This window comes from Takifugu rubripes, chromosome 10 (genome assembly GCF_901000725.2).
Source record: "Takifugu rubripes chromosome 10, fTakRub1.2, whole genome shotgun sequence".
Lineage (NCBI taxonomy): Eukaryota > Metazoa > Chordata > Actinopteri > Tetraodontiformes > Tetraodontidae > Takifugu > Takifugu rubripes.
The window spans coordinates 2,766,945-2,838,016 of NC_042294.1; the positions used below are offsets into that span (position 1 = coordinate 2,766,945).

The window sequence follows — 71,072 nt, forward strand, 5'->3', positions numbered from 1 at the left end:
AGAGACACATCAGAGTGGTTCTGACCAACGGTGTCGCCGGCGTTGGAAAAACCTTCTCAGTGCAGAAGTTCAGTCTGGACTGGGCAGAAGGTTTGGAGAACCAAGACATCAGTCTGGTGCTTCCGCTCTCATGCAGGGAGCTGAACTTGATCAGAGATGAGCAGCACAGTCTTCTCTCACTGCTTCATGTTTTCCATCCAACATTACAGAAGATCAGAGCAGAAGAGCTGTCTGGAAACTTCTGTTCATCTTTGATGGCCTGGATGAAAGCAGATTTTCACTGGGTTTCAACAAGCATCAGGTCATCTCTGATGTCACACAAGTATCCTCAGTTGACGTGCTCCTGGTGAACCTCATCCAGGGGACACTGCTTCCCTCAGCTCTCATCTGGATCACCTCCAGACCTGCAGCAGCCTATCAGATTCCTCCCTCGTGTGTTGACAGGATCACAGAAGTACGAGGCTTCACTGACTCCCAGAAGGAGGAGTACTTCAGGAGGAGGTTCAGTGATGAAGATCTGTCCAAGAGAATCATTTCACACATCAAGGCCTCCAGGAGCCTCCACATCATGTGTCTGATCCCAGTTTTCTGCTGGATCACTGCTATAGTTCTGGAGGACATGATGACCAGAGACCAGAGAGGAGAGCTGCCCAAAACCCTGACTGACCTCTACTCACACTTCCTGAGGGTTCAGATAAAGAGGAAGAAGCAGAAGTATGGAGGAAAGCAGAGACCAGAGGAACTGACTGAGGCTGACAAAGAACTCCTTCTGAAGTTGGGTCGGCTGGCGTTTAAACATCTGGAGAAAGGAAACATCATGTTCTACTCAGAAGACCTGAAGCAATGTGGACTGGACGTCTCCGAGGTGTCGGTGTACTCAGGAGTTTGTACAGAGATCTTCAAAAGAGAGAGTGTGATCTTCCAGAAATCAGTCTACTGCTTTGTTCATCTGAGCATTCAGGAGTTTCTGGCTGCCGTCTACATGTTCCACTGTTACACCAGGAAAGACACAGTGGTTATAAGTCAGTTCCTAAAATATTGGAAACCAAACCGGTTTGCTGGGTTGTTAAAGAACGATCTAGTCATATCTCTTGATAACTTCCTCATGAGAGCACTAATGAAATCTCTTGAAAGTAAAAATGGCCACCTGGACTTGTTTGTTCGCTTCCTTCATGGTCTCTCTCTGGAGTCCAATCAGAGGATCTTGGGAGGACTGTTGGATCAGATGGAGAACCACCCAGAAACCATCCAGAAGGTCCTCAACAACCTGAAGGAGGTGAACAGTGATGAAATCTCCCCAGACAGAAGCATCAACACCTTCCACTGTCTGATGGAGATGAAGGATCAGTCAGTCCATCAGGAGATCCAAGAGTTCCTGAAGTCAGAGAAGAAATCAGAGAGGGAACTGTCAGAGATCCACTGTTCAGCTCTGGCCTACCTGCTGCAGATGTCAGAGGAGGTTCTGGATGAGCTGAACCTGCAGCAGTACAACACCTCATGATTCCAGCTGTGAGGAACTGCAGGAAGGCCGTGTAAGTAAAGATTTTTGGGGCCGGACATCGACGTTTAAATCAAGCGAGTGGATCATGTCAGGTAGCAATACCCCCTCCAGTGGTCATTCCTTCAATTCTTTATTTCCATTGCAGCGTCCATGAATTTAAAACAAAAATAGTTCAACATATGTTCAACACTGGCTGGATATAAGTTCAAAGTTCAATCCAGACAAACCAACATAAGGCAGGAATAATAGGAGCCACAAGTTAACTTACTATCATGAAATTACTGTCATGTCATTAAATAACTTTTGTTTGTTTGTATACATCATATTCAAACGACAGAAAAACTCATTTTAAATAATGACACGTGACTATTTTGCTTCATTTGTTCAACGTAAAAACAGCCGGCCTCGTTGGTTTAAATGGGTGTTTTAGGTCTTTGTGGCGGTTCCGTTTGGAGCCTTTATGTGACCCACAAAGTTGTTTGAGCCTTTCCACACCCGTTAGGTGGCAACTTCATCACTAGCAACAAAAGGTGCAGTGAAAATGATTTGAAGGAAAACAGGCAGATATAACAGAAGCTGAGGGCAATCGATGCAACCAGAGACTCTGATGTCATCGATCGGATCGCTGAATTAAGACTTGACGCACGATCGTACAAATTGTATGAAATGCAAAATATCCAAAGAGCCGATAGACAAATAAAAAGATGCACGTTTCTTTAAACCATTTGCTACAATCATTTTAAATATTGAGTAATTATGAGCTGTTCTAAAATAAGACAAATGTTAATGTTGCACACTTGGATACAATAATTGACTGTCCAGGCGTGCATGGGTGGGTTCTTTTTATAACTTTAATCCAGCGGTCAATACAGTAACACAACGTGGAGCCTACCGTCCTGTCTCATGCTTCACCCCGGTCTTCTCGAAAAATCTGCGCGCTCTTTTTCCCCCGAAGACCCCGAAGCTGCCCCAAAAATGCCTGCGTGAGCCTCACTCATTTTAACCACCAGCAACACACTAAAACATTACATGCAAAATAACAAAAATTAAATAAATTAAATATGAGAATGGGGGGGTCCATGTCCCTATGCATGCCAGGCATTATGGGTCCCACATTAAGAATAATTCAGATGCATTTCAGATCTGATGGTCGTTCAAACTGTTGCTCTACGGTGTTGAATTTAGCTTTTCCAGGAAATGAGCTACATTTGTCTTTAGGTAGATTCTCAGATAAGTTGATTAGAAATCCCAAAGTTTGACTCACTATTTTTGTTTCATACACAACAGACTGTCTGGTAGTTTTCTTTCAAAGAGTCATTGGGAAGTTGTGGCCTCAGCAATGACGTCAAACCCTTCTCATCTACGGGAGCTGAGCTTAATCTGGAACAAAAGCCTGACAGATGCCATAGTAAAGTTACTGTCTTCTGCAATGATGCATCCAAACTGCAGACTGGAGACGCTCAGGTCAGGAGGCCTCTGTTGGTCTTTTCTAAATTTCTTTACATTTTCTGCTTTTCTCTTCATTTTCAGATTTAGAAATGTGTTTTTATTTGCCCCATTTATTCCTTTTCCAGGCTGTTGTGCTGCACCTTATTAGAGATCAGCTGTGACTCTCTGGCCTCGGCGCTGAGGTCCAATCCCTCCCATCTGAGAGAACTGGACCTGAGTAGGAACCAGCTGAAGGATCCAGGAGTGAAGCTGCTCTGTGGTTTTCTCCAGGATCCTCTCTGTAAGCTGGAGACTCTCAGGTCAGCTTTCTTTTATCTTCGACATAACAACTAAACAATAAAAGGCTTCAAGATAAACTCCATTGACTTTTGGAGAAGAGAAGTTTAGTATGAATATAAATGAGCCATTGAAAGTCAATTTTATTGATACTTTTTAACGATGTTGTTGCTGTAATATCCCAATTTATCAGTGGGGGGGCCAGAGCTCTCCTGACTCCAAGGGCCCTGATTAAATAATGAAATAAAATGAAATAATGATTTTGAGTAAGTGTAATATGACTTTTCCTCCAATAAGTGATCATTTCTTGCCATGATTCCTTTTCCAGACTTAGTGGCTGCAGTTTATCAGAGATCAGCTGTGACTCTCTGGCCTCGGCGCTGAGGTCCAATCCCTCCCATCTGAGGGTTCTGGAGCTGAGTCAGAACCAGCTGAAGGATCCAGCAGTGAAGCAGCTCTGTGGTTTTCTCCAGGATCCTCTCTGTAAGCTGGAGACTCTCAGGTCAGTCAGAGATGATCCAGTACTTTCCCAGGTGTAACTAGTTAGACAATAAATGTTTACATGTTTGATCTTTGTTATAAACGTAGTGTTACAGTTCTCAGAAAAAAGACCACACAGGACAGATTTGCAGTATTAAATTGGTTGTGGAAATCTGTCCCATGTGAGGATGGTCATCAATGACTAGAAAGGAAGTATCAGTTGTAGATTTGTCTTGTTTTATTTTAGGCTGGCCACAAAACCGCCCAAACATTCAGACAAATCAAAAATGGTTCTTAAACTAGCAAACCCAAAAAGAAAGCTGCTGCAGTGTGCCATGCCCCTTCTCTACTGAGAAAACCATCCCAAAAAAGAGAAAAGCCCAAGTGTGAAGTGAGCACCCTGTTAAACCTTGATACTGAAAGCCTGCAATCATTCTCATCTTAGGTGGCTTCATTCCAGCCAGAAGCCCAAACCTGCCTCCCTCTTAAAGGGGCAGCAGGTCAGTCCAACCACAGAAACCTTCATGAAGATCTGAAGCTTTCAGCATCCACAATTGTTGCACCTCACTTCCATTGGAGTCCAAATCAGAAGTCAACAAGTTGATTCTACACCGATTCTACACAATGCAACCATTTTAAAAAGGTTTCCATGCATAAGTTTTCACACATTTTTATATAAATCTGTTTGTTCATCGCCTCCTTCTTTTGTAATGATCATGAAAGAAAATGACCTTATTTGAGTTTTTCTCCTCACAAATATGACTTTCTATGAACGATGCAATAAATGCAGCTTGCAATCTAAGACAATATGGAAGTATGTGTCTATAATAGTAGTGGAAGTAGTTCATAAAATAATACATTTTCTCTTCTCATCGAATCTTTCTATGTTATTAAAGAAAAACCTGCTTTTGGTCAACAAAATCTAAGACATCAACCAAAAATCCTAATTTTCTATAATATAATATAAAACAGTAGAGAAGACTCTTTCTGCAGAGACACTGGTGGCAGGAATGCAGAAGTATCACTTGCTCAACTTGGAAGGTGGAGCAGAAACCACCAGCTGAGAAGGTCCTCAGCGAGAGGAAGTGCTGGAGAACCATGAAACTTGCTAAGCTCCACCTCAGCTCCAGAGACGGGCTGAGCTGGAGCTGTGGCACCAGGTATCGCCCAGAAGAGCCTCCAACAAACAAGCTCTTCTCTTGGGAGGAGAGGGCTTTGAATCTCAGCTCAGTGTGCTTGTCTCTAGTAGGTGGCAGCTGCACCTTTTTCTGAGGTCCTTGTTGATGACCTGAGGGGAATTGATGCTCCTGCAATGTTTTCTGGCAGCATTTAGCTTGCAGTGGGGCAATCAAACACACTGTGGGGTGGCTCTCTTTCCTTCTCTCATCTGGAGAACAAGTGACACCAGCTGCCAATCATTGTTGGAGAAATGTGCAGTCAGGGGAACTCTGCGTCCAGACTATAGCCACCCTTCCAGCATCCAGCAGTGTCTAAAACCTTTGATTTGGTTTCACCAGAGAGTGTAGGGATTGCAGGGTCGCTGCAGCATCACCCACAAGCTATCAGGAGTGGGTCGCTCCTGACAAGAGTTGAGTGCTATTGAGAAATGTGGTCTCACAAACTTGGAAGGTATTTTGACCCACACACACTTTACATACGGTGTAGATCTTGTCCAACCACCCTGAAAGAACCCAAAATACGAACATACGGCAGATAAGCCGGTGCAGGACGAGAGGTTTGTTGCTTGTAAGCTGTGTTTTGCTTTGGTACATGTTGATTTTTATTTGTCTTCTCTCAAAATAATTGTTATTTTAGACTAAGTGACTGCAGTTTATCAGAGACCAGCTGTCATTCTGTGGCCTCAGCTCTGAAGTCCAACCTCTCCCATCTGAGGGTTCTGGACCTGAGCTTCAACACGTTGCAGGATTCAGGAGTGAAGCTGCTCTGTTCTGGACTGGAGAGTCCAAACTGTAAACTGGAGAGGCTCAGGTCAGTCTTCATTTTTCTACCTATATACCAGCTGCTAAGATGGTGAAGTGAGGCTGTTCTCAACACTGCTGTGATGCACCACATTAAAAAAATTCCTTGTAATATCGTGAATTCAGGTCTGACCCAACTAAGAACTAACGTAGGTTTAGTACTGATGCAGATAACATGCAGACCTGCACCGTATAACCTTATCCTGCATTTTTCAGATTGATTAAGTGCAGTTTATCAGAGATCAGCTGTGACTCTCTGGCCTCGGCGCTGAGGTCCAATCCCTCCCATCTCAGAGAACTGGACCTGAGTGAGAACCAGCTGCAGGATTCAGGAGTGAAGCTGCTCTATGGTTTTCTCCACTTTCCAAACTGCCGACTGGAAACTCTGAGGTAAACACCATTCTCAAAAATGTCCATTATTCCATCCGAGGGTCCTCACACTTTCTGAGTGTGTGTGTTGTGCCCAGTTCCTTAAGGAGGGAGGGCCACACGGGGACCACTTATTCATGATAAATTGATTTAAGGACAATGAAAAAGCCGATAGATGGTAACCAAAATTAGACAAAACTACGTGAGGGTGCCTGGTAGACACCAGCCAACGAGGAGGGAGATGGTGAGGGAGACAGGAAGTCATCTAAGACAGGTTGTGCCTTTAAAGATGAGCCTGGTAGTTCCTGGTATCACACAATGCTTCTTTATAAAGTTCTAAATGTCTCCTCGGCCACTCTTATAAGCATGAAAACATTCTCTTAATTGTCTCTTCAAATGTCTGTATTATACGTTACTATTTTACATCATGCCTTCAGAATCTTTAGGGTTTAGTATTTACTGTATCTGTGACATGGAGCATTGGAATATTTCAGCTGCAGCCAGCAAAAACCCATCAGAATGACGGCTATCGGTGGGAACCGCAGGTCATTTGACTTTAGTCAGTCTGTTCAATGTTATATGATTTATTGCAATCTAATAAAAACAAATAATAAATGTGGGAAATAGTAAATAAAAAGAAGCAAAATGACCAAATAAAGCTCCCATGAATACTGTAAATTTAAAGATGTCAAGAATGGAATATCAGCTTAAATGGAATCAAACATAAAGTGAAAAGGCCTCCTTTAGGTTTACTGCAAAAATAAACACAAAATCAAGAGCGACACGCGCCAAAAACGTCTCATTCTCTTTTCTATCGCCACTCATTCTTTTATATTCTCTTAAGATAATGGGGACGAGGTCGTGTGATAACAAAACAACCTAATTGGGGACTATATTTTTGTTGCAAGAACTTTGGCTCTTCAGAAGTTTCTATGTTGGCTTCCACAGATTGTGCATCCACTAAAAACTCAGTGTTTTTGAGGAACTACCAGGAGCGGCTGGAGTGGAGGCCAATGACGCTATAGCTACATATAGCTACATGTAGATCACCGTTTGTCACAGCTCCATTCCCCCAGTTCCCTCCTGTTCCTCTGCCTCTGCTCCACTCACCTGCAGCACAGCTGCAGCTCATTCCCAATCAGCCCTGCTATCAGCCTCCCCTGCACTCTCACTCTTTGCCAGATTGTTCTTCTGCCTTGATGCGAGACTCTCCAGTGTTATTTCCCTGCTGGATTCCCCGTTACCGACCCTGCCTGTCTTCGTTCTGCCTGCCTCGCCTGTTCCCTGGACAACCTACCTGCTTTCTGCCCCTGACTACGACTTCTGCCTCAGCGTTTCTGGTTCCTGTCTGCTCACCTGGTTTTGACTTCTCCGCCTGGCCCCGACTTCGCTGCTGCTCGTCCCCAGTCTGCTCCGCTACATCGTCAGCCTCCTCTCCTGTAAGCCCCTTTCTGTCACTCCTGCCCGCTGTCAGCGGAACTGCACGGTTCCGAGGATTTACGTCCTTCCCCCTTGGTTCCGCATTCCGGCTCTGCTCGACCCACTCCCCGAGCCTGCAACCCATAGACTTTGTGTGGGCCCTGAGCCTGAAGAACGGATTATTTCCTGTGTTTCCTTAGTGTCTGCCTGAGTTCCTGTTTGCCCATGTGCTAATAAAAGTCATTACCAGAGGAACTCTTTTATTGGGGGCAGAAAAGGTACATTTTTACCTGGTAAAAGCATGAATAAAATGAATCATGTAGGTTCTAATGACATAAGCTGGAGCTCCTCCAGTTACAGCCCATAATGAGACTGCAACTGTTTCTGTGAAAGGTAACTTTTATACAGTTTACATTCTGCAGATTTCTGTCAAATTTCAATGCAAACATTCACGTTAATCGATATAATAGAAATCTGTTACACATCATGGATCAGTCAGTAATCTTGGACAACAGCAACGTTTAATCCTGGATCACTGCTCCATATATTTAAATGAACAAAGACGGCTGATACTGATTTAAGACAGAATTTGTGCATTTTGATGATCACATTCACCGGATTTTTAACCACTGATGGAAACATCCTGATTCATTTAAATCAGGGGTGTCAAAGTCAAATGGACGGAGGGCCAAATAAAAAATGTAGCTCCAAGCCGAGGGCCAGACTGATCCAATGTTCATTGGAAATTTTTAAAATGACTGCATATAGTCTAGTGCAGGGGTCAACAACCTTTTTGAGACGGAGAGCTACTTCCTGGGTGCTGAATCATGTGAAGGGCTACCAGTTTGATACACACTTCTGAAATAGCCAATTTGCTCAATTTACCTTTAACTAAATGTCATTATTAATAGTTAATGATATTCATCTCTGCAAAGACACTGATCATGTTAATGATTTCTCACAATCAATATCAACAATGATTTAACAAGATCGGGAACAGATAAATATCAATATGCAACACTTTATTTCTATATTTTGTTTTTCAAATTGCAAAAAAATGTTCAAAACCATTTTAAAATTATCACTTCTCCAACAGTCCTAGGAAATCACAATGTCCCATTTTTACCAGCCACTGACAGTTTTTAACAAATCATGAATTACTTTGCACCACGTTTGTACAAATAAATCATGTAAAATACAAAAATAAACTTTCAGATTTTAAAATGAATCTGATTACGTTTTGAACTTCACACTTGAGTCTGCAGATTTTTTCACATGAACATTTTAACATAAACAATTGTCACATTTTACAAACACATTTAACAAATTCTGAAGGAGACACCAAATCTGGTGTCCGTTTCTTTGTCCGTTGGGGGGAAGCCTGGCGTTGCTGCGGTTACCAGTGTGTTGTCCTCTGGTGGGGAACTTGACAGTGCAGCTCTGAGTGAGTCTGGCAGATGTGCATCAGGGAGGCGTCTTCTGTGTTGGTTCTTGATGAAGTTCATGTCAGAAAAGGCTGATTCACAAAGAGAGGTCGAACCAAAAAGGCTTGCAACCTCCATAGCTGCTGTACATACACCACTGTACTTTTCTGTGTCAACAAGGCACCAAAAGTTTGGTGCAGCCTGAGAGGCTTTGAGCTGCAGCTCATTTCACAATGTTCCAATTTCAATTTGCATCTGTGCAGCATCCAGGCTGAAGGTTGCACTGAACTGCTGAGCAATGCATGATATGTCCACGTTCATGAAAGGGTTAGAAATGAATGACACACATGGCTCAAGCTGATCCAGGTCACAAAACCTGTTCTCAAACTCTTGCCCAAGTCTTTTTATGAGCTGAGAGCACTTTTCTGCGCTTTAGTCCAAAGCCTCACATGCAGAAGCGTTGTCTCTCAGCACCATCTGCACAGAGGGGAAGTGCAGCACCTTCTGTCTGTAAATGCACAGAGAAAATGTTCATCGTGGCTTTAGATGCATTTACAGCACTGATCCTCTCAGCAACAGTCTCACCTTTGCCTTGCAGCTCCCAGTTCAAACTGTTCCGTTTCCCAGTAAAACGTTAAAAATGCAAGGTCCAGTGTCCAGTCAGTGTCCTCCAGCAGTGCGGCGTCTTCCCCTCTGGACTGCATGAACTCTTTTTCACTCAAAAGTGACAAAAAAGGAAGCAAAATCCGTCCCCTGCTGAGCCATCGGATTTCTGTGTGTAGGAGCAGGTCACCATATTCAGTTGGCAGCTCCTCCAACAGAACCTTGAATGTTCTGAGCTGTGGCCTACAGACAGCAGGAGCCCCGTCTGTAGCGGGCCGCTCACAGCGGGAGCCCCGTCTGTAGCGGGCCGCTTATAGCGGGAGCCCCGTCTGTAGCGGGCCGCTCACAGCGGGAGCCCCGTCTGTAGCGGGCCGCTCACAGCGGGAGCCCCGTCTGTAGCGGGCCGCTCACAGCGGGAGCCCCGTCTGTAGTGGGCCGCTCATAGCAGGAGCCCCGTCTGTCGTCACTGATACCAGCTTTTCCAGCGGCACTTTTTTCTCCAGCAAAAACTCCTTCACCGCGTTATATGTGTCAACTCCCCTCGTTATATGTGTCAACTCCCCTCGTTATATGTGTCAACTCCCCTCGTTATATGTGTCAACTCCCCTCGTTATATGTGTCAACTCCCCTCGTAGTTGTCTTTAGGGGCAGTAGTGTGAGAAGTTCTTCTCTTGTGGAGAAAGAAACTTTTGTGTTGAAAATGATCTGTCTTCTTTCTTTTTTCTGCCATCTTTTTATGGGTCAGTCATCTCCTCGTTTTGGCTGCGCCCGCTCGGCTGTTTGGTCGTAGCGATCTGCGTAGACGCTACGTTTTGGTCATGCGCATCATACTGACCTTTGAACTATACTAGGTCGTAGTTCATTTATATTAAACATTTTTTTTAATATATTGTTTTTTCCAGTTTGTAAGTGTGATTTAAACAAGAATCGCAAAAAAAATAAATTAGATGCAGCTCATTGGTCAGTGGTGCTATTTGAGCTATTTTTAGAACAGGCCGGTGGGCGACTCAGGTGGTTCTGACGGGCGACCGGGTGCCCGCGGGCAACGTGTTGGTGACCCCTGGTCTAGTGAAGCAAACTGAACCAACTGAAAACCTAACAAATATTTTACAATATGATCAGATAAATAAAGCAATAGTTTCTTATGGCTCTGTCAGTCATTTTTAATTTTCAAGAGGCACAAAAGACAAATTTGCTTTCTATAAAAATCCCCATAACATGAACAGTAAATGAATGAAGCGGTATTATTCAAGGCACCATCAGTATATTTTCTCATTTAGCAAAAGTGGGCTAAATTTACTTCAAAGAAAAAAATTATAACAGCAATTTTCTATCATTCACTCAACTGAAATATTTTTAGAACATAATTGGATTGAAATACAATAACATAAAGTGCAAAAATCTATGAAGCAAAAACAACACTTTCTTCAAGGAAAAGGCACATGTGCAGTGAAAAATATTGAACTTTTAAACTTGAGCTGAGTAATAATTGTAAATGTGTTATTGCAGCTTAATGTTCACTTGTTTGAGGCTGATACTTGGTGGTGTCTCATCTTTTGGACGAGTTCATCAATGTTGGGGGTCCGGCTCTGAGCTGAGGAACTCCTCACAATTGAGTGAAGGTGTTCAGCAGGAAGTCCACTTCTGTGTGATGTTGTGTTCAGCTTCATCAAAGAAAGCAGTTGTTCCCGCAGGTCTGTGCTGCCAAACACAGGCAACGTTGGAGCAGCCTGGATGTGTGTCGGGGAGGAAACGGGCAAACTCCGCAGCACCCACTGCCCCATGTGTTGCCTTCAGGGCATCACTGCATTGGAGCTCAATCACCTCCATTTGGAGCTTTGGTGCTGAGCTTTCCACCTCAACCTCAAACGGACGGCTGAGCAGTTCAAACCTGCTTTTTGGTGCTTTTAAGTCAGTGACTCGGCGTGGGAAGTCAGCGGCGAGAACACTCATTTAATCAGCAAACTGTGCGCTCGGGAACACACTGGTAGAGAGCTTCTCTTTCAGGGTCTGGCAGCTGGGAAAGTGGCTCAAGTTTCCTTTGTGCATCTGTGCCTCCCACAGAGTCCGTTTGGTTCTAAAGGCCTTCACTGTGCTGTACATATCAGAGGGGACACCACCCCGACCCTGCAGCTGCAGCTTCATTGCATTCAGATGACTCGGAATGTCACACAGAAAAGCCGTTTCACACAAGAACCTTTGGTCTGGGAGTTGAGTCGTGTCTTTCCCTTTGCTGTCCAAGAACATCCGATCTCCTCAGGAAGCTGGAAACATCTTTGCAGCACCTTTCCCTGGCTTAGCCATCGCACCTCAGTGTGATGGGGCAAATCACCATGCTGCGTTTGCCACTGGCTCAGAAACACCTTGAACTGGTGCTGAATTAAACCTTTGGCTCTGATAAAGTTCACTGCGTGTGTGATGGTGAACATTCCATGTTCCATGTTCAGGGCTTCAGCACACAACGATTCCAGGTGTATGATGCAATGATGAGCTGTCAGTTCAGCCGTAACGTTTTCCTCCTGCATCTTCTCCCGTATCTTGGCCACCAGTCCACTCCTGTGTCCACACATGGCAGCTGCTCCGTCTGTTGTCCAACCCACCAGTTTTTCCCGAGGCAGCTCCATCTCATTTCCACATCTTGACACCTCTTCATACAAATCCTGTCCTGTGGTTGTGCCGTGCACAGGACGCAACGCCAGAAACTCCTCTGTCACGTTGAGGCTGGAGTCCCCTCTAATGTCGCTGCTCTCATCCACAGCCAGGGAAGATGCCATGAAATCTTTCCCCTTTTTCTCCAGCTGCTCTTTTAGATTGAGGGACAACAATGGTGTTTCTGCTCAGGCTCCCGTTTCAAAAGAGTTGCCTTTTGTCTGGGCAAACTTGCTCACAAACTTTAAGCATGCAGTGTTTGATGGAATCCCCCTCTGGAAATGGCCGGGCTGATTGAGCGATCTCTTCTGCCAGAATCAAACTGGCCTTGACAGCAGCCTCGCTTTGAGATTTGGCTTTTCTGAACAGAGCCTGTCCAGATTTGAGGCCTGGTTTTAATTCCTCAACCTTCTGTAGCTTTTGTTCCATGTCCATATTCTTGTCTTTGTCCGCGTGTTTAGTTTCATGATGCCGTCTCAGATGATATTCTTTCATTACCGCCACCCTTTCTCCACACAGAAGACACCCAGGTTTCCCAGCTGCCTCCGTGAACATGTACTCCCACTCCCACCTTGTTTGAACCCCCGGTTCTCAGTGTCCACCTTCCGTTTTGCCATTTTATGGGTATCTGAAAGTTCACTTTTGCTGTTATGCTAATGACTACTGATAAATAATGAAATGAAGCCACCTCCCGCTCAGACTGTCACCGTTGCATTGTGGGAAATGTAGTATTGGCCTGTGTAAAACATCTGCAGCCTGCGGGCCGGTTCTAATAATAAATCAATATCATCCCGGGGGCCATAGAAAACCCTCGACCTTGACTCTGACATATGAGCTTTAAATGATTTCTTTCGACTCCATTTATTTGGCTGTTTGGATATCATCTTTGCTAGTGTGTGTGCACGCGTACGCTCTATGGAACTGGCATAAAGGATGTTAAAATTAGTCTAAATTAGTCTAAATTAAATAAAAATTCATCCATTCATCATTCAGAACAGGCGGTGTTTGATTAGAAACTCTTTCTGAACTCTGGTGCTCTGAAACATCTCCGCTTCCATTTTCAGCTGTTTTTATTCTCAATAACATCAAATCATCCATCCATCCAAATCGTGGTCCTGTTGGACCACCAAAGGACAAACACTTTCCATTTAGCACGGACAAAAAAACCCAAATCCTGTTTAGCAATGAAGCTGTGGGGAGAGTTTGAGGAGCGTTTTTGAGGAACACGCTGCCATATTGGGTCCAAGCTGCTGGGGTTTTTGTTGTTTCCAGGTGAATCGGTGGGCAGCGGCGTTACCGCCTGTCTCTGCCCCCCCCCCCTCTCTCCCCGTGGTCGTGGTCACGCCGGGCATCTTTACTGGTCCCGTTTTAAACAGGTTCTGTTGGGAACAGGTGCTCTCCAGAACTGTATTTCAGGCTGCTGTGCTGAAGGGCTGTTTTCAGTAGCAATAGAGCCAGAGTGTGCCTGCTTCATATGAACCCCCCCAGGCCGTGCTTTCCTCCTGGCTGAGCCATAATCAGCTCTGGATGGACTGGTTCACGCTTGGACTGAGTCAAGATTTGATAGCTTGACTGATTCTTACAGTTTTTGATCAAACCCCCATCTGCTGATTCCAGGAGATCTTTAAAGGATCTCAGAGCTTCAGATTTATGAAGCCTGCTCAGCCCCCGGCAGCGCTGATGAAACCATTTCATTCAAACGTGTGTATAAACACTTAATACAGGCGTGTGCGTGGATGTAGACTTTTTAGTACTTTGGGTTCATATACTTTTTAGTATTTTGCAGATTCGTGTCTGTATATAAACCAGATCCTCCTGTAATAAAGAACTAAAGGCTGACTGTTGTCACGTGACCTGTCTCCGTCTGTGTCCGATGATGGAACCTGCCTGGAACATCTGGTCCACAGAAAAAGCAAAACAGCTCACAGAACTGGTCCAGTTTAGGCCCAAAAATGACAATAAATAATTTAAATGTGTGACACAGTTTCAGTCGTCATCAGAATTCATCAAAAATATTTAAACCAACAAACTACACACAGAACCGCAAAGTTTAGAGCTTAAAGGGAGCGACAGGTGAAGATTTAAAGCTCAACGCACCTGAAGAAGTTCCAAAAAGGAGAAATATGATGTGATGCTTTACCGCTACCCGGTGGCCACGCGTGGAACTGCAGACAATAGTTAAACGCGCTCCGACACATTCTGACCTCTCAGAATCAGAATCAGAAGCAGGTTTATTGCCATTGTTCATGTAATACACAGTATTACACAAACTAGGAATTTGTCATGGTGTGCCGCTGCGACATTCAACATAAAGAAGACCACACTAGAATAAGATAAATAAAATAAAACTTATATACAGTATATACATAAATAGTGAGTGGTAAGAAATAGTGCAGGTCCATGCAGGAGTAATGTATTGTTCGTGAGTCCGACTGGCTGCTGTACATGGTGCTTAAGTGATAAGTCACTTGGTGTTCAGCAGCCTGATGGCAGAGGGGAAGAAGCTGTTTGTGTAGCGGGAGGTTCTGGTCCGAATAGACCGTAGTCTCCTGCCTGAGGGGAGGGGGGGAAAACAGTCCGTGACCAGGGTGGGAAGGGTCGGCCGTGATCCAACCTGCACACCTCCGGGTCCTGGAGATATACAGGTCCTGGATGGATGGGAGCCTGCAGCCCATCACCTTCTCGGCAGCGCGCACGACGCGCTGCAGCCTCAGTCTGTCCCTGGCGGTGGCACCAGCATAGCACACGGTGATGGAGGAGGTGAGGATGGAGGAGGTGAGGATGGACTCGATGATGGCCGTATAAAACTGCGCCAACATCCTGGGAGGCAGTTTGAGCTTCCTCAGCTTCCGTAGGAAGAACATCCTTTGCTGGGCCTTCTTGATGAGGGAGCTGATGGTTGGCTCCCACTTAAGGTCCCGGGTGATGGTGGTGCCCAGGAAGCGGAAGGAGTCCACGATGGTGATGGGGGAGTCTATGAGGGCAAGGGGGGGCAAAGGGGCTGTGACTTTCCTGAAGTCCACAATCATCTCCACTGTCTTCTGAGCGTTCAGCTGCAGGTTGTTGTGTCCGCACCAGGACACCAGTCAAGCCACCTCCCTCCTGTAGGCAGTCTCATCGCCATTGGAGATGAGCCCGATGAGGGTGGTGTCATCCGCAAACTTGATCAGCTTGACAGACTGGTGGCTTGAGGTGCAGCAGTTTGTATACAGGGAGAAGAGCAGGGGGGAAAGTACACAGCCCTGGGGTGATCCAGTGCTGATGGAGACAGAGTCCGAGACAGTCTTCCCCAGCCGCACATACTGCCTCCGATCCGTCAGGAAGTGAGTGAGCCACCTGCAGAGGGAGGCAGGCACACTAAGCTGGGACAGCTTGTCCTGCAGCAGAGCGGGGCGGATGGTGTTGAATGCAGAGCTGAAGTCCACGAACAGGATCCTCGCGTAGGTTCCCGGGGAGTCCAGATGCTGCAGGATGGAGTGAAGGGCCAGGTTGACCGCATCGTCCACAGATCTGTTGGCTCTGTAGGCGAACTGCAGTGGATCCAGGAGGGGGGTGGTGATGGACTTGAGGTGTGGCAGGATCAGGCGCTCTAAGGACTTCATGACTACAGAGGTGAGCGCCACAGGTCTGTAGTCGTTAAGCCCAGTGATCCGTGGCTTCTTGGGGACAGGGACGATGGTTGAGGTTTTGAGGCAGGCTGGCACCTGGCACGACTCCAGGGAGGAGTTGAAGATGTCTGTGAAGACAGGAGTCAGCTCCTCTGCGCAGTGCCTCAGGGTGGAGGGAGACACGCCGTCCGGGCCAGGGGCGAGGAGGGGGGGGGGACTGGTGGTAAGTGATGGGGGGGGGCTGGTGGTGAGTGGAGGGGGGGAGGAGGGGAACTGGTGGTAAGTGATGGGGGGGACTGATGGTGAATGGAGGGGGGGGAGGAGGGGGGAACTGGTGGTAAGTGATGGGGGGGACTGATGGTGAGTGGAGGGGGGGAGGAGGAGGGGACTGCCTTTGATGGAGTGAGGTCCATGGGGGCAGTGGCCCTGGGGGGGGGAGGTGTTGGGCATAGTGGAGGGACAGGCTCTGCCAAAGGGCTTTGTCGTCCTGACCCTTTGAAGCCTGAGGCCTGTAGTCGGTGATCTGCCTCAGGCCTCCACACAGAAGCAGAGTCGTTAGCAGTAAACTGCTGCTGAAGTTTCTCCGAATACACAGATTTAGCTCTCCTCAGTTCCTTGCTAAACCGGTATTTGGCCTCTCTGTAGCAGTCTCTGTCTCCACTTTTCAGCGCTGCTTCCTTTCCTTTCCTGATCTGTCTGAGTCTCGGTGTGAACCAGGGCTTGTCATTGGAGTAACTCACCCTAGTGCGCGTTGGTAGAATGCGCTCCTCACAAAAGTGGATATATGAGGTCCCAGTGTCCGTGTACTCATCCAGGTCATGTGTGGCCCCTTTAAACATGTCCCAGTCAGTTGTATCCAAGCACGTGCGCAGCTCCTCCACAGCCTCACTGGTCCATCTCTTCGTGGTGCTCACGGCTGGCTTTATTATCCTGGACTCCAGGGCTGCAGAAATATGCTGCTTTTACAAGTTTTTCAAAATCTGTGAAGCATCATGAATTGTATTTATTTAACCAGGTTGAATAATGGTGGAGAATGGTGTCCGAAAAGCGTCTTTATTTTAAAGTGAACAAGAACAGTTCGGTCCGCGTTCTCAGAGAGGCGGAGAGACCTCGACTGAGTCCACAACAAGTCCGCTAGGAAAACTCTCCAAAATAGTCAAGCCACAGAAGTCAGGGTTTGGCGATGAGGACGAAAACACTCCGCCGCTGGCAGACGGGAGTTCTGTCCTTAAATCTAACGGGAGATTGAAGAGAGACCGCAGGTGCGTGTGTCTGCGGGGCCAGCTGTGGCTGATGAGCGGCTCCTCCACGCCCCCTGCAGGTAGACACCAGCAACAACGGTCCCAGAAACTGGGAACCCAACAAACCAGTTTTTCAAAGTATTCCTTTCAGACTAAGCAGGAAGACTGAAGACCGACAAGGTGAGTGTAAACGAAGAGCATTATTGAAAAGAATTGACAGTTGTGTTTGGAGATAAAATCAAGATTTGAATCAACTAGACGTTATATTTAGTTTTAGCACAAAACATCATTATACATTATAAATTAATAGGTCTTATTTAACTTTCTTATAGTCTGGCTTTAGTTATAGTTGAATAGTCTTTCTAAGTGAAGTTTAGTTTATGTTTCTGCTCTTTGCTACTGATCCTAAAAGAACTTTAAACCCTCCCAGAATGCTTTAATGGTAGTAATATATACGCCATAAAGCTGTTGATTAGGTTTTAAAAGTGAAAGTATTCTGTTCAGACGAAGCAGGAAGAGTGACATTTTGGGTCAAAAGCTCTGAGAGTTATTACAGTTGTTCAACAGTCCAGGTTACAGCTGGATATTTTGGTATTACCTGTCAAACAACATCTAATCGTGTGCAAGTTAACATCTCTCAGCCGGACCAATTTAAGACAATGAAGTTTAAAAAATAAATAACTAAATAAATCCACACAGGATCACAGGACACCAACAGGATTTTTGGTTCATGTTGCACGTTTTCTCACAGTGGTATATTGTTCTATGTTGTGGAACCACTGTGAAAGAAATGCAGGAGTGGGTGTTATTTCTGGCCACCAGTTGGGTTTTGGGATCAAAGTGGGGGCGTTTCCTGTATCCGGTTCTCCTCATGGATACATGACTACAACATGTTGCTGCAAGTGCAGAGACGTTTGCTCTGGAAAGAACTTTAGAGCACATTCAGCGCTGCAGGATGAGGGGCTGGAAAAGGCGCCAGTTCTTTTCTCACTGCAGGGAACAGTTAAAAAAAGCAGCTTAAACTCTGAAAACATGAAAATTATACAGAGACATCATTGATTTATTAATTCAGTTGTTATCCAGAAGTATTAGAAATGTTCCTGTTTGATAAAAATGCAGTGAATTGGGATTATTTAACTACAACCTCTACAGATTATTTACCTTCATCACAGTCTCATCACTATTTCTGATGTTTCCTCAGGATGGACGAGGACAGAGCAGAGTCCACAGTGCCCAGCTGGGTGTCCCTGAAGAGTGACCGGTCCAAACATGGAATGATAGACTTCAGAAGTTCAGACAAAATGTAAGAAAACTAAAGTGTGATGACGTGTTTGTGTGACACCCTTTAAAGTTCGGTATCGGACCTCAAATCTCACCTTTAAAGTAAGGTTTTCTGAATCACATAACTCTGCCTTAGAACATTTCACAACCATACAAAACATCATTTTGTAGGTATTAGCCTCTACTATCGTAAAAAATGAAATTCATCAGGTCCTTAAAATGAAACGGTGCACCAACATGTCAGGCGTTCGCTCCCATTAACTCCCATGTTAATTTTAGTGTGGTAAATCTTTTAAAACTGAAAATTGCTTCTGTTTTTAACTGGTCATTTCTCCTACATGGGTTAACATCATCTCACAAAAATTCCTAGGCATATATTTTAAAGTTTCCCAACAATATCCATCATTGCAGAGTGCTCCAGCTCTCCATTTAGATACGGATGTCCCCCGCCTCCCCCGGGACATGGTCAAAGCTCTCCCGGAGGTGTGAGTTGAAGCTCCTTCTGACAGGAGATTCCGCCAGGCGTTCCCAGCAGACCCTCACAATACGTTTGGGTCTGCCGGGTCTATCCGGCATCCTTCCCCACTATCGGAGCCAACTCACCACCAGGTGGTGATCAGTTGACAGCTCCGCCCCCCTCTTCACCCGAGTGTCCAGAACATGCGGCCGCAAATCCGATGACGCGACCACAAAGTCGATCATCGATCTGCGGCCTAAGGCGTCCTGGTGCCAAGTGCACATGTGGACGCCTTTATGCCTGAACAAGATGTTTGTTATGGACAATCTGAGACAAGCACAGAAGTCCAATACCCTCCTGGGCTACCACCTTATCGTGGTGGAGGGGTTTGCCTGTCCCAATGATCCTAGGAGCTCCGTTGTCTGGGGCTATATGCCCCTGGTAGGGCCACCCATAGCAAACAGGTCCTAGGTGAGGGACCAGACAAAGCGTAGCCCAGGACCCCCTAATGAAGAAAAACAACATTGGTGCCAAGTTTCCCTTGCCCGTATGCGGGTCACCGGGGCCCCCTCCTGGAGCCAGGCCTGGGGCCGGGACACGTTGGTAAGCGCCTGGTGGCCGGACCTCTGCCCATGGAGTCCGGCTGGGCACAGCCCGAAGAGGCAACATGGGACCCCCTTCCCGTGGGCTCACCACCTGCAGGAGGGGCCAGGGGGGGTCGGGTGCATTGTGTGTTGGGTAGCGGCCGAAGGCAGGGACCTTGGCGGTCTGATCCCCGGCTGCATAAACTGGCTTTAGGGACATGGAATGTCACCTCTCTGGTGGGAAAGGAGCCTGAGCTGGTGCGCGAGGTTGAGAAGTTCCGACTAGATATAGTCGGCCTCACCTCGACGCACAGCAAGGGCTCTGGAACCAGTCTTCTCGAGAGGGGTTGGATTCTCTACCACCCTGGAGTTGCCGATGGTGAGAGGCGACGGGCAGGGGTGGCAATTCTGGTTGCTCCCTGGCTCAGTGCCTGTATATTGGAGTTTACCCCGGTGGATGAGAGGGTAGCCTCCCTTCGCCTTCGGGTGGGGGGACGGATCCTATGACCCAAACAGCAGTTCAGCGTATCCACCCTTTTTGGAGTCCTGAGAGGGAGTGCTGGAGAGTGCTCCTTCTGGGGGCTCCCTCGTCCTCCTGGGTGACTTCAATGCTCACGTCGGCAGCGACAGTGAGACCTGGAGAGGTGTGATTGGGAAGAACGGCCCCCCTGATCTGAAATGTTCCTGTTTGATAAAAATGCAGTGAATTGGGATTATTTAACTACAACCTCTACAGATTATTTACCTTCATCACAGCCTCATTATATTTCTGATGTTTCCTCAGGATGGACGAGGACAGAGCAGAGTCCACAGTGCCCAGCTGGGTGTCCCTGAAGAGTGACCGGTCCAAAGATGATACAATAAACTTCAGAAATTCAGACAAAATGTAAGAAAACTAAAGCGTGATGATGTGTTTGTGTGCCAGCTGTTAGTCACATTAACAGCAGCAGGTTGTGAGTTTATTATTGGAGATGTTTAACAGTTAAACCTCAGACAGTCATATAGTTACATACTTAATGAGAATATTGTTGATTAGAAACAAGAATCATGTTTAAACTGAAAGATGAATTCAGACATAAATGCTGGAACAATATTGAGTCTTGATCAGGTTCTTTCATCCTATAAATCAAAGGACAAATAGAGATGTGTTTCACAGTGAGAGGGGGGAGCACATCCTATCAAACTGGGACCAGTCAGCTCCACCAGGAGAGTCCTCTTGTTCACAATCTGGAAGCAGATCTGGAGATGCTGAAATGAAGCCCAAACAAAGTAAAATTGTTCAATATAAAATTGAACTTGTGATGTCATGAATTTGTAGTTGTGTTGATGATTTATTATAGATGGAAATCATTGGTTTGCTTATTTTCAGGAAGTGATCTGCAGGAGGTGATAGAAGGTCATAAGATCAGTCTGAAGAGAAGATGTGAACATGTGACTGAAGGAACTCATGAAGCAGGAAGTGGAACCCTGCTGAACAAGATCTACACTGAGCTCTACATCACTGAGGGACAAAGTGAGGAGGTGGACACACAACATGAGGTGAGACAGCTTGAGATAACCTCCCAGAAGAACATCCAGGACACTCCAATCAAGTGCCAGGACATCTTCAAAGTCTTATCTGAGCAACAGAGACACATCAGAGTGGTTCTGACCAACGGTGTCGCCGGCGTTGGAAAAACCTTCTCAGTGCAGAAGTTCAGTCTGGACTGGGCAGAAGGTTTGGAGAACCAAGACATCAGTCTGGTGCTTCCGCTCTCATGCAGGGAGCTGAACTTGATCAGAGATGAGCAGCACAGTCTTCTCTCACTGCTTCATGTTTTCCATCCAACATTACAGAAGATCAGAGCAGAAGATCTGACTGTCTGGAAACTTCTGTTCATCTTTGACGGCCTGGATGAAAGCAGATTTACACTGCATTTCAACAAGCATCAGGTCATCTCTGATGTCACACAAGTATCGTCAGTTGACGTGCTCCTGGTGAACCTCATCCAGGGGAACCTGCTTCCCTCAGCTCTCATCTGGATCACCTCCAGACCTGCAGCAGCCTATCAGATTCCTCCCTCGTGTGTTGACAGGATCACAGAAGTACGAGGCTTCACTGACTCCCAGAAAGAGGAGTACTTCAGGAGGAGGTTCACTGATGAAGATCTGTCCAAGAGAATCATCTCACACATCAAGGCCTCCAGGAGCCTCCACATCATGTGTCTGATCCCAGTTTTCTGCTGGATCACTGCTATAGTTCTGGAGGACATGATGACCAGAGACCAGAGAGGAGAGCTGCCCAAAACCCTGACTGACCTCTACTCACACTTCCTAAGGGTTCAGATAAAGAGGAAGAAGCAGAAGTATGGAGGAAAGCAGAGACCAGAGAAACTGACTAAGGCTGATAAAAAACTCCTTCTGAAGTTGGGGTGGCTGGCATTTGAACATCTGGAGAAAGGAAACATCATGTTCTACTCAGAAGACCTGGAGCAATGTGGACTGGACGTCTCTGAGGTGTCGGTGTACTCAGGAGTTTGTACAGAGATCTTCAAAAGAGAGAGTGTGATCTTCCAGAAATCAGTCTACTGCTTTGTTCATCTGAGCATTCAGGAGTTTCTGGCTGCCGTCTACATGTTCCACCGTTACACCATCAATAAAAGGATTATGGAGTCTTTCCTAAAATATTCGAAACAACACCCCTTTTTCCGGTTTGTTGGGTTGTTAAATAACGATCCAGTCAAATCTCTTGATGACTTCCTCTGGAGAGCACTAATGAAATCTCTCAAAAGTAAAAATGGCCACCTAGACTTGTTTGTTCGCTTCCTTCATGGTCTCTCTCTGGAGTCCAATCAGAGGATCTTGGGTGGACTGTTGGATCAGATGGACAGCCACCCAGAAACCATCCAGAAGGTCTTCAACAACCTGAAGGAGGTGAACAGTGATAACATCTCCCCAGACAGAAGCATCAACATCTTCCACTGTCTGATGGAGATGAAGGATCAGTCAGTCCATCAGGAGATCCAAGAGTTCCTGAAGTCAGAGAAGAAATCAGAGAGGAGACTGTCAGAGATCCACTGTTCAGCTCTGGCCTACCTGCTGCAGATGTCAGAGGAGGTTCTGGATGAGCTGAACCTTCTGCAGTACAACACCTCAGAGGAGGGACGACGTCGCCTGATTCCAGCTGTGAGGAACTGCAGGAAGGCCGTGTAAGTAAAGATTTTTGGGGCCGGACATCGGCGTTTAAATCAAGCGAGTGGATCATGTCAGGTAGCAATACCCCCTCCAGTGGTCATTCCTTCAATTCTTTATTTCCATTGCAGCGTCCATAAATTTAAAAAAACAACAATTCATTCAGAAATGTTCAACACTGGCTGGATATAAGTTCAAAGGTCAATCCAGACAAACCAACATAAGGCAGGAATAATAGGAGCCACAAGTTAACTTACGATAATAAAATTACTGTCATGTAATTAAATAACTTTTGTTTGTTTGTATACATCGTATTCAAACAACAGAAAAACACATTTTAACTAATGACACGTGACTATTTTGCTTCATTTGTTCAACGTAAAAACAGCCGGCCTCGTTGGTTTAAATGGGTGTTTTAGGTCTTTGTGGCGGTTCCGTTTGGAGCCTTTATGTGACCCACAAAGTTGTTTGACCCTTTCCACACCCGTTAGGTGGCAACTTCATCACTAGCAAAAAAAGGTGCGGTGAAAATGACTGGAAGGAAAACAGGCAGGTATAACAGAAGCTGAGGGCAATCGATGCAACCAGGGACACTGATGTCATCGATCGGATCGCTCAATTAAGACTTGACGCACGATCCTACAAATTGGATGAAATGCAAAATATCCAAAGAGCCGATAGACAGATAAAAAGATGCACATTTCTTTAAACCATTTGCTACAATCATTTTAAATATTGAGTAATTATGAGCTGTTCTAAAATAAGACAAATGTTAAGAATAATTCAGTTGCATTTCAGATCTGATGGTCGTTCAAACTGTTGCTCTACGGTGTTGAATTTAGCTTTTCCAGGAAATGAGCTACATTTGTGTTGAGGTAGATTCTCAGATAAGTTGATTAGAAATCCCAAAGTTTGACTCACTATTTTTGTTTCATACACAACAGACTGTCTGGTAGTTTTCTTTCAAAGAGTCATTGGGAAGTTGTGGCCTCAGCAATGACGTCAAACCCTTCTCATCTACGGGAGCTGAGCTTAAGCGAGAACCAAAGCCTGACAGATGCCGGAGTAAAGTTACTGTCTTCTGCAATGATGCATCCAAACTGCAGACTGGAGACGCTCAGGTCAGGAGGCCTCTGTTGGTCTTTTCTAAATTTCTTTACATTTTCTGCTTTTCTCTTCATTTTCATATTTAGAAATGTGTTTTTATTTGCCCCATTTATTGCTTTTCCAGGCTGAGTGACTGCAGTTTATCAGAGATCAGCTGTGACTCTCTGGCCTCGGCGCTGAGGTCCAATCCCTCCCATCTGAGGGTTCTGGAGCTGAGTGGGAACCAGCTGAAGGATCCAGCAGTGAAGCAGCTCTGTGGTTTTCTCCAGGATCCTCTCTGTAAGCTGGAGACTCTCAGGTCAGTCAGAGATGATCCAGTACTTTCCCAGGTGTAACTAGTTAGACAATAAATGTTTACATGTTTGATCTTTGTTATAAACGTAGTGTTACAGTTCTCAGAAAAAAGACCACACAGGATAGATTTGCAGTATTAAATTGGTTGTGGAAATCTGTCCCATGTGAGGATGGTCATCAATGACTAGAAAGGAAGTATCAGTTGTAGATTTGTCTTGTTTTATTTTAGGCTGGCCACAAAACAGCCCAAACATTCAGACAACTCAGACAACAAAAATGGTTCTTCCTGTCTTTTAAGGATCAGAAGGAAAACTAGAAACCCCAAAAAGAAAGCTGCTGCAGTGTGCCATGCCCCTTCTCTACTGAGAAAACCCATCCCAAAAAAGAGAAAAGCCCAAGTGTGAAGTGAGCACCCTGTTAAACCTTGGTACCGAAAGCCTGCAGTCATTCTCATCTTAGGTGGCTTCATTCCAGCCAGAAGCCCAAACCTGCCTCCCTCTTAAAGGGGCAGCAGGTCAGTCCAACCACAGAAACCTTCATGAAGATCTGAAGCTTTCAGCATCCACAATTGTTGCACCTCACTTCGTTTGGAGTCCAAATCAGAAGTCAACAAGTTGATTCTACACCGATTCTACACAATGCAACCATTTTAAAAATGTTTCCATCCATAAGTTTTCACACATTTTTATATAAATCTGTTTCTTCATCGCCTCCTTCTTTTGTAATGGTCATTAAAGAAAATGACCTTATTTGAGTTTTTCTCCTCACAAATATGACTTTCTATGAACGATGCAATAAATGCAGCTTGCAATCTAAGACAATATGGAAGTATGTGTATATAATAGTAGTGGAAGTAGTTCATAAAATAATACATTTTCTCTTCTATTCGAATCTCTCTGTTATTAAAGTCAACAACATCTAAGACATCAACCAAAAATCCTAATTTTATACAATATAATATAAAACAGTAGAGAAGACTCTTTCTGCAGAGACACTGGTGGCTGGAATGCAGAAGTATCACCTGCTCAACTTGGAAGGTGGAGCATAAACCACCAGCTGAGAAGGTCCTCAGCGAGAGGAAGTGGTGGAGAACCATGAAACTTGCTAAGCTCCACCTCAGCTCCAGAGACGGGCTGAGCTGTAGCTGTGGCACCAGGTATCGCCCAGAAGAGCCTCCAACAAACAAGCTCTTCTCTTGGGAGGAGAGGGCTTTGAATCTCAGCTCAGTGTGCTTGTCTCTAGTAGGTGGCAGCTGCACCTTTTCCTGAGGTCCTTGTTGATGCCCTGAGGGGAATTGATGCTCCTGCAATGTTTTCTGGCAGCATTGAGCTTGCAGTGGGGCAATCAAACACACTGTGGGGTGGCTCTCTTTCCTTCTCTCATCTGGAGAACAAGTGACACCAGCTGCCAATCATTGTTGGAGAAATGTGCAGTCAGGGGAACTATCCGTCCAGACTATAGCCACCCTTCCAGCATCCAGCAGTGTCTAAAACCTTTTATTTGGTTTCACCAGAGAGTGTAGGGATTGCAGGGTCACTGCAGCATCGCCCACAAGCTATCAGGAGTGGGTCGCTTTGTCCCAACTCCTGACAAGACCTGAGTGCTCTTGAGAAATGTGGCTTCACAAACTTGGAAGGTATTTTGACCTACACACACTTTACATACGGTGTAGATCTTGTCCAACCGACCTGAAAGAACCCAAAATACGAACATACGGCAGATAAGCCGGTGCAGGACGAGAGGTTTGTTGCTTGTAAGCTGTGTTTTGCTCTGGTACATGTTGATTTTTATTTGTCTTCTCTCAAAATAATTGTTATTTTAGACTAAGGGAGTGCAGTTTATCAGAGACCAGCTGTGATTCTGTGGCCTCAGCTCTGAAGTCCAACCTCTCCCATCTGAGGGTTCTGGACCTGAGCTTCAACACGTTGCAGGATTCAGGAGTGAAGCGGCTCTGTTCTGGACTAGAGAGTCCAAACTGTAAACTGGAGAGGCTCAGGTCAGTCTTCATTTTTCTACCTATATACCAGCTGCTAAGATGGTGAAGTGAGGCTGTTCTCAATACTGCTGTGATGCACGACATTAAAAAAATTCCTTGTAATATCGTGAATTCAGGTACGACCCAACTAAGAACTAACGTAGGTTTAGTACTGACGCAGATAACATGCAGACCTGCACCGTATAACCTTATCCTGCATTTTTCAGATTAAACTACTGCAGTTTATCAGAGATCAGCTGTGGCTCTCTGGCCTTGGCGCTGAGGTCCAATCCCTCCCATCTCAGAGAACTGGACCTGAGTGGGAACAAGCTGAAGGATTCAGGAGTGAAGCTGCTCTGTTCTGGACTGGAGAGTCCAAACTGTAAACTGGAGACGCTCAGGTCAGTCTTCATTTTTCTACCTACAGTGGTGGTCAAAAGTTTACATACACTTGTAAAGAACATAATGTCATGGCTGTCTTGAGTTCCCAGTTATTTCTACAACTCTGATTTTTCTCTGATATAGTGATTGGAACAGATCCTTCTTTGTCACAAAAAACAATCATGAAGTTTGATTCTTTTATGACTTTATTATGGGTAAACTGAAAATGTGACCAAATCAGCTGGGTCAAAAATATACATACAGCAATGCTAATATTTGGTTACATGTCCCTTGGACATTTCTACTTCAATTAGGCACTTTTGGTAGCCATCCACAAGCTTCTGGCAAGTTTCTGGTTGAATCTTTGACCACTCCTCTTGACAGAATTCGTGCAGTTAAGTTAAATTTGTTGGCTTTCTGACATGGACTTGTTTCTTCAGCATTGTCCACATGTTCTCAATGGGGTTTAAGTCAGGACTTTGGGAAGGCCATTCTAAAACCTTAATTCTAGCCTGATTTAGCCATTCCATTACCACTTATGATGTGTGTTTGGGGTCATTGTCCTGTTGCAACACCCAACTGCGCCCAAGACCCAACCTTCGGGCTGATGACTTTAGGTTTTCTTGAATAATTTGAAGGTAATCCTCCTTCTTCATTGTCCCATTGACTCTGTAAATCATGCATAATACTACCACCACCGTGCTTGATGGTAGGCATGGTGTGCTTGGGGTTAAAGGCCTCACCTTTTCTCCTCCAAACATATTGCTGGGCATTGTGGCGAAACAGCTCAACTTTTGTTTCATCTGACCACAGAACTTTCCTCCAGAAGGTCTTATCTTTGTCCATGTGATCAGCAGCAAACTTTAGTCGAGCCTTAAGGTGCCGCTTTTGGAGCAAGGGCTTCCTTCTTGCACGGCAGCCTCTCAGTCCATGGCGATGCAAAACACGCTTGACTGTGGACACTGACACCTGTGTTCCAGCAGCTTCTAATTCTTGGCAGATCTGATTTTTGGTGCTCCTGGGTTGACTCTTCACCCTCCTGACCAGTTTTCTCTCAGCAGCAGGTGACATCTTGCATTTTCTTCCTGATCGTGGCAGTGACAAAACAGCGCCATGCACTTTATACTTACAAACAATTGTTTGCACTGTTGCTCTTGGAACCTGCAGCTGCTTTTAAATGGCTCCAAGTGACTTTCCTGGTTAAAGTCTCCAAAATTGCTCATTCATGTTGCTGTATGTATATTTTTGACCCAGCAGATTTGGTCACACTTTCAGTTTACCCATAATAAAATCATAAAATAACTAAACTTCCTGAATGTTTTTTGTGACAAAGAAGGATCTGTTCCAATCACTATATCAGAGAAAAATCAGAGTTGTAGAAATAACTGGAAACTCAAGACAGCCATGACATTATGTTCTTTACAAGTGTATGTAAACTTTTGACCACCACTGTATATACCAGCTGCTAAGATGGTGAAGTGAGGCTGTTCTCAATACTGCTGTGATGCACGACATTAAAAACATTCCTTGTAATATCGTGAATTCAGGTACGACCCAACTAAGAACTAACGTAGGTTTAGTACTGACGCAGATAACATGCAGACCCACACCGTATAACCTTATCCTGCATTTTTCAGATTGATTAAGGGCAGTTTATCAGAGATCAGCTGTGGCTCTCTGGCCTCGGCGCTGAGGTCCAATCCCTCCCATCTCAGAGAACTGGACCTGAGTCAGAACCAGCTGCAGGATTCAGGAGTGAAGCTGCTCTGTGGTTTTCTCCACTTTCCAAACTGCCGACTGGAAACTCTGAGGTAAACACCATTCTCAAAAATGTTCATTATTCCATCCGAGGGTCCTCACACTTTCTGAGTGTGTGTGTTGTGCCCAGTTCCTTCAGGAGGGAGGGCCACACGGTGACCACTTATTCATGATAAATTGATTTAAGGACAATGAAAAAGCCGACAGATGGTAACCAAAATTAGACAAAACTAGGTGAGGGTGCCTGGTAGACACCAGCCAACGAGGAGGTAGATGGTGAGGGAGACAGGAAGTCATCTAAGACAGGTTGGCTGTTTCTGAAACCACCCCCTATACCACATGTGTCAAACTGATCATATCAAATGTGCATTAGAGCTGGCCCGCGGTGTATACTGTACCGCTAATACTACAAATCCCACAGTGCTTTGCTCGTATATTGGTGCGCAGTCGAAACCGGCAAGCGCTCCTTTTTTCTGTTGACAGTCATTGACAACCATGCTCCAGACACATCGGACAAATTAATTTTACCTCCACAAAAATGGCCGAACGAAAGATGAACAGGAGCTTTTAAAACAGGTGGGAGGCAGATTATCTGTTCAAAAATATAAAGGACAGACCTGTTTGTCTTGTGTGCGGAGCTAACGTGGCTGTAACGAAAGAATATAACAAGAAGACACTATGAAACAAAATATTATGAAAAGTACAAGGACCTGGACGTAAAGCAGAAGCTGCAGAAGGTGGAGGAGATGAAAAGAAGTCTGGTTTGCCGGCAGTCTATGTTCCTGAAAGCAAAATCAAAAAGTGAAGCTGCTGTAAAGGCTAGTTTTATTGTGGCAGCAGAGATAGCAAAATCAGCCCGGCCCTGTAATGAGGGAGAGTTTGTCAAAAAGTGCATGGTCAAAGTTTGCGACATCGTGTGGCCAGATAAAAAGCATTTATAAATGTGAGCCTGAGCAGAAACACCGTGGCTGAGCGCGTGTGTGAGCTTTCCACTTATCTACATGAACAACTAATAAAAAAGGGAAAAGATTTTATTGCATACTCCCCTGCTGTGGATGAGAGCAGCCACATGTCTGATACTGCCCAGCTGTCAATCTTCATCCGTGGAGTAGACTCGAGCCTGTGCATCACAGAGGAACTTTTAGGATTAAAATCAATACATGGCACCACCACAGGAAAAGATATCTTTGAAGAGGTATCCAAATGTATAACTGAAATGAGCCTGCCTTGGGATAAACTTGTGGGACTGACGACAGATGGTGCACCCGCGGTGTGCGGTCAAAAGAGTGGATTGGTCAGCAGGATTCAGGAGAAGATGCGGGAGGAAGCTGCAGGTGAACTTAGTTTATCACTGTATCACACATCAGGAAGCGCTCTGTGGCAAAGCTCTGCAAATGGAACATGTTATGAGCTCTATGAAACGAGTCGTCAACTTCATAAGAGCCAAAGGTTTGAATCACCGGCAGTTCAAGTCTTTTCTGGAGGAGTTGGATTTGGAATACAGAGATGTGCCCTATCACACAGAGGTGAGATGGCCAAGCAGAGGAAAAGTACTGAACAGATGTTTTGAGCTACGTGAGGAAATCTGTCAGTTTATGGAAAACAAAGGGAAGGACACAACAGAGCTGAGAGATAAAACATTTCTGTGTGAGCTTGCATTTCTGTCTGACATTGTGAGCCATCTCGATGTGCTTAACCTGCAGCTTCAGGGACGGGGCCACATCATCACAGACATGTACGCAGCAGTGAGGGCCTTTAAAACTAAGTTGTGTCTGTGGAAGACTCAGATGCTGCAAGGAAACTTGGGTCATTTTCCGTGCTGCCAAACCATGGCAGAGCAAATCTCTCCTGCCGTGCTGCCTAGCGCACAGTTTGCTGAAAAAATCAACGCGTTCAGCGCCGAGTTTTCCCGGCGATTTGCCGACTTTGAGGCTCAGAAAGGGAGATTTGAACTGCTCAGTAACCCGTTTGCGATCGACATGAAAAGCGCACCAACCAGCCTCCAAATGGAGCTAATTGAACTCCAATGTAATGACATGCTCAAATCAAAATATGACTGTTGGTGCTGCGCGGTTTCCATGTTTCCTCCCAGACACAATGCCTCAATTACGCACCCAAGCTGCTCAGATGCTCTCAATGTTCGGCAGCACATATCTATGTGAACAACTGTTCTCTATGATGAAGGTGAACAAAACACCTGACAGAAGTCGACTCACTGATGAACACCTTCACTCCGTCCTGAGGCTTTCCTCAGCTCAGAGCCTGACCCCAGACATTGATGAACTTGCATCTAAGAAAAGATGCCAGGTATCTGGCTTAGACCGATGTGCAGAGTAAACCAGAGTGTAGCAAACTGAGCTTGAATATATCTGTTTCTTATGCACTTTTTCTACTGCAAGGCATGGTCTGTTAATAGTTGAAATGTTGGATTGTTATTGAATGACATTATTTTTGGTTCTTTTGTTGTTGGCTTTGAAAAAGATTTACTTTAAAAAGGAACTTGAAAGGATATGGGGAGAGATATACTTTATTTATTTATTTATTTCAATAAGAAATGAATACCACTGATGTGTCTTTTATTTAAAATTTAATTTCTCATGTGTTTGTAATATCAAGCGTTGGTTGTTCCAGATTCTGTGTTTAAGCAAAACTAAAGTTTGTTTCCATATGAAAAGGTTAAACATTACATATCTGTTGCAGTTAATTTTTCAATAAATATTGAGTTTGGCCCGTGACTTTACTTCACTTCTTAATTTTGGCGCACTGTGAATTTGAGTTTGACACCCCTGCCCTATAGTGCACTCAATAGTGTGGATGCCATTTTGAAATAGAGTCCGAACTGTTAGTGAGCATCGCTGTACCCTATGTAGTGCACTCAATGTATCCCACAATGCACTGCGAAAAGTACAAGCGAGCACCCTAACTCGGAAAATGTATCCCATCAGCCTTTACGTGATACATTTTTTAACGTAATTTCTACTGTGCGGTTTGATATATGAAATTTTTGGAAATAAGATTTTTTTTTCAGTAGGGGACCAATATGATCATCTTAAAATATTACAACATAAATGTGTAAAAACAAATCAATCAATCTCCACTGATCCCCCCCCTCACTTAAAATTGTTCTTCAGAATCGTCTGTTCCTCACCAGGCGACAGAATCTCAGTAAAAGAATATTTACAAAGATGAAAAGTAGCTTTGATCCATTTTTTGATGAAAAATTGCTTTATTAAATGTTTTCACTACAGCAGAATATGACTTGAGAATGTTCCATCACGTCTTGGCTTGAAAATGTCAAGGGACACTAATTATTTTAGGTAATAAGTAATTATTATTGTATTGTTATTGACATTAATATTTCATTTTACTATATAAAGTTAATTATAGGGAAAATTATCTCATTTTCATAAAATGACCGCTGAATGTATTTCTGATGGGTTAAAATAATTAAATGGACCTGGCCACTTTTCCCGGCGACCAGTTCGTAATTATTATGCGACACCATGACGTCACTTTATGTGCGCTGTAAATTACGCCGTTGTCCAAATACTAACTTTAAATTGAGTGCAGTACGTAGTTCACTCAATCCATGTCTCCCATGTAGTGAGTAGTGAACAGGGAACGAGGGTGTGGAGTCGGAAACAGCCGTTGTGCCTTTAAAGATGAGCCACAGGTGAGATGGATCTCCATGATGAGATGGGAGGGAACGAGGTGGGGAGAACCTGGGAAGAGTGAGGGCCAGAACAATATATATTCTCCTTTGGAACAGTGCAAACCTGAGAGGTTGGAATTGTGGTAATTACATATTACTATCATTTTTTAACCTGTAACTAAATTAAATATTTACAGATCATGCCTTTGATTAACCTTTCAGATTAATACTGGTTTCACTTATAACCTTATAAAAGTTTCCCTTCTTTATTTAGATTATGGAACTGCAGCTTATCAGAGATTAGCTGTGACTCTCTGGCCTCGGCGCTGAGGTCCAATCCCTCCCATCTCAGAGAACTGGACCTGAGTGGGAACAAGCTGCAGGATTCAGGAGTGAAGGTGCTCTGTGGTTTTCTCCACTTTCCAAACTGCCGACTGGAAACTCTGAGGTAAACACCATTCTCAAAAATGTCCATTATTCCATCCGAGGGTGCTCACACTTTCTGAGTGTGTGTGTTGTGCCCAGTTCCTTCAGGAGGGAGGGCCACACGGTGACCACTTATTCATGATAAATTGATTTAAGGACAATGAAAAAGCCGACAGATGGTAACCAAAATTAGACAAAACTAGGTGAGGGTGCCTGGTAGACACCAGCCAACGAGGAGGGAGATGGTGAGGGAGACAGGAAGTCATCTAAGACAGGTTGTGCCTTTAAAGATGAGCCACAGGTGAGATGGATCTCCATGATGAGATGGGAGGGAAAGAGGTCGGGAGAACCTGGGAAGAGTGAGGGCCAGAACAATATATATTCTCCTTTGGAACAGTGCAAACCTGAGAGGTTGGAACTGTGGTAATTACATATTACTATCATTTTTTAACCTGTAACTAAATTAAATATTTACAGATCATGCCTTTGATTAATCCTTTCAGATTAATACTGGTTTCACTTATAACCTTATAAAGTTTCCCTTCTTTATTTAGATTATGGCGCTGCAGTTTATCAGAGATCAGCTGTGACTCTCTGGCCTCAGCGCTGAGGTCCAATCCCTCCCATCTCAGAGAACTGGACCTGAGTCGGAACCATGTGCAGGGTTCAGGAGTGAAGCTGCTGTCTGATCTCGTAGAGAATCCACACTATGGGCTGGAGACATTGAGACAGTAGCTGGTTGAAGCCAGTCAACTCCCGCTCATCTGCTGCATCACTCACTGACCACTGGTGAAGAGCATCTGTGGAAACATCTGCCGTCTACTCCGTCCATAGATGAAAAATTCAGTTTTTAAAAAGCGCTGGTGGACTTTCAGGAGATCAGTCGATGGTCGACAAAGCAGAAGCAGCTTCGCCTTGAAGTTAAATTAGTTCCTGGTGTAACAGGGCCTTTGTGTCATAATATGTTATGGGGCGTTTAATTACACAAAATATGGTCCATACAGAATTTCCGGTGTCCTGCATTTCTTCTTCTGTGGTGTCCCCTATAAAAGTGATGGTGATCCTTCCGCCTCTCCCCTTTTGCAATATACTCTTGTGGGAGAGGTGGGTGTCTCATTTTCCATCACATTAATTTGGATTAGTTACGTTTGGTTCTCTGTTCATACATTTATGTATTCTAATTGATTATTTAATGTGTTTGTTTATTCATGATATAAATACAATAGAACATACCAGCACTTAAATATTAAGTTTAAACAGTTTCGACCGTTAGCTTACTTGCCATGACGAGTTTCGCTAATGTACGTCTTCCCGCCTTGTGTGTGTCTAGGAACGGAAGCGGGCTGTTAACTGTTTATTCGTATTTTTATTTGTTGCTGTCAGAATAAAAAGATAATCCTGGACACGAGAGTCTCATTAAAACACAACGCGGAGTTACACTTGGTGCCGTTCGACCCGTCCGGACTCTGGCTGCGCCCGCTGGGTACCGTCGCGGGATTCTCCGTGAGGCTGCGCCGCGGTGTCCTGGTCGCTGACTCGCAGGTGTCTCACGTACTGACAGCCGGTCCGTATGGAGTGAACTGTACTGTTTTTGATCGTCAGTGGGTCATTTTTTTTTTCTTTCTTTTTTTTTTCTAATTCTGACTACGTGTTTATTACACTGATTACACGTATGTTGTTCATGTTATCCATTTTGGGGCTTATTACAAAGTGATTGGGCGTGCCTTAGCATTTTCATTCGGTCATTTATTTTCACACTGTTCCTTTTGGTGATTTTAGCCCCCCATTTGTGTCTTGTATTATGTCTGAGCTACATAAGATGGGCCGTGGTGGCACTTTTGGTTTGGGGAGGGGTCAGTCATGTTTTACATTTGGAAGGGGGAGGCCAGTAGCCCCCTGTAACTTTGACTGTACTGTTGACCAGTTGAACATGAACCCACCCTTAGTCCCTGCTGCTAGCTCAACTCCTGTTGATGTCCAGTCTCCACCTACTCAGGTCATTACTACAGAGGCGCTTAGCGCTATGATTACAGGTTTAGCACAACAAATTGGTGAGAATATTACTGCTAACTTCCATGCTATGCACCAGCCTACACTCACCCAGTCACATCCCACACATAGCCAGCCTTCCAGCCATGTTGATACATCTCAGCTGAAGGTGGTTGTCCAGTCTGATACCAAAGCGCCTCCCTATTTCAAGGGTGACCCGACAGATGTGTTCTCTGTTCAAGAATGGGTGGACATGATGAGATGTTATCTGTCCCAGCAGAACTATGACACACCTAATGGAAAGTTTAACCTTTTACTGTCGAGACTAAGTGGCAAAGCTAGGGATGTGGTAAAAGTGTCACTACGCTGCCGCCATGACTTATGCGGTGATGAGTTAATTGATGCTGTGTTCAAAGTCCTGAAGCGCAATTTTGGTGAGCTGCCGTGTTCCAATCTGCCGATGAGGGACTTCTACAACACGGTGCCAAGAGTGGGTGAGGGTGCTATGGATTATTGGATTCGCCTAAACAAGGCCATTGATGCAGCTGATGAGTGCCTTCGCAGGTGAGGCAGGCAGGTGGAAGACCCCAGTGTGGAAGTTGTCATGATGTTCATTTCTCACTGTCCTGACCCCACCCTTGCCTTGTCATTCCAACTCAAGCCTCCTGAAGATTGGACAGTGGCTGAGGTGCAGAGTCGCTTAGACAGTCACGTTGGTCGGGTCAGAAGGGCGGTGGTTCATTCTCAACATGCCATGAGTGTAGCTGTCCCTAACCCGTATGCTGTTAGCCATACCTGGCAACCCCACCTTAGTGGTGCAGCTTCCTCAGTGACTGATGGTTCATGTCGCCCCATGCCTCCTCTCCAAATCATTGATGTCCCTGGCCAGCCTCAGCTGACAAGCACTCCATCTGGCCAACATCAACCACACACGTCTGCTCCATCAACACCGCCTGTCTCCAGTTCTCAGTCTACTGAACCTGCAGTTCAGCAGATGGCCGACATGTTTGGTAGAGCCCTGTCTCTGTGCACTGCATCTCTCACCACTGGCTGTGGATATCAGCAGCGTCCTGGCCGTCCACAGAGCCTTCAGCAGGCCGCATGCAAAGTCTGTGGATCTAGTGATCACACAACCCACGCACACTGTAGACTGTTTAAATTGTGTCTCAACTGTTTTGGCTCTGGACACATGAAACGTGACTGCACACAGACTGCTCAGCACGCACAGACGTCCGCCCCTGTTCCCTCCAGTGCTGGTTTAAACTAGTCAGCCCATGTGACGAGAGTGGTAACATGGGCAACGCAGACAACACCCTCACCAATGAACCTGATGTATGCTCTGTATACAAATTACGATAAGACTGTGATCTTAGTGGGGTCACAGGGGGTTGAAGAGGCTACTGAGCTGTTTTATACACCCGTCCTGATTGGTGACCAGGTCACACTGAGGAGGATGCTTGATTCAGGTAGCATGTCTTGCACATTAAGCGAGGAAGCGGAGTGGAGGCTAATGTGGTATGGGGGAAGTTACCACCTTCTGCTCTTGTGTCACCAGGGAGCACTGTCGTTGTTGAGCCATCATCTTCTCGTTCCTCCCCAAAAAACATCATGGTAGGCCGGGTTATAACACCTATGTGGGGTGACCGCTGGATCCCTTTGAAGGTTCTCAATCCCACCAATGAGGCTGTGACACTGCGCTCTAATACCAAAATTGCTGATGTATTCCCATGTGTTGCAGAGGATTTGGCTTTTTCACAGGGCCTGTGCCAGACCCAGCCGGGACTGTCAGAGGGTCCCCCTGCCCTGCCACGGCAGGTACAGGATCCGATGAGACTGCTGAAGGACTGTGGTTTAGGTGACGTTGACATTGACAGTTGTGAGGTTTCCAGTGAATGGAGGAGAAAACTGGCTGAGCTTGTGTTGTCCTATCAGGATGTGTTTTCTAGGGACAAGCTGGACTGTGGTGAGGTAAAGGATTTTGTCCACCGTATCCACCTCTCTGACGACCGCCCGTTTCGGCTGCCCTGTCGCAGGGTGCCACCAGCACACTACCAACAGTTACCTGAAGTGCTTTCAGACATGGAGATGAAAGGCATTATCAGTAAGTCCACCAGTGAATACGCCTCACCCTTAGTGATGGTCTGGAAGACGTCTGGTGACCTGTGAATATGTACTGACTTCCGCTGGCTCAATGCAAAGACTGTGAAGGATGCTCACCCTCTACCCCATCAAGTGGACTGTCTTGCTGCCCTTGGTGGCAACGCCCTGTTCAGTACCATGGACCTGACATCAGGATTTTATAACATTCCCCTCCATGAGTCTGACAGGCATTTCACAGCTTTTACCACCCCTTTGGGCCTTTATGAGTATAACCGCCTGCCCCAAGGTCTGTGTAACAGTCCAGCATCCTTTATGAGAATGATGCTCAGCATTTTCGGTGATCTGAACTTTTCCAGTTTTCTATGCTATCTGGACGACCTGCTGGTGTTTGCCCCCTTGGAGGAAGGGGCACTGGCAAGGTTGGAGCTGGTTTTCAGTTGTCTGCGGGCCAACAACTTGAAGCTTGCACAAAAGAAGTGCCACTTCCTGCAACGATCTGTAAGGTTCCTGGGTCATGTAGTGGATGCTGAAGGTGTTTCTGTTGACCAAGAAAAGATAAAGGTCATTACCAACTTCCAGAGAGAAGACCTAATGGATCCTGATGGCTGCACGCCATCTCAGCAGAAGGTGAGATCCTTCCTTGGTATGGCTTTGTTTTACCAACACTTCATCCCTGCTTGTTCTTGTATTGCAAAGCCGCTTTATGCACTTACAGCAGGCCAGAAGAGAAAGATTAAGGGCCAGAATCGTGGGAAAGCAGGGACTTACCGCAAATTAACACCCCAAGATTGGACACCTACCTGTGAGAAGGCATTTGAGGCGCTCAAGGCTGCACTCCTGGGCTGTGTGGTGCTGGCTCACCCAGATTTTAGCCAACCAATTATCCTCTCCACGGATGCATCTATGGATGGGTTGGGTGCAGTTTTATCCCAAGTTCCGGCCGGTGAGGAGAGAGCGAGACCAGTGGCCTTCGCAAGCAAATCTCTCAGCCGCAGCCAAGCCAAGTACCCTGCCCATAGGCTTGAATTCTTAGCGCTAAAGTGGGCTGTGTGTGATAAGTTCAGTCATTGGCTGAAAGGTCATAAGTTTACTGTCTGGACTGATAACAATCCTCTCACATACATCCCGACTAAGCCAAAGCTGGATGCCTGTGAGCAGCGCTGGGTTTCCAAGCTTGCACCATACTGCTTCGAGATCAAGTATGTTCCTGGCAAGCTGAATGTTGTTGCAGATGCCTTAAGCAGGAGTCCGTTTGTGAAGCCACTGGTCCAATGTCTCCTGTCAGAACCTTACCCTGAGCTGTTGGAGCGGGCATGTGGCATGAAGGATGATGCTGTGCAGGATGTTTTCCGGTTGACATGTCAGCCCCAGTTGTTGGATGGTCCCCCCCCTCTCCACTGCTGCCAATGTGTCTATGTCAGAAGAGGATGTCTCCTCAGTCCTGTCCTCTATCAGTGACTGGGACTCAGCTCCCCAACTGCGTGCAGCATCTCTGGTTGACCACCTCCCAGACATGGCCATTCCAAGCTTAGATGCTTTCACCGCTCTGTCTGCTGCTGACCTCCTGTCCCACCAAACACAGGACCCTGCTGTCTCTAGGGTGCTGTGTTTTGTTGAGCGGAAGCACCGGCCATCTAGGCGTGAGCGTTGCCATGAGAGTCGGGAGACCCTGCACCTTTTGAGGCACTGGGACAAACTAATTCTTCTGGATGGCATCCTCTATCGGGTCTCAAAGGACCCTCTGAGTAAACGCAAGAGGTTCCAGTTTGTTGTCCCCAGGTCTCTGAAGTCTGTGGTGTTGTCTGGTGTTCATGACAATGCAGGTCATCAGGGTCAGCCACGCACCCTCTCATTGGCTCGACAGCACTTCTTCTGGCACGATATGGAGAAGGATGTACGCAGTCACGTCAAGAACTGTCACAGATGTGTCCTCAGTAAAACCGCGGAACCAGCCGTTAGAGCCCCTTTGGAGAGCATCAAGACCACTGCGCCATTGGAGCTTGTATGCATAGACTTTTGGTCAGCTGAGAACAACAACAACAAATCTGTGGATGTCCTTGTGATCACTGATCATTTTACCAAGCTGGCCCATGCTTTCCAGTGTCAGGACCAGACTGCGAAGAGAGTGGCTAAGAAACTCTGGGATGGATTCTTCTGCGTTTATGGATTTCCCCAGCGCATCCACACTGACCAGGGAGCAAGTTTTGAGAGTGAGCTGCTGGCTGAACTTTTGATGCTGAGTGGTGTCAGCAAGTCCCACACCTCCCCTTATCACCCGATGGGTAATGGGGCCGCAGAGAGGTTTAACCGCACTCTGGGGAACATGTTGAGATCTTTACCCCCACGATCAAAACAGAAATGGCCGCAGATGATTCAATCACTGACATTTGCATATAACTGTACTGTCCATGAAACCACAGGGTTTGCGCCTTTCTATTTAATGTTTGGGAGGGTCCCCAGGCTGCCAGTTGACCTCATGTTCAAGAGTGTTCTCCAGGACGACACTGTTTGTGATTATGCCACTTACGTCAAGTCTCTGGTGGATGACCTGAGCTCGGCCATGCTTCAAGCTCAGCGTAGTAGCACCAAGGAGCGGAAACATCAGTCAGATCAGTATAACAAGAGAGCAAAAGGCCTGCCTCTGTGTGTTGGGGATCAGGTACTTGTAGCGAATAAAGGTGCCAGGGGAAAACGGAAGCTTGCTGACAAATGGGAGCCGGTTGTCTACACAGTGGTGGCTTCAAAACCTGCCCTGCACATCTACCGAATCAGAGATACGGATGGGAATGAGCGTGTGGTACACCGCAACCTCCTCCTCGAGGTGAACTTCTTGCCACTGGATGTGGCTTTGGATGGTGCGGCTGAACCTGTGGACTCTGGTTGGTGTTGCTTCTGGGCCTGATCTGCATGTAGCTAATGCGTCAGTTGCTGACATGGATGCTGCATCAATTTGCCCCTCTTTGGCTGGGTCCGCCACTTCTTCCAGTAGCTCTGATTGCACATCAGCGTGGGTCCAGCAACTACCCCCGCCTGTGTTGGAATGTGATGCAGGAGGTGGATTTCCTGATGTCATTGTCCCCCAGCATTCCCCCACTGAGCCCACTGTCCTCTCCCCTGCTGTCCCTGTAGAGTCACTTAGCGATAACCAACGTACTACACGATTTGCAGTTTCGACCGTTAGCTTACTTGCCATGACGAGTTTCGCTAATGTATGTCTTCCTGCCTTGTGTGTGTCTAGGAACAGAAGTGGGCTGTTAACTGTTTATTTGTATTTTTATTTGTTGCTGTCAGAATAAAAAGATAATCCTGGACACGAGAGTCTCATTAAAACACAACGCGGAGTTCCACCAGTTACACTGGTATCACACAATGCATCTTTATAAAGTTCTAAATGGCTCTTCGGCCACTCTTATAAGCATGAAAACATTCTCTTAATTGTCTCTTCAAATGTCTGTATTATACGTTACTATTTTACATAATACCTTCAGAATCTTTAGGGTTTAGTATTTACTGTATCTGTGACATGGAGCATTGGAATATTTCAGCTGCAGCCAGCAAAAACCCATCAGAATGACGGCTATCGGTGGGAACCGCAGGTCATTTGACTTTAGTCAATCTGTTAAATGTTATATGATTTATTCCAATCTAATATAAACAAATAATAAATGTGGGAAATAGTAAATAAAAAGAAGCAAAATGACCAAATAAAACTCCCATGAATACTGTAAATTTAAAGATGTCAAGAATGGAATATCAGCTTAAATAGAATCAAACATAAAGTGAAAAGGCCTCCTTTAGGTTTACTGCAAAAATAAACACAAAATCAAGAGCGACACACGCCAAAAACGTCTCATTCTCTCTTCTGTCTCCACTCATTCTTTTATATTCTCTTAAGATAATGGGGACGGGGTTGTGTGATAACAAAACAACCTAATTGGGGACTATATTTTTGTTGCAAGAACTTTGGCTCTTCAGAAATTTCTATGTTGGCTTCCACAGATTGTGCATCCACTAAAAACTCAGTGTTTTTGAGGAACTACCAGGAGTGGCTGGAGTGGAGGCCAATGACGCTATAGCTACATTTAGGTACATATAGATCACTGTTATCCTCAACCCAAAAGACCACCAGTTGGCGCAGTAATACTAAAGATAGGAGGTTGTTGTTGCGCAGACGCGGAGTGATATCACGCACAAACGTGCCCTATGTTCTATATACCGTATGTTCGCGACCAAAGGGCGCACCGTATTAAAAGGTGCAGCCTCAGTTACGGGTGCTATTTCTGTATTTAACACATACATCAGGTGCACTGGATTATAGGGCGCGGGCATGGTAAAACATACCAGTACGATAGCTTAAAACATGCATGCTAGCGTGTATTTAGCAATGTATGTAGCAATTTTGTCGAAAAGTCAAAAAGCATTTACAGATTTTGTCTGTGTTGATTCTCAATCATCCAGGCCATAGTTATCCAGGGTAGTTTTCTGTGTCAACTGGACGGTTTTTTATTCTCTTTTGAAGACGTTTCGCCTACTGTCCAGAAGGCTTCTTCAGTTCTGAAGGCCACCGCAGTATCAGGGGCCCCGTCCAGGTTGAAGAAAATTTAAGACTTAAGTGCGCCATGTGGTCGCGAAATTACGGTACCTCCGCTAAAAGCCAATCAGATTGCGTAAATTCCCAATTATTCTGATTAGAGCAACTCTCTCCAAAGTAGAACGTTCATGAGTATGAAATTTAAAATGTCAATATTTACTTAAAATTGCAGCACAGACCAGTTCTTTGCTCTGACTGGGCCGTTAGTACTGACGGCACAACTGTCCAGTCAGCTGTTGAGTGTCGGGTACTGAATTCGCTCTTGACCAGGTAGGACATAATTAACAGTGACGTGGGGAGGGGAGGCACTAAGAAGGAAAAAAGAAAGTGTACAAAAATAAAGATTAATATTGTCCACTGATATGTGTTAAAATGCATTTGGAGTCTGACTACACATTTCTGCCATTTTATTAAGTCAAAATTGTTTTCCCGATCAAATCCAGGGCAGAAACCCCGGGTGAGGCAGGGGCGAATTGTGCCTCACGTCTGACTGCACGATCCAATACAAACTGGGTTGCATGACGTGTGCCATATTGCTAATATGAACTTTACAGAAATGGTGGTTATACACCATGACTTTCTGCAGTCTGTGTAATCTCTTTTATGCACGTGTGAGAGAACTATTCCTGCTGACCGCCCAATAAAGTGCAGAGGAAAGTCAGCAGGTGAAGCAGGCAGTTGTCGTCGAAATCCTCAGAAGTGTACTCAGACAGGCGCACGAACAAAGTTCACCACAAGTTGAGACCAGACTTGGAAGACTTTTCCCCTGGCCAGGGGGGAGTGGCGCTCCGATCAGACACGAACTCTGCCGCGTTGTCCCGGAGACTCTCCTCCTCCTCCCCAGCGTTGTCTCTTTTATTAAAACAGGCATGATTACACAGCAGGAGGCGTATCTTCGTTACACAGACTGCATCAGCTACATTTCTCACACAGGCAGGGGAACGTTCATGCTCGCCGAGTCACATTGCTCATGTTTTGACCATATTGGAGCGGTTCTCAGCCTACGCACAGGTGCACAGGCCTGAGGGCCCTAACCTAAGCAGATACCACACATTATTGTTTGGTCCTCCTTACTAACACGCTCACATACAGATCCGTTCCCACACCCCACTTTCCCACATTTTAATCCTTCTCATATTACCTACGAAACTACTCTACTTTTATTAAAATAGCAAAAACATAAAATGCAATTCGCAATATTTCACAACACAGTACTCGGCCTCACCTCAAGGGGGCGCACGTAGGCTGGCAGGTGCTTTCTCGCTGGTGCTTTAATAGGCAAACTTTATTAAAATTTATTGAAGCATCAGAATTTCAAGTTTGCAAAATAACAGAAATTTTTGCTGTTGGTCAAAATTAAATTTGTGCTGCACATATCTCTGCATTTTAATTTGTTTACAGTATAAATGAATTTCTTAAAACACAAGATGGAGCACTATCCATAGCTATAAAAGAAAGTTCTTTATAGGACAAATATGGTCCTGTGTATATGTTTGTGTTGGTTTGTGAGTGTAATTGAAAGAGGAATGCTGATGGGATATGAAGCATTATCAGGAGTTGTATGCTGTTGGAAAAATGGTGAAATAAGATGCTTTTTTCAGTTCTTAAATCGTAAATCTGACTCTTGAGGAGTCAGAGCCTCACCAGCCATGAACCTCACCGCACGTCACTGGAGCAGATGATCAACTCAGCAACATGATCCGACACACCAACACGATGTCTGGAGGCTTCAGGTCAAAGGGACACCAGGAGACGACTGTTGCTTCTCCACTGAAAAATGATGTTTAAAGGCTTAAAACGGCGCCATCAGACAATCACAGTCCATGAAAACTGACCTCAACCATCAAAAGGACCTGGAGAATCAGCACACAGGTCCAGCTTCAGAAGGTTTGAGGCTTTCCATCATGTCGTACCGGGAAGCCAGATCCTGATACCTGAGGGAGGTCTCCAGAAGTTCTACTGAGGAATGAAAGAGTGGACGGGTCAGTTTTAGTCTCTTTATCAGCAGCTGGTTTATTGGGGAAGCTGCTGATGATAAAGGCTGATCAGTTACGTTAGCTAAAGAAGGTCTGTAACTTCAGATCACATTCAGGATTAACACTGTAAAAACATGAGAGTTTGTGGGAAAAGGATCCTTTTGATGTGTTTCAATGACCAATATTGTTTGTGTATTTGGTGTCATTTTACAAATGTTCAGTTACGTTCTGTGAACGCTGGTGCTGAAGTCATTATTTTTCTCTCAATGAAAATATTTAATACGTAGAAAATACAGACAATGATGCACCTAGAGATCAAAATAATCATAAAGGAGAAAAATACCTTAGATAATAGAAAAATATATTTAAACAATAATGATGTATATAATGAATAAAAAAAATAAAGTAAATCAGGCCCTTCATCTTATTATGCGGTTACTGGAAATGTCTCTAAAGTGTAGAAGTGTCAACAAGTTGAAAGCAGCCATATAAAAATTCAGTTCTTCCATGAAGATATTAAAGTCCTATTATAGTAGTGTGTAAAGTTCATATGCTACATATGAAGTACAGAACAAACAAAAAAATCCTTAATCCGCCCCTCTCAAAGACAGAACGGAATAATGGAGAAAAGATTAGTTCAGAGAAAAATTGATTCAGAACGCAGGGCATTTAACCTGCAGTGGACAAACAATAATTTTTTGTTCAATGCAAAGAAAAGGCTGCCTGACTCATCTGTCAAGAGGAGGTGGCGGTATTCAAACAATACAATCTGCGGTGACACTATGAACCCCGTCACAAAGACAAGTACGATAGCTTGCAAGGCCAAATGCGAACAGACAAACTCTCAAAGCTAACAAGTGGACCGTTAGCTCAGCAGAATACATTTGGACGCCAAGCTCAGCTGAACCAGGCATCTGTTGGGGCCAGCTTTCAGGCTGCTCCACTGATAGCAAGCAGCCGTAAACCTTTCACTGATGGAGAGTTTGTCAAGAAATGCATAAACGCTGTGGCGGAGGTGGTGTGTCCCGAGAAGAAAGATGTCTTTAATGCCGTGAGTGTATCAGCGAGTACAATCACCAGACACATTGACGAAATCGGGGGTAATGTAAACGCCCAGCTGCAGCAGAAGACGAAAGAATTTGAATTTTTTTTTTTGTGACGAACCCAGAGAGGGTTATTTGGTTATTATTTATTTCATTAATAGTGTTATTATTTATTTCCTGACTTTTGTTCTGTGAAGAATCCAGAAAGGGTTATTTGATTGTGCTTTCTTGAAAACAATACATTTTTACATTTAGGCACTCCTGCAATCCTCAGACTGTTTCTGTTACACACTGACACTGGCCCCTGATCAGAGAAGGGAAAAGTTATGTGGCCCTCACAGGAAAAAGTCTGGGGACCCCTGGACTAAATGATACCAGTTTGTCCTGTCAGTGGAAATTCACTGTTGAATGAGAGTCAGTTGGTGGAAATTATGTGTATACAGTTTAAATACACTTAAATGACATTGATGATAATAACATTTTGTAAAAAGAAAATTATATATATAATTTTCCCCCACCACTTCAGGAGGGCGGTGCCCCAGCGCCCCCTATGGGCCACCCGCCTCTGCAGCTCAAACTACGGGGCAGCAGAGCTTCATTTGGTCAAAGGTCAGTGAAATAAAGAATCTACAGTTCTGCACGAAGCCACATGGCAGCGCCAGAGAAGAGAAACCACAATCCGTCAGGATCAAAATGGGAAATGGCAACAAAAAGTTGGAAAAAATGACCATAAATCTGTAGAATTGATCAATTCTGGGAGACAGACATTCAAAATCAGATAGTAATTGGCTAAATGGTAGTGAATAAAACAGCTAAGGTCCCAAGATTAACGTGAATATGAACTCTTTCAACTTTGAATCCAACAGACTCGACGGAAGGAAGCAGCCCGCTGGCTGTGAGCAGCACCAACAGACCCTCAGGAGTCCAGAACACCTCAGAATTAACCTGAACATGATAAAAACCACCCAGAAAGCCTGAGGACCAACCACCAAACTAACATGAAAAAACAGACACAGATGGCTTTGATGGTTTTGGTCTTTTTTCCCCTCTGTTGAAGAAATAAAGGTGCTGTTTTATTACAGTTGCCAAGTGGGAATCGGAGAAGTTTCTGTGGGAAACGTTTAGCAAGTTTTCAGAAACTGAACATTTGCTGTATTAGCACTGTTTAATCATTATTTTGCTATTAAAAGGACTAATCATCGTCTCTGTCACCTCTTTACCTCTGAAATGAGAGAAATCTTGTTTTGCTCTCTTTTATATTTTTGTTTACTCTGCAAATGCTATCATGGTAATTTTATGAACAATAACCACAAATTAAAAAATCCTCATCAATGCTTAATCAAAGCTTCCTTTGTAGTATTAGAAAAACATGTTGTTGTTTTTTTACATACATTCAAAGGAAAACTTAACACAACTGTCAGGGTTGTTTTCTGGTGTCTAACTTCCAGAACCACTGTTTACGAGTTGCTGCAAAACAGGGACAAAGTCTAATGTACAAACTACAGGCGTGAGTTACACTGTTATCACACACACACACACACCAATCAGACTAGTTGGACTCTGCTGCCACTGAAACATTCCCGTACTGGATTTTAATGGAAATCATGTCAACGTATCAGCGTCCTCTGTTGCTGGTGGGCCTAATTTTCCTGTGGACTTTGAGGGGGGGAGGTGAGTGACCCTTGTTGAATCAGTGTTTGAACAAAGATGAAATTCATTTTTAGCTCCTTGTTGAAATCTAAAGATAGAATCTCTCATTATTATGAAGATTTGCTCCAGTTTCTTTGATCAGTGTCAATGTTAAACTTTTTAGAAAATAAAGTGGGCTCATTCAGTGGGATCTAACTTTTGCTGAAATGAGTAAATAAGCTCTAGATCAGCGGTGGAACATCAGTAATGTCAGCAGGCGTTGAAGCTCCTGAAGCTCACACACAGCACTGCAGGCGCCTTCACACCCAGATCCCCACAATATTCACCTGAGCTGAACCGAGTTTTAAAAGAAATACACTTTTAGGCTAAAAAGGACTAAAATGTAGCAGCAAATGAAACAGAAACCTGAACAGCTCAACTCTGGAATCTTGTGGAACCTGCCTGCCTAAAAGTAACCTCATGAAGTAGATGTAAAGCAGCAAAAGGAAAATAATGAACCCAAAACCACCACAAAAGTTTATAAAAAGCATCTTCATGTCATCAGTCAGCTGATTTAATGAAGAATCATCATTAAGGTTTGAGTGTTGACCTGAATTTCTTTGAATTTCAACTGAAAATCAAACTGACCCGGTTGGAATTGGAGTTAAAGTTGGAGTCCCAGTTGCTGTATTTGCAGTAATTTGCTACAGCAAAAAAATAAGTTGTCAAAAAGCCGTCATTTAAATCAGACAAGAGCCGAAGATCAACCATAACAGATGGAATTAAGGTAACTATTTGTTCATTTATAATCCACTTCCTTGTCTTACATTTCATTACCCAATTAATCCTTCACCCTCTGCAGACATTTTAATAAAAATTGTAGTTTGAGATATTAAAATTCACAGAGAAACTGATGTGAAATAAAAAAAGCTTCATATTCATTTAAAGAGAGAAACCCTGATCGGTTCTTTATGCTGTCATAGTTTTGTGTCTTCATTTTTCAGCTGATTTTTAAAAACTGTTTTCTTTTAAATTTGCCACAATTAAGAGGTGTGTGCAGCCCCCAAAAGGTCAGTACAGTACTGTCAATATCCTATAGGGACACTTTGAACCAGAGGGGATCCTATAGATCAAAAAGTTGACACAGTTTGATTCCGCACCCAAAAACGAACATCTGTCAGACGAAGTCCAGTTGTTTCCCAGTATTTCAGTTAAAACGTGGACCAAATTGTTCTGAAGAGAGGCGCTTGTGCTGAATATGACGCGATCAAAACACAAACACGTGACGTGTGGAGGAAGAAGAAGCGAAAGTGAAAGTTCTCAACTTCGGGCTCCATCTTGAGTGACCGAGCCCTGATGGAAAACCTCTAATATTCAGGTAGCATTTGGTTCTTTCACTGCTGTCGTCTCGAATCAATGTTCCGCTGCGAGATGCGGCTTAATAACCTGCGTGTTCGCAATGAGCGTGCGCGTGTTTCGGACGCACATTGCGGCTGGTCGACGGGAATGTTGTGACGGATGATCAAACTTTGTACCGTGTTTCCTCTAACTGCGTTTTCCGCTAACCCTGAGCCAACATTTTAGGGGTTGAGGAAGCACATTTTAATACTCACAATAAGTCGACAATATTATTTGCAGTTAGTGGAAAAATCCACCGAAAGAGGGACACAAACGCGACAGTTTTAGCCTCCTCTCTTTGTCCCTCCACCAGGGGACAATCAATCATTTATTTAAAAAGGAGAGTATGTAAAGAGGGAGAGATCAAGGCATTCCATTTTATTGTTTTAACAACTGGTTCTTTGTGGAATATGAATTTGTTATTATGGATTTATGAAATTTGTTCTGTTTTGAATAAAGCAGTCAAGAAAACGAAATGAAACCTAAACCCATAGTGTTTTCATATTTTTGGTCCTGTACATGTGGTCAGATAAGATTAGTCTGAGCAGAATTGGGTGGTTTTTGCCCTTTGCTGTGTGTCATCTATTCTATTCAGCATGTTGGGTTGCTTGACTTCTGTTGGGTTGTGGCAACTTGATCATCACTTCTGAGATATTGACACACCTTTTTCCTGAGGCTGGCTCCAATGCTGCCAGCACACCTGGCCATGGATATGGTGGGACTTCTGTGATGAGTGGGGTAAGAGGTGGTGGACAAGCTCTGCTCCAAAACAAGCTTGCTAGATATGTTTGGGATCTCCTCCGCCACAACCACCAGCTGCAACTAGTAGCTGTGCACGCCATGCAGAGTTTTGACCTCTAGGTCAGGCTACAAATGTTTTTTCCAGCACCATCATGTGTTCATGAGAAACATGATGCACCTGATCAAAAAAGCTGCTTGTAATCTGACAGACGAGCCATGATGAGATGTCAAGGTGCGTTGTTGAAAATGAAGATCCTCTTCTTGGAATCCTGTCTGAGATGACAGAAGATGATGCTGCATTTGACCCACTTTGATGATGTGATGACTTATTTCTGTTTAGTTTTGAATGCATTCTCATCTTATTTGTTGAATTTAATGTTGAGAACTGACATCTTGAAAGAATTTAGGTTTTCTTGTAAACCATAACCAGATAAAAAATGATTTAATCTGTATTTGTGTGCGTCCGTCTAATGCCACCGCACCTTTTGAAACACCCAGGAGAAACATTTTTTCCACAACTATTTTATATTTAACATGGTGTAAACTTTTAAGATGTCCCTAAACTTTTTTCCAATATATATGTGGCCTGTATGATGTACAGGGTTACATCATATAATAGATTTTGATGTGAATGAGCCGACAATACGTCATTGGACAGACCTCTGCTTGTCTTCATGCTGAGAATCATGTTCTTTAATCTTCTTTTCTGTGTCAGCAGACTGTTCCTGCTTAACCGTTTAGACTCACTTTTAAAAATGAGCGAATGTGTGATGGAAGAGGAAGAGAGAGCAGAGTCCACAGTGTCCAGCTGTGTGTCCAAGAAGAGTGACATGTCCAAAGAGCCCCCTGAAAACTTCGGTATTGGACCTCAAGGCTCACCTTTAAAGTAAGGTTTTCTGAACCACATAACTCTGCCTTAGAACATTTCACAACCATACAAAACATCATTTTGTGGGTATTAGCCTCCACTATCGTGAAAAATGAAATTCATCAGCTCTTTAAAATGAAACGGTGCACAGTCCTTTCACCATGTTGGCCTGTGGAAAACCAGTGTTGTTGGGCCGATGGACCAGCGTCCCCGTCGTTGCCGGACCACCGTTGGCCACCAGTTGGGTTTTTGGGATCAAAGTCGGGGCGTTTCCTGTATCCGGTTCTCCTCACGGATCCATGACTACAACATGTTGCTGCAAGTGCAGAGACGTTTGCTCTGGAAAGAACTTTAGAGCACATTCAGTGCTGCAGGATGAGGGTCTGGAAAAGGTGCCAGTTCTTTTCTCACTGCAGGGAACAGTTAAAAAAAGCAGCTTAAACTCTGAAAACATGAAAATTATACAGATACATCATTGATTTATTGATTCAGTTGTTATCCAGAATGTATTAGAAATGTTCCTGTTTGATAAAAATGCAGTGAATTGGGATTATTTAACTACAACCTCTACAGATTATTTACCTTCATCACAGTCTCATCACTATTTCTGATGTTTCCTCAGGATGGACGAGGACAGAGCAGAGTCCACAGTGCCCAGCTGTGTGTCCCTGAAGAGTGACCGGTCCAAAGATGTAATAATAACCTTCAGAAGTTCAGACAACATGTAAGAAAACTAAAGCGTGATGATGTGTTTGTGTGCCAGCTGTTAGTCACATTAACAGCAGCAGGTTGTGAGTTTATTATTGGAGATGTTTAACACTTAAACCTCAGACAGTCATATAGTTACAGACTTAATGTGAATATTGTTGATTAGAAACAAGAATCATATTTAAACTGAAAGATGAATTCAGACATAAATGCTGGAACAATATTGAGTCTTGATCAGGTTCTTTCATCCTATAAATCAAAGGACTAATAGAGATGTGTTTCATAGTGAGAGGGGGGAGCACATCCTATCAAACTGGGACCAGTCAGCTCCACCAGGAGAGTCCTCTTGTTCACTATCTGGAAGCAGATCTGGAGATGCTGAAATGAAGCCCAAACAAAGTAAAATTGTTCAATATAAAGTTGAACTTGTGATGTCATGAATTTGTAGTTGTGTTGATGATTTATTATAGATGGAAATCATTGGTTTACTTATTTTCAGGAAGTGATCTGCAGGAGGTGATAGAAGGTCATAAGATCAGTCTGAAGAGAAGATGTGAACATGTGACTGAAGGAACTCATGAAGCAGGAAGTGGAACCCTGCTGAACAAGATCTACACTGAGCTCTACATCACTGAGGGACAAAGTGAGGAGGTGGACACACAACATGAGGTGAGACAGCTTGAGAGAACCTCCAAGAAGAACATCCAGGACACTCCAATCAAGTGCCAGGACATCTTCAAAGTCTTATCTGAGCAACAGAGACACATCAGAGTGGTTCTGACCAACGGTGTCGCCGGCGTTGGAAAAACCTTCTCAGTGCAGAAGTTCAGTCTGGACTGGGCAGAAGGTTTGGAGAACCAAGACATCAGTCTGGTGCTTCCACTCTCATGCAGGGAGCTGAACTTGATCAGAGATGAGCAGCACAGTCTTCTCTCACTGCTTCATGTTTTCCATCCAACATTACAGAAGATCAGAGCAGAAGATCTGACTGTCTGGAAACTTCTGTTCATCTTTGATGGCCTGGATGAAAGCAGATTTTCACTGCATTTCAACAAGCATCAGGTCATCTCTGATGTCACACAAGTATCGTCAGTTGACGTGCTCCTGGTGAACCTCATCCAGGGGAACCTGCTTCCCTCAGCTCTCATCTGGATCACCTCCAGACCTGCAGCAGCCTATCAGATTCCTCCCTCGTGTGTTGACAGGATCACAGAAGTACGAGGCTTCACTGACTCCCAGAAGGAGGAGTACTTCAGGAGGAGGTTCACTGATGAAGATCTGTCCAAGAGAATCATCTCACACATCAAGGCCTCCAGGAGCCTCCACATCATGTGTCTGATCCCAGTTTTCTGCTGGATCACTGCTATAGTTCTGGAGGACATGATGACCAGAGACCAGAGAGGAGAGCTGCCCAAAACCCTGACTGACCTCTACTCACACTTCCTGAGGGTTCAGATAAAGAGGAAGAAGCAGAAGTATGGAGGAAAGCAGAGACCAGAGGAACTGACTGAGGCTGACAAAGAACTCCTTCTGAAGTTGGGTCTGCTGGCGTTTGAACATCTGGAGAAAGGAAACATCATGTTCTACTCAGAAGACCTGGAGCAATGTGGACTGGACGTCTCCGAGGTGTCGGTGTACTCAGGAGTTTGTACAGAGATCTTCAAAAGAGAGAGTGTGATCTTCCAGAAATCAGTCTACTGCTTTGTTCATCTGAGCATTCAGGAGTTTCTGGCTGCCGTCTACATGTTTCACTGTTACACCATCAAGAATAAAGGGATTATGGATTCTTTCCTAAAATATTTGAAACCAAACCCTTTTTCCTGGTTTGTTGGGTTGTTAAATAACGATCCAGTCACATCTCTTGATGACTTCCTCATGAGAGCACTAATGAAATCTCTCAAAAGTGAAAATGGCCACCTGGACTTGTTTGTTCGCTTCCTTCATGGTCTCTCTCTGGAGTCCAATCAGAGGATCTTGGGTGGACTGTTGGATCAGATGGAGAACCACCCAGAAACCATCCAGAAGGTCCTCAACAACCTGAAGGAGGTGAACAGTGATGAAATCTCCCCAGACAGAAGCATCAACATCTTCCACTGTCTGATGGAGATGAAGGATCAGTCAGTCCATCAGGATATTGCATCATTCCTGAAGTCGGGGAAGAAATCATGGAGGAGACTGTCAGAGATCCACTGTTCAGCTCTGGCCTACCTGCTGCAGATGTCAGAGGAGGTTCTGGATGAGCTGAACCTGCAGCAGTACAACACCTCAGATGAGGGACGACGTCGCCTGATTCCAGCTGTGAGGAACTGCAGGAAGGCCGTGTAAGTAAAGATTTTTGGGGCCGGACATCAGCGTTTAAATCAAGCGAGTGGATCATGTCAGGTAGCAATACCCCCTCCAGTGGTCATTCCTTCAATTCTTTATTTCCATTGCAGCGTCCATAAATTAAAAAAAACAAACAATTCATTCAGAAATGTTCAACACTGGCTGGATATAAGTTCAAAGGTCAATCCAGACAAACCAACATAAGGCAGGAATAATAGGAGCCACAAGTTAACTTACTATCATGAAATTACTGTCATGTAATTAAATAACTTTTGTTTGTTTGTATACATCGTATTCAAACAACAGAAAAACACATTTTAACTAATGACACGTGACTATTTTGCTTCATTTGTTCAACGTAAAAACAGCCGGCCTCGTTGGTTTAAATGGGCGGTTCCGTTTGGAGCCTTTATGTGACCCACAAAGTTGTTTGACCCTTTCCACACCCGTTAGGTGGCAACTTCATCACTAGCAACAAAAGGTGCAGTGAAAATGATTTGAAGGAAAACAGGCAGATATAACAGAAGCTGAGGGCAATCGATGCAACCAGAGACTCTGATGTCAACGATCGGATCGCTGAATTAAGACTTGACGCACGATCGTACAAATTGTATGAAATGCAAAATATCCAAAGAGCCGATAGACAGATAAAAAGATGCATGCTTCTTTAAACCATTTGCTATAATCATTTTAAATATTGAGTAATTATGAGCAGTTCTAAAATAAGACAAATGTTGAGAATAATTCAGTTGCATTTCAGATCTGATGGTCGTTCAAACTGTTGCTCTACGGTGTTGAATTTAGCTTTTCCAGGAAATGAGCTACATTTGTGTTGAGGTAGATTCTCAGATAAGTTGATTAGAAATCCCAAAGTTTGACTCACTATTTTTGTTTCATACACAACAGACTGTCTGGTAGTTTTCTTTCAAAGAGTCATTGGGAGGTTGTGGCCTCAGCAATGACGTCAAACCCTTCTCATCTACGGGAGCTGAGCTTAAGCGAGAACCAAAACCTGACAGATGCTGCAGTAAAGTTACTGTCTTCTGCAATGATGCATCCAAACTGCAGACTGGAGACGCTCAGGTCAGGAGGCCTCTGTTGGTCTTTTCTAAATTTCTTAACATTTTCTGCTTTTCTCTTCATTTTCATATTTAGAAATGTGTTTTTATTTGTCCCAATTATTGGTTTTCCAGGCTGTGGTACTGCACTTTATCAGAGATCAGCTGTGACTCTCTGGCCTCGGCGCTGAGGTCCAATCCCTCCCATCTGAGGGTTCTGGAGCTGACTGAGACCAGGCTGCAGGATCCAGCAGTTAAGCAGCTCTGTGGTTTTCTCCAGGATCCTCTCTGTAAGCTGGAGACTCTCAGGTCAGCTTTCTTTTATCTTTGACATAACAACTAAACAATGAAAGGCTTCAAGATAAACTCCATTGACTTTTGGAGAAGAGAAGTGTAGTATGAATTTAAATGAGCCATTGAAAGTCAATTTTATAGATACTTTTTAACTATGTTGATTCTGTAATATTCCAGTTTATCAGTGGGGGGCCAGAGCTCCCCTGACTCCAAGGGCCCTGATTAAATAATAAAATAAAATGAAATAATTATTTTGAGCAAGTGTAATATGACTTTTCCTCCAATAAGAGATCATTTCTTGCCATGATTCCTTAACCAGACTGAGTGGCTGCAGTTTATCAGAGATCAGCTGTGACTCTCTGGCCTCGGCGCTGAGGTCCAATCCCTCCCATCTGAGGGTTCTGGACTTGAATTACAACAAGCTGAAGGATCCAGTAGTGAATCTGTTCTGTGGTTTTCGGCAGGATCCTCTCTGTGAGCTGGAGACTCTCAGGTCAGTCACCTCCATTCAGTTCTGTAATTAAGATCATGTGAAAGTGCCGAATATAAAATTAAAATTTTTTGGTCAGGTTGTCACACTGCAGTTTATCAGAGATCAGCTGTGACTCTCTGGCCTCGGCGCTGAGGTCCAATCCCTCCCATCTGAGGGTTCTGGACCTTAGTCTTAACCAGCTGAATGATCCAGCAGTGAAGCTGCTCTGTGGTTTTCTGCAGGATCCTCTCTGTAAGCTGGAGACTCTCAGGTCAGTCAGAGATGATCCAGTACTTTCCCAGGTGTAACTAGTTAGACAATAAATGTTTACATGTTTGATCTTTGTTATAAATGTAGTGTTACAGTTCTCAGAAAAAAGACCACACAGGACAGATTTGCAGTATTAAATTGGTTGTGGAAATCTGTCCCATGTGAGGATGGTCATCAATGACTAGAAAGGAAGTATCAGTTGTAGATTTGTCTTGTTTTATTTTAGGCTGGCCACAAAACCGCCCAAACATTCAGACAAATCAAAAATGGTTCTACCTGTCTTTTAAAGATCAGAAGGAAAACTAGAAAACCCCAAAAGAAAGCTGCTGCAGTGTGCCATGCCCCTTCTCTACTGAGAAAAGCCATCCCAAAAAAGAGAAAAGCCCAAGTGTGAAGTGAGCACCCTGTTAAACCTTGGTACCGAAAGCCTGCAGTCATTCTCATCTTAGGTGGCTTCATTCCAGCCAGAAGCCCAAACCTGCCTCCCTCTTAAAGGGGCAGCAGGTCAGTCCAACCACAGAAACCTTCATGAAGATCTGAAGCTTTCAGCATCCACAATTGTTGCACCTCACTTCCATTGGAGTCCAAATCAGAAGTCAACAAGTTGATTCTACACCGATTCTACACAATGCAACCATTTTAAAAAGGTTTCCATCCATAAGTTTTCACAAATTTTTATATAAATCTGTTTGTTCATCGCCTCCTTCTTTTGTAATGATCATTAAAGAAAATGACCTTATTTGAGTTTTTCTCCTCACAAATATGACTTTCTATGAACGATGCAATAAATGCAGCTTGCAATCTAAGACAATATGGAAGTATGTGTATATAATAGTAGTGGAAGTAGCTCATAAAATAATACATTTGCTCTTCTAATCGAATCTTTCTATGTTATTAAAGAAAAACCTGCTCTTAGTCAACAAAATCAGGAGTGGGTCGCTTTGTTCCAACTCCTGACAAGAGTTGAGTGCTATTGAGAAATGTGGTTTCACAAACTTGGAAGGTATTTTGACCTACACACACTTTACATACGGTGTAGATCTTGTCCAACCGCCCTGAAAGAACCCAAAATACGAACATACGGCAGATAAGCCGGTGCAGGACGAGAGGTTTGTTGCTTGTAAGCTGTGTTTTGCTCTGGTACATGTTGATTTTTATTTGTCTTCTCTCAAAATAATTGTTATTTTAGACTAAGTGACTGCAGTTTATCCGAGACCAGCTGTGATTCTGTGGCCTCAGCGCTGAGGTCCAACCTCTCCCATCTGAGGGTTCTGGACCTGAGCCACAACAAGTTGCAGGATTCAGGAGTGAAGCGGCTCTGTTCTGGACTGGAGAGTCCAAACTGTAAACTGGAGAGGCTCAGGTCAGTCTTCATTTTTCTACCTATATACCAGCTGCTAAGATGGTGAAGTGAGGCTGTTCTCAACACTGCTGTGATGCACGACATTAAAAAAATTCCTTGGAATATCGTGAATTCAGGTCTGACCCAACTAAGAACTAACGTAGGTTTAGTACTGACGCAGATAACATGCAGACCTGCACCGTATAACCTTATCCTGCATTTTTTCAGATTGCTTTACTGCAGCTTATCAGAGACCTGCTGTGGCTCTCTGGCCTCGGCGCTGAGGTCCAATCCCTCTCATCTCAGAGAACTGGACCTCAGCCTCAACCAGCTGCAGGATTCAGGAGTGAAGCTGCTCTGTGGTTTTCTCCACTTTCCAAACTGCCGACTGGAAACTCTGAGGTAAACACCATTCTCAAAAATGTCCATTATTCCATCCGAGGGTCCTCACACTTTCTGAGTGTGTGTGTTGTGCCCAGTTCCTTCAGGGGGGAGGGCCACACGGGGACCACTTATTCATGATAAATTGATTTAAGGACAATGAAAAAGCCAACAGATCGTAACCAAAATTAGACAAAACTACGTGAGGGTGCTTGGTAGACACCAGCCAACGAGGAGGGAGATGGTGAGGGAGACAGGAAGTCATCTAAGACAGGTTGTGCCTTTAAAGATGAGCCACAGGTGAGATGGATCTCCATGATGAGATGGGAGGGAAAGAGGTGGGGAGAACCTGGGAAGAGTGAGGGCCATAACAATATATATTCTCCTTTGGAACAGTGCAAACCAGAGAGGTTGGAATTGTGGTAATTACATATTACTATCATTTTTTAACCTGTAACTAAATTAAATATTTACAGATCATGCCTTTGATTAAGGTTTCAGATTAATACTGGTTTCACTGATAAGCTTTTAAAAGTTTCCCTTCTTTATTTAGATTAAGGGCCTGCAGGTTATCAGAGATCAGCTGTGGCTCTCTGGCCTCGGCGCTGAGGTCCAATCCCTCCCATCTCAGAGAACTGGACCTGAGTCAGAACCAGCTGCAGGATTCAGGAGTGAAGCTGTTCTGTGGTTTTCTCCACTTTCCAAACTGCCGACTGGAAACTCTGAGGTAAACACCATTCTCAAAAATGTCCATTATTCCATCCGAGGGTCCTCACACTTTCTGAGTGTGTGTGTTGTGCCCAGTTCATTCAGGAGGGAGGGCCACACGGGGACCACTTATTCATGATAAATTGATTTAAGGACAATGAAAAAGCCCACAGATGGTAACCAAAATTAGACAAAACTACGTGAGGGTGCCTGGTAGACACCAGCCAACGAGGAGGGAGATGTTGAGGGAGACAGGAAGTCATCTAAGACAGGTTGTGCCTTTAAAGATGAGCCACAGGTGAGATGGATCTCCATGATGAGATGGGAGGGAAAGAGGTGGGGAGAACCTGGGAAGAGTGAGGGCCAGAACAATATATATTCTCCTTTGGAACAGTGCAAACCTGAGAGGTTGGAATTGTGGTAATTACATATTACTATCATTTTTTAACCCTAACCCTAACCCTAACCTGTAACTAAATTAAATATTTACAGATCATGCCTTTGATTAACCTTTCAGATTAATATTGGTTTCACTTATAACCTTATAAAAGTTTCCCTTCTTTATTTAGATTAAGGGACTGCAGCTTATCAGAGATCAGCTGTGACTCTCTGGCCTCGGCGCTGAGGTCCAATCCCTCCCATCTCAGAGAACTGGACCTCAGGTTCAACAATCTGCAGGATTCAGGAGTGAAGCTGCTGTCTGATCTCGTAGAGAATCCACACTATGGGCTGGAGACATTGAGACATGTCTGGTAGAAGCCAGTCAACTCCCGCTCATCTGCTGCATCACTCACTGACCACTGGTGAAGAGCATCTGTGGAAACATCTGCCGTCTACTCCGTCCATAGATGAAAAATTCCGTTTTTAAAAAGCGGTGGTGGACTTTCAGGAGATCAGTCGATGGTCGACAAAGCAGAAGCAGCTTCGCCTTGAAGTTAAATTAGTTCCTGGTATCACACAATGTTTCTTTATAAAGTTCTAAATGGCTCCTCGACCACTCTTATAAGCATGGAAACATTCTCTTAATTGTCTCTTCAAATGTCTGTATTATACGTTACTATTTTACATCATGCCTTCAGAATCTTTAGGGTTTAGTATTTACTGTCTCTGTGACATGGAGCATTGGAATATTTCAGCTGCAGCCAGCAAAAACCCATCAGAATGACGGCTATCGATGGGAACCGCAGGTCATTTGACTTTAGTCAGTCTGTTCAATGTTATATGATTCATTGCAATCTAATAAAAACAAATAAGAAATGTGGGAAATAGTAAATAAGAAGAAGCAAAATGACCAAATACTGTAGATATATTGTAAAAAATACTGTAAATTTAAATATGTCAAGAATGGAATATCAGCTTAAATTTAATCAAACATAAAGTGAAAAGAAGACTTTTACAAGTCTTTCAAAATCATCATAGAAGCATCATAAATTATTTTTTTTAACTAAGTGAAATAATTGTGGAGAATAGTGTAAATGAAAATAATTAAAATAAAAAGAATACGCTTAGAATAAGCAAGGGATTGCGCAGTTCACAGTCACAAATTCTCAATTTAATTTTTATGCGCTTTTCTATTAACTTAGATTTGATTTTTTTTTTAATTTGAAACTTTACTCTGTTTCCTTATGTGTTTATCTGCTTTATGTGATGTGACTGAGGATCGAAATATTTTTACATGTATTTTTTGGCATAAGTTAAATTACATTTGTGTAATGCTAATAGTTTAATATCATACTGTCGAAATATTTGCATGAGGAAGTTTATGTAATGACAGAAACTACATTTTGGGTACAAATAAAGTTGATGAGTCCTTATATTTTCTGTTAAGTTTAAATGTATTTGTTATTTGACTCTTTATTTGCATATTTGAATGAAACTTTAACGCAAAGTTGTCTGCTCCTTTGTTTACTTCCGGTTACTGTCGCTAATTTCCGGTTTCGTGAGCTAACTCTTGCTAGCTTGTCACTGACGGTGGTTGTCAGCGCAACATCAGCGAGTCTCCAGCCCGGACGCGGCTCCTTCGTGCGTCCACAGAGGCTCCGTCTGTCTCCTACTGACTTGTATCTCTATATTTTGTCGTCGCTGCTGGTTGTCAAACGTTTGCTGGAACTTGTGGCGCTCGGCTGCCGGCGACGGCAACTATATCTGTTTTAAAGAAGCGGAGGAGACCGCGGAGGAGGTTCCGAGGATGAACCCTCAGTGCGCCCGCTGTGGGAAGATCGTCTACCCGACAGAGAAAGTGAGCTGCCTGGACAAGGTGAGCTGGATGACCCGGAGAAGCGTCCTTTTAGTCCGTTTTTGCGAGGATGACAGAAACGGGAACCTTTGGGCAGGTCCTGTGAAGTTGGACACGTCGGTGATTGAGAAGTGGAAGGAAAACGACCCTTAAATAGCTTTTTCGGACTTAAATGGCAGATATCACAGAAAAAGAGCTCATCAATAACTGCAAATGAGTTAGACTTGCTGGTCAAACCAGGCTTTTGTAGGAAATCTGGCTTCCTTTTAAGTTTTTTAAATTTCTTTAAACTCTTAGAACACAGAGGAACTCTTGTATTGGGGGCAGAAAAGGTACATTTTTACCTGGTAAAATTCAGTCAAAAGAGCACTAAAAGCATGAATAAACTGAATCATGTAGATTCTAATGACATAAGCTGGAGCTCCTCCAGTTACAGCCCATAATGAGACTGCAACTGTTTCTGTGAAAGTGAACTTTTATACAGTTTACATTCTGCAGATTTCTGTCAAATTTCAATGCAAACATTCAGGTTAATCGATATAATAGAAATCTGTTACACATCATGGATCAGTCAGTAATCTTGGACAACAGCAACGTTTAATCCTGGATCACTGCTCCATATATTTAAATGAACAAAGACGGCTGATACTGATTTACGACAGAATTTATGCATTTTGATGATCACATTCATCGGATTTTTAACCACTGATGGAAACATCCTGATTCATTTAAATCAGGGGTGTCAAAGTCAAATGGACGGAGGGCCAAATAAAAAATGTAGCTCCAAGCCGAGGGCCAGACTGATCTAATGTTCATTGGAAAACTTTAAAATGACCGCATGTAGTCTAGTGAACCAAACTGAACCAACGGAAAACCTAACAAATATTTTACAATATGATCAGATAAATAAAGCAATAGTTCCTTATGGCTCTGTCAGTCATTTTTAATTTTCAAGAGGCACAAAAGACAAATTTCCTTTCTATAAAAATCCCCATAACATGAACAGTAAATGAATGAAGCGGTATTATTCAAGGCACCATCAGTAGATTTTCTCATTTAGCAAAAGTGGGCTAAATTTACTTCAAAGAAAAAAATTATAACAGCAATTTTCTATCATTCACTCAACTGAAATATTTTTAGAACATAATTGGATTGAAACACAACATAAAGTGCAAAAATCTATGAACCAAAAACAACACTTTCTTCAAGGAAAAGGCACATGTGCAGTGAAAAATATTTACCTTGAGCTGAGTAATAATTGTAAATGTGTTATTGCACCTTAATGTTCACTTGTTTGAGGCTGATACTTGGTGGTGTCTCATCTTTTGGACGAGTTCATCAATGTTGGGGGTCCGGCTCTGAGCTGAGGAACTCCTCACAATTGAGTGAAGGTGTTCAGCAGGAAGTCCACTTCTGTGTGATGTTTTGTTCAGCTTCATCAAAGAAAGCAGTTGTTCCCGCAGGTCTGTGCTGCCAAACACAGGCAACGTTGGAGCAGCCTGGATGTGTGTCGGGGAGGAAACGGGCAAACTCCGCAGCACCCACTGCCCCATGTGTTGCCTTCAGGGCATCACTGCATTGGAGCTCAATCACCTCCATTTGGAGCTTTGGTTCTGAGCTTTCCACCTCAACCTCAAACGGACGGCTGAGCAGTTCAAACCTGCTTTTTGGTGCTTTTAAGTCAGTGACTCGGCGTGGGAAGTCAGCGGCGAGAACACTCATTTAATCAGCAAACTGTGCGCTCGGGAACACACTGGTAGAGAGCTTCTCTTTCAGGGTCTGGCAGCTGGGAAAGTGGCTCAAGTTTCCTTTGTGCATCTGTGCCTCCCACAGAGTCCGTTTGGTTTTAAAGGCCTTCACTGTACTGTACATATCAGAGGGGACACCACCCCGACCCTGCAGCTGCTGCTTCATTGCATTCAGATGACTCGGAATGTCCCACAGAAAAGCCGTTTCACACAAGAACCTTTGGTCTGGGAGCTGAGTCGTGTCTTTCCCTTTGCTGTCCAAGAACATCCGATCTCCTCAGGAAGCTGGAAACATCTTTGCAGCACCTTTCCCTGGCTTAGCCATCGCACCTCAGTGTGATGGGGCAAATCACCACGCTGCGTTTGCCACTGGCTCAGAAACACCTTGAACTGGCGCTGAATTAAACCTTCGGCTCTGATAAAGTTCACTGCGTGCGTGATGGTGAACATTCCATGTTCCATGTTCAGGGCTTCAGCACACAACGATTCCAGGTGTATGATGCAATGATGAGCTGTCAGTTCAGCCGTAACGTTTTCCTCCTGCATCTTCTCCCGTATCTTGGCCACCAGTCCACTCCTGTGTCCACACATGGCAGGTGCTCCGTCTGTTGTCCAACCCACCAGTTTTTCCCGAGGCAGCTCCATCTCATTTCCACATCTTGACACCTCTTCATACAAATCCTGTCCTGTGGTTGTGCCGTGCACAGGACGTAACGCCAGAAACTCCTCTGTCACGTTGAGGCTGGAGTCCCCTCTAATGTCGCTGCTCTCATCCACAGCCAGGGAAGATGCCATGAAATCTTTCCCCTTTTTCTCCAGCTGCTCTTTTAGATTGAGGGACAACAATGGTGTTTCTGCTCAGGCTCCCGTTTCAAAAGAGTTGCCTTTTGTCTGGGCAAACTTGCTCACAAACTTTAAGCATGCAGTGTTTGATGGAATCCCCCTCTGGAAATGGCCGGGCTGATTGAGCGATCTCTTCTGCCAGAATCAAACTGGCCTTGACAGCAGCCTCGCTTTGAGATTTGGCTTTTCTGAACAGAGCCTGTCCAGATTTGAGGCCTGGTTTTAATTCCTCAACCTTCTGTAGCTTTTGTTCCATGTCCATATTCTTGTCTTTGTCCGCGTGTTTAGTTTCATGATGCCGTCTCAGATGATATTCTTTCATTACCGCCACCCTTTCTCCACACAGAAGACACCCAGGTTTCCCAGCTGCCTCCGTGAACATGTACTCCCACTCCCACCTTGTTTGAACCCCCGGTTCTCAGTGTCCACCTTCCGTTTTGCCATTTTATGGGTATCTGAAAGTTAACTTTTGCTGTTATGCTAATGACTACTGATAAATAATGAAATGAAGCCACTTCCCGCTCAGACTGTCACCGTTGCATTGTGGGAAATGTAGTATTGGCCTGTGTAAAACATCTGCGGCCTGTGGGCCGGTACTAATAATAAATCAATATCATCCCGGGGGCCATAGAAAACCCTCGACCTTGACTCTGACATATGAGCTTTAAATGATTTATTTTGACTCCCATTTATTTGGCTGTTTGGATATCATCTTTGCTAGTGTGTGTGCGCGCACGCTCTATGGAACTGGCATAAAGGATGTTAAAATTAGTCTGAATTAGTCTAAATTAAATAAAAATTCATCCATTCATCATTCCCAACAGGCGGTGTTTGATTAGAAACTCTTTCTGAACTCTGGTGCTCTGAAACATCTCCGCTTCCATTTTCAGCTGTTTTTATTCTCAACATCAAATCATCCATCCATCCAAATCGTGGTCCTGTTGGACCACCAAAGGACAAACACTTTCCATTTAGCACGGACAAAAAAACCCAAATCCTGTTTAGCAATAAAGCTGTGGGGAGAGTTTGAGGAGCGTTTTTGAGGAACACGCTGCCATATTGGGTCCAAGCTACTGGGGTTTTTGTTGTTTCAGGTGAATCGGTGGGCAGCGGCGTTACCACCTGTCTCTCCCCCCCCCCCCCCCCCTCTCCGCGTGGTCGTGGTCACGCCGGGCATCTTTACTGGTCCCGTTTTAAACATGTTCTGTTGGGAACAGGTGTTCTCCAGAACTGTATTTCAGGCTGCTGTGCTGAAGGGCTGTTTTCAGTAGCAATAGAGCCAGAGTGTGCCTGCTCCATATGAACCCCCCCAGGCCGTGCTTTCCTCCTGGCTGAGCCATAATCAGCTCTGGATGGACTGGTTCACGCTTGGGCTGAGTCAAGATTTGATAGGTTGACTGATTCTTCCAGTTTTTGATCAAACCCCCATCTGCTGATTCCAGGAGATCTTTAAAGGATCTCAGAGCTTCAGATTTATGAAGCCTGCTCAGCCCCCGGCAGCGCTGATGAAACCATTTCATTCCTTCAAAAAAGCAGAACATGAAGCTCCAGAAAAGGTTTTTGTATCAAGTTTCCAACAGAACGAGGACAAGTGGGTAAAAGCGCCACTTTAAAGCCTCCACGCCTCAGAAAACATCCACCTTTAGGATGCCTGACTTTAGAGGATCGTCGGTTCGCTCCGAGCACAAGAACAAACATTTTTAACCTCAGTCCAAGAACATCTGGCCTGAAATGATCAAAAACCTTCAGCGTAAAAAGATGGTGGAGAGAAAGCTGCTGGGAGGTTCTCAGAAGAGAAGTGGCATTAAAGCCAGCTGGAAGAGTCCAGCCTGCTTCCTGCTCCTCCAAACAGGCGTCTGCACACCAACACTGAGGAACACGGGCTTCTGTTCTTCCTTCTTCTCTTCTGACTATTGTGTGTTTGATGAATGCAGCATCCACTCACTGTCCCCCCCCCCCCCCCCCCCCTCATTTACACTGCTCCTGGTTTCACAATGGTCGTCAAACTGGTTTCACCAGCTTCACATCAGTCGCTCAGAAAGCTCAGATTTGGAGATAGTTGCCTTTTTCGGATTGTCTCGCCCCAAATTTCAGATGGGAAGATTTTTTTCTTTTTCATTTGGAAGACAAATTGTTGAACATGATAATTTCTGAAGAGATGAAAATACGACACGAGAGGTCAGAAGGTTGGGCGGAAGTTTTCTGGTCTTGTGGAAGGATGAAACCTTTGAACTCTGACAGTTCAAAGCTGAAGAATGAGATGATCCTCCCCAAAGGGATGGCGAGGTCCAGACAATAAACCTGAGTGTTTTTGTGTCCGGTTATTAACATGTTCCATGCTTTTCCTTCTGCAACAGTTCATCACACCTGCTCAGTGAAACCTCGGTGTAAAGGAGGTGAAGCCGTGCCTCAGTGACTCTACTTTGGTGTTTTAGAAACTAACAGTTATTAGATGAATATACAGTGTGCACGTACGCGCACACGTGTGTATAAACACTTAATACACGCGTGTGCGTGGATGTAGACATTTAGTACTTTTGGTTCATATACTTTTTAGTGTTTTGCAGATTCGTGTCTGTATATAAACCAGATCCTCCTGTAATAAAGAACTAAAGGCTGACTGTTGTCACGTGACCTGTCTCCGTCTGTGTCCCATGATGGAACCTGCCTGGAACATCTGGTCCACAGAAAAAAGCAAAACAGCTCACAGAACTGGTCCAGTTTAGACCCAAAAATGACAATAAATAATGAAAATGTGTGATGCAGTAGAAAAATGGACGAACTTTCTATTGGTCATTGACAGTTTCAGTCATCGTCATCAGAATTCATCAAAAATATTTAAACCAACAAAGTACACACAGAACCGCAAAGTTTAGAGCTTAAAGGAAGCGACAGGTGAAGATTTAAAGCTCAACGCAGCTGAAGAAGTTCCAAAAAGGAGAAACATCGTGTGATGCTTTACCGCCAGCCGGTGGACACGCCTGGAACTGCAGACAATAGTTAAACGCGCTCCGACACATTCTGACCTCTGCTGCTCCTCCTGGACTCCAGGGCTGCAGAAATATGCTGCTTTTACAAGTCTTTCTAAAATCTGTGACGCATCATAAATCTTTTTTAACTAAGTTTATTTATCTAATTAAGTTGCATTGTAAGTTTTCATTATTTAAGGCATTAAAATAGCAAAATAACTTTTAATCTTGAGCCATAAAGTTGTTGATCAACAGAGGAGTGTTCGGAACGGTTGGATCAGGACCCGAAAGCAGCAACACGCAGTGGACAATGGTGTCCGAAAAGCGTCTTTATTTTAAAGTGAACAAGAACAGTTCGGTCCGCGTTCACTGAGAGGCGGAGAGACCTCGACAGAGCCCAAAACAAGTCCTCGAGGAAAACTAATAGTCAAGCCACAGAAGTCAGGGTTTGGCGATGAGCCGAAAACACTCCGCCGCTGGCAGACGGGAGTTCTGTCCTTAAATCTAACGGGAGATTGAAGAGAGACCGCAGGTGCGTGTGTCTGCGGGGCCAGCTGTGGCTGATGAGCGGCTCCTCCACGCCCCCTGCAGGTAGACACCAGCAACAACGTTCCCAGAAACTGGGAACCCAACAAACGAGTTTTTAAAAGTATTCCTTTCAGACTAAGCAGGAAGACTGAAGACCGACAAGGTGAGTGGAAACGAAGAGCATTATTGAAAAGAATTGACATTTGTGTTTGGAGATAAAATCAAGATTTGATTCAACTAGACTTCGGATTTAGTTTGAGCACAAAATATCATTATACATTATAAATGAATAGGGCTTATTTAACTTTCTTATAGTCTGGCTTTAGTTATAGTTGAATAGTCTTTCTAAGTGAAGTTTAGTTTATTTTTCTGCTCTTTGCTACTGATCCTTAAAGAACTTTAAACCCTCCCAGAACGCTTTAATGGTAGTAATATATACGCCATAAATCTGTTGATTAGGTTTTAAAAGTGAAAGTATTCTCTTCAGACGAAGCAGGAAGAGCGACATTTTTGTGACAGGTGAAAAGCTCTTAGAGTTATTAGAGTTGTTCAACAGTCCAGGTTACAGCTGGATATTTTGGTATTAATAATAATAATAATAATAATACATTTTATTTCAAAGCGCCTTTCAAGACACCCAAGGACACTTTACAGTACATCTATGCAACAGTTAAACACTATTTACAATTTAAAATCATAGGTCAGCTTCACAGTTAAGATTTCAATAACAGTTGCAATAGCACCAATTACAACAACAAAAAAAGAAAATAGTAGGTGAAACATACATACATACATAAGATCAACAAAGCAACATATAATCATAAACCTAAACAAAGAAAACAATTAAGGGTGGTGCAGTGAGTAAGCCAGACGAAAAAGGTGTGTTTTGAGGTTTGATTTAAATACGGGGAGAGAGTTGATATTTCGAATGTCTGGTGGTAAGGAGTTCCAAAGGTGAGGAGCAGAGCGACTGAAAGCTCTGGCCCCCATGGTCCTGAGGTAGACAGGGGGCACAGTGAGGTTGAGGGAGGAGGAGGATCTGAGGGGACGTGTTGGAATGGCAATGTGGAGGAGGTCAGACAGGTAAGGAGGGGCAAGTTTATGGATGGCTCTGAAGGTGAGTAGAAGGATTTTGTACTGGATCCGGAAAGTGATGGGAAGCCAGTTGAGTTGTTGTAGGATGGGGGAGATGTGGTGGGAAGATGGGGTTTTGGTGATGATGCGGGCAGCTGAATTATGGACCAGTTGTAGCTTGTGGAGAGATTTTTGAGGGAGACCGAAGAGGAGGGAGTTGCAGTAATCTAAACGTGAGGTGACAAGACTATGGACAAGGATGGAGGTGGTGTTGGGGGAGAGGGAGGGACGAAGTCGATTTATTTGTTGGAGATGGAAATAGGCGGCCCGAGTGGTATGGCTGATGTGGGATTTAAATGAGAGAGTGCTGTCAAGGATGACGCCCAGACTCTTAACTTGAGGGGAGGGGGAGACCAAGGAGGTGTCAATGGGAATGGAGAAACTGGCAACTTTTGAGAGTGATGATTTCGTCCCTATGAGGAGCACTTCAGTTTAATTTAAGGAAGTTGGACGAGAACCAGGCTTTGATTTCAGCTATGCAGGTGGGGAGGGAGGAGGGTGGGAGTGAGGAGTTAGGCGAGCTTGAAAGGTACAGTTGAGTGTCGTCTGCATAACAGTGATATTGGATGTTGAATTTGCGGAAGATGGCGCCAAGGGGAAGAAGATAGATGATGAATAGCAAGGGTCCCAGGACTGAGCCCTGTGGCACGCCTGAAGTGACTGGGGAGAGGTTGGACTTGAATGATTTGAGCTGGATGAACTGTGTGCGGCCTGAAAGGTACGAATGGAACCACTGAAGGGGGGTCTTGGCAAGACCGATGGAGGAGAGTCTACGGAGTAGAATGGGGTGGGAGATGGTGTCGAATGCTGCAGTAAGGTCAAGGAGGATAAGGATGGAAAGTGAACCAGAGTCAGCTGCAGTGAGAAGGTCGTTGGTTATTTTTATGAGAGCAGTTTCAGTGCTGTGGCGGGGGCGGAAACCAGATTGGAACGGGTCATAAAGGGAGTTATGTGCTAGGTGGGTGTGTAGTTGAGAGGCGACTACTTTTTCAAGGATTTTGGAAATGAAAGGTAGATTGGAAATGGGACGGAGATTGTTGTAATTATTGGGGTCTGAGCCTGGTTTTTTCAGGATTGGGGTGATGGCTGCCGTTTTGAGGGATGAGGGAACAGTTCCAGTCGAAAGTGACGATTAAATGATGGCAGAAATGAGGGGGAGGACAGCAGGGAGGCAAGATTTGACCAGATTGGTGGGTAGGGGATCCAGTTGACATGTTGAGGGTTTGGATTTCCGGATAAGAGCAGCGATGTCAAGATTTTTAGGGAGAAGAAAATTGGAGAAGTGATGACGGTGAGGCAGATTAGTTGGTGGGCTGGGAGGAGGTCCAGGTTGGAGAGCGGAAAGTGAGCCTGTGTCTAGGTGATGGTGAATGTTTAGAATTTTGTCCTTGAAGAACTGCATTAGGAAGTTACATGTGTCAGTTGAATACAGGTGTGGAGGTAGGGAGTCAAGTGGCTGGATAGTTTGTGAAAGTGTGAAGTGTGAAAAGAGATCTGGTGTTTCCTTTGTTGGAGGAGATCTGGGCAGAGTAGTATTTTGTCTTGGCTTGGTGAATTGCATCTTTGTATTGGTGGATGTGGGCAATGTACATTTCCTTGTGGATCAGGAGTCCAGTTTTCTTATAAAGCCTTTCCAGTTGACGGCCTTTGGTTTTCATGGAGCGGAGATGCAAGGTAAACCAGGGGGCAGTTGTGGAGAACGAAACAGAGCGTGTTTTGGCTGGGGCGAGGGAGTTGAGGATGTTCTTTAAACTAGTATTGTAGTGGGATGTGATTTCGTCGGTGGTAGTGAAACAGTCTGGGATGATAATATCATTAATGTGGGAACTAAGGGTGTCAATGTTGATGTTTTTCAAATTACGAAATGAGATAAAGCGTGGTGACTTAACTCTGTAGTGGGGGAGTGCAGTACTGAAAGAGATGAGGAAATGGTCGCTGACATGGAGATCATCAGCAGTGCAGTAGAGGGGGATGAGACCAGAGCAGCAGAGAGGGTCTAGAGTGTGTCCTTTAGTGTGCATTGGGAAGTTGATGAAATTATGCAGTCCAAAGCTCTTGAGGCATGATAAGAAGTCTCTGGTGAGAGGCAGATTGGTGTTGTCCATGTGGATATTGAAGTCCCCTAGTATTATTATGTTTGGAGATAGTGTACACAGATGGGTGAGCAAGACGGCAAAGTCATTTAGGAAGTCGCTGTGGGGAAAGTCATTTGGTTGTTGCCAGGTTTCCGTAATACAAAGAAAGTCGAAGTTGCGGTCAGTTAGGAGATCGTGGATGAGGTGTTCCTTGTTCGTGAGTGAGCGGATGTTAAGAAGTCCGAAGCTGACAGAAGTGTCTTCAGGTTTGGTGTGAGTCAGAGCCTGGACAGATGGGCTGGCTAAGACTGAGTGATTGATAGTCCGGGAGGTGTTTCTGCCAGAGCGGTGTCTGTTGGTTATGAGGACGGGAATCGGGAACAGTTGGTTGCTCCTGTGGTTTATTGTGGGAGGAGAGCTAATCTTGGAGAGACCAGTGGCTGAGGGAGACAGTTGGATAATCTGCCAGCGGGGGGAGCTCTGGGGAGGGGTCGTTGACAGTGGGTGGATCATGGAGGGAGAGGGGTTTGAGTGAGATGAGGAGGCAAGTAGTCAGGCATAAGGGGAGGAATGGATGGTGTCTTGCAGATTAGCCGCTAGCATGCGGCTACCTGCGTGGTTTGGATGAATTCCGTCCGATTTAAAAAAGCACGGACGATTCCAGAACAGGTCGAAATTGTCCACGAAGGCAATGTTATGGGCTTGGCAGGCAGAATGAAGCCAGGTGTGCAGGCTGAGGACTCGGCTGAAACGGCCATACCCACGGCCAAGAGTAGGGAGGGGGCCGCTGATGAAGGGAGACAGTCCACAGGTTTTCAGGAAGTTCAGAAGTTTTGTAAAATAATCCTTCGTGAGCTCGGACTGGTGGAGGAATGTGTCATTTGTCCCAACAGTATTACCTGTCAAACAACATCTAATCGTGTGCAAGTTAGCATCTCTCAGCCGGGCCAATTTAAGACAAGAATAAACTTTAAAAATAACTAATTAAATAAATCAACACAGGATCACAGGACACCAACAGGATTTTTGGTTCATGTTGCACGTTTTCTCACAGTGGTTTATTGTTCTATGTTGTGGAGCCACTGTGAAAGAAATGCAGGAGTGGGTGTCATTTCTTTCATCTATTTTAAACAGAGCAGTGATCTTTGAGGACTTGGATCATAGAAATAATTGAAGAGGGGAACAAATGAGGGAAGTTAAAAAGTCCTGACTAGTATGTTCATGTAGCACCAAATCATTTATTGGCTGAGCTGAAGACAGTCCTTTCACCATGTTGGCCTGTGGAAAACCAGTGTTGTCGGCCCGATGGACCAGCGTCCCCGTCGTTGCCGGACCACCGTTGGCCACCAGTTGGGTTTTTGGGATCAAAGTGGGGGCGTTTCCTGTATCCGGTTCTCCTCACGGATCCATGACTACAACATGTTGCTGCAAGTGCAGAGATGTTTGCTCTGGAAAGAACTTTAGAGCACATTCAGTGCTGCAGGATGAGGGGCTGGAAAAGGTGCCAGTTCTTTTCTCACTGCAGGGAACAGTTAAAAAAAGCAGCTTAAACTCTGAAAACATGAGAATTATACAGATACATCATTGATTTATTGATTCAGTTGTTATCCAGAATGTATTAGAAATGTTCCTGTTTGATAAAAATGCAGTGAATTGGGATTATTTAACTACAACCTCTCCAGATTATTTACTTTCATCACAGTCTCATCACTATTTCTGATGTTTCCTCAGGATGGACAAGGACAGAGCAGAGTCCACAGTGCCCAGCTGGGTGTCCCTGAAGAGTGACCACTCCAAAGGAGGGGAAATAAACTTCAGAAGTTCAGACAAAATGTAAGAAAACTAAAGTGTGATGATGTGTTTGTGTGCCAGCTGTTAGTCACATTAACAGCAGCAGGTTGTGAGTTTATTATTGGAGATGTTTAACACTTAAACCTCATACAGTCATATAGTTACAAACTTAATGTGAATATTGTTGATTAGAAACAAGAATCATGATTTAAACTGAAAGATGAATTCAGACATAAATGCTGGAACAATATTGAGTCTTGATCAGGTTTTTTCATCCTAAAAATCAAAGGACTAATAGAGATGTGTTTCATAGTGAGAGGGGGGAGCACATCCTATCAAACTGGGACCAGTCAGCTCCACCAGGAGAGTCCTCTTGTTCACAATCTGGAAGCAGATCTGGAGATGCTGAAATGAAGCCCAAACAAAGTAAAATTGTTCAATATAAAATTGAACTTGTGATGTCATGAATTTGTAGTTGTTTTGATGATTTATTATAGATGGAAATCATTGGTTTACTTATTTTCAGGAAGTGATCTGCAGGAGGTGATAGAAGGTCACAAGTTGAGTCTGAAGAGAAGATGTGAACATGTGACTGAAGGAACTCATGAAGCAGGAAGTGGAACCCTGCTGAACAAGATCTACACTGAGCTCTACATCACTGAGGGACAAAGTGAGGAGGTGGACACACAACATGAGGTGAGACAGCTTGAGAGACCTCCAAGAAGAACATCCAGGACACTCCAATCAAGTGCCAGGACATCTTCAAAGTCTTATCTGAGCAACAGAGACACATCAGAGTGGTTTTGACCAACGGTGTCGCCGGCGTTGGAAAAACCTTCTCAGTGCAGAAGTTCAGTCTGGACTGGGCAGAAGGTTTGGAGAACCAAGACATCAGTCTGGTGCTTCCGCTCTCATGGAGGGAGCTGAACTTGATCAGACATGAGCAGCACAGTCTTCTCTCACTGCTTCATGTTTTCCATCCAACATTACAGAAGATCAGAGCAGAAGATCTGTCTGTAAACTTCTGTTCATCTTTGATGGCCTGGATGAAAGCAGATTTTCACTGGGTTTCAACAAGCATCAGGTCATCTCTGATGTCACACAAGTATCGTCAGTTCACCTGCTCCTGGTGAACCTCATCCAGGGGAACCTGCTTCCCTCAGCTCTCATCTGGATCACCTCCAGACCTGCAGCAGCCCATCAGATTCCTCCCTCGTGTGTTGACAGGATCACAGAAGTACGAGGCTTCACTGACTCCCAGAAGGAGGAGTACTTCAGGAGGAGGTTCAGTGATGACGATCTGTCCAAGAGAATCATCTCACACATCAAGGCCTCCAGGAGCCTCTACATCATGTGTCTGATCCCAGTTTTCTGCTGGATCACTGCTATAGTTCTGGAGGACATGATGACCAGAGACCAGAGAGGAGAGCTGCCCAAAACCCTGACTGACCTCTACTCACACTTCCTGAGGGTTCAGATAAAGAGGAAGAAGCAGAAGTATGGAGGAAAGCAGAGACCAGGGAAACTGACTAAGGCTGACAAAGAACTCCTTCTGAAGTTGGGTCGGCTGGCGTTTGAACATCTGGAGAAAGGAAACATCATGTTCTACTCAAAAGACCTGGAGCAATGTGGACTGGACGTCTCCGAGGTGTCGGTGTACTCAGGAGTTTGTACAGAGATCTTCAAGAGAGAGAGTGTGATCTTCCAGACATCAGTCTACTGCTTTGTTCATCTGAGCATTCAGGAGTTTCTGGCTGCCGTCTACATGTTC

At 44.4% G+C, this 71,072-nt stretch overlaps 2 protein-coding genes, 2 long non-coding RNA genes and 2 pseudogenes across 7 annotated transcripts; 4 read left to right on the forward strand and 2 right to left on the reverse strand.

Annotated features, from left to right (window-relative positions):
• Positions 1-11,017: 11,017 nt before the first annotated feature.
• LOC115251235 (general transcription factor II-I repeat domain-containing protein 2-like) lies at positions 11,018-12,766 on the reverse strand (annotated as a pseudogene).
• A 4,381-nt stretch (positions 12,767-17,147) lies between these two features.
• LOC115251257 (uncharacterized) lies at positions 17,148-20,523 on the forward strand. Its single transcript, XR_003889826.1, has 3 exons — positions 17,148-17,178; positions 20,105-20,206; positions 20,477-20,523. It is a non-coding gene; the product is annotated as an uncharacterized lncRNA (long non-coding RNA).
• Positions 20,524-28,400: 7,877 nt separating this feature from the next.
• On the forward strand, positions 28,401-30,734 carry LOC115251245 (general transcription factor II-I repeat domain-containing protein 2-like). Its single transcript, XM_029842823.1, has one exon. It carries the CDS (start codon positions 29,263-29,265, stop codon positions 30,166-30,168), a length of 906 nt encoding a protein of 301 aa, XP_029698683.1. The 5' UTR covers positions 28,401-29,262; the 3' UTR covers positions 30,169-30,734.
• Positions 30,735-32,943: 2,209 nt separating this feature from the next.
• Positions 32,944-44,987, forward strand: LOC115251244 (uncharacterized). 4 transcript variants are annotated; one of them, XR_003889812.1, is made up of 5 exons: positions 32,944-35,539; positions 35,629-35,928; positions 36,006-36,174; positions 44,310-44,392; positions 44,650-44,987. XR_003889812.1 is itself a non-coding variant. In XM_029842822.1 (4 exons), the coding sequence occupies exons 1-4, from the start codon at positions 35,395-35,397 to the stop codon at positions 44,680-44,682; spliced, it is 807 nt and encodes a 268-aa protein (XP_029698682.1). In that variant the 5' UTR covers positions 32,944-35,394; the 3' UTR covers positions 44,683-44,987. The 4 variants fall into 4 exon arrangements, 3 of the variants coding, with proteins under 3 accessions (XP_029698682.1, XP_029698681.1, XP_029698680.1); XM_029842822.1 differs by having other exon boundaries at positions 35,629-36,174; XM_029842821.1 differs by lacking the exon at positions 44,650-44,987 and having other exon boundaries at positions 32,944-34,637; positions 34,735-35,539; positions 35,629-36,174; positions 44,310-44,535.
• A 1,771-nt stretch (positions 44,988-46,758) lies between these two features.
• Positions 46,759-49,100, forward strand: LOC115251254 (uncharacterized). The gene is made up of 3 exons (XR_003889822.1): positions 46,759-46,790; positions 48,270-48,437; positions 49,042-49,100. It is a non-coding gene; the product is annotated as an uncharacterized lncRNA (long non-coding RNA).
• Positions 49,101-59,499: 10,399 nt separating this feature from the next.
• LOC115251237 (general transcription factor II-I repeat domain-containing protein 2-like) lies at positions 59,500-61,248 on the reverse strand (annotated as a pseudogene).
• Between the last annotated feature and the right edge of the window lie 9,824 nt (positions 61,249-71,072).

What these genes read in the sequence shown, in the direction of transcription:
- LOC115251245 (XM_029842823.1), top strand. Translation starts at nt 29,263, where the DNA reads ATGGTGCACCCGCGGTGTGCGGTCAAAAGAGTGGATTGGTCAGCAGGA.
- LOC115251244 (XM_029842821.1), top strand. Translation starts at nt 35,395, where the DNA reads ATGAACCTGATGTATGCTCTGTATACAAATTACGATAAGACTGTGATC. An exon ending in GAGGAGGATGCTTGATTCAG is followed by an intron (nt 35,540 to 35,628) that starts GTAGCATGTCTT and finishes TTGTGTCACCAG; the next exon opens with GGAGCACTGTCGTTGTTGAG. An exon ending in GGAGATGAAAGGCATTATCA is followed by an intron (nt 36,175 to 44,309) that starts GTAAGTCCACCA and finishes CCACCACTTCAG; the next exon opens with GAGGGCGGTGCCCCAGCGCC.